The following is a 72,089-nucleotide window of genomic DNA, read 5'->3' on the forward strand; positions in this document are numbered from 1 at the left end:
CCATTTCACAAATGCATAATGTTTCTCTTGATTTAAATTAATTTTGCAAATCTGCTCAACTTTTCCATATTTTCCAGGGTTTATTTAATTATCTTCAATCCTTGCCAGGGGATTCCATCTCCCAGGTGAGTGCTATATCAGGTTAAATAACACAATCCCTTTGATAAATGGATGTTAATCCAGTTCAAACAGAATAGAAGATTTACATTTGCACTCTCATTTATTTCTACAAAGCATAAATGTACAGAATACAAAAAAACAAAATAAAATTCTGTTGGTAATATTTCAAAACTAGTCATAGAGCCTTTCAGCATGGAAACAGGCTGTTTGGCCCAACTTGCCCATGCCAACTAAAAACACCCATCGACATTAGTCCCTCCTGCCCATGTTTGGCCCATATCAGAATCAGAATCAGATTTTATTCGCCAAGTATGTTTTGCAACATACGAGGAATTTCACTGGCCAGGTCAGTCATACAATTAAAAGCCACAGACTCAAAAACATATTTAACATGAACATCCACCACAGTGACTCCTACACATTCCTCACTGTGATGGAAGGCGAATTAAAGTTCAAGTCTCTTCCTTTGTTCTTCCTTGGTCGGGGGCTTCGAGCCCTCTGTTGACGGGACGGTCTTAACTCCCGTAGCCGGCGGCATTCGGGCCCTCCGCGTCGAGGCGTTCAGCTCCTCCATCGGGGGTTTATCAGCTTCCCCGCACCGGGCGATCGAACCTCGCGTCGGGGCTGGACGAACCTTCTGCGGCGTTGGAGCTCCCTCTCCCGAGACTACGAGCCCTTGTTGGTAAGTCCACGGTGGTCGCGGTGGGAGCTATCCCAGGCAAGGGATCCACTCCGATGTTAAGTCCGCGCCCCACGGTGGGGCTCACGGCAGTCCGAGGCGGCTTCCAGCTCCAGCTTTGGTAGGCCGCAGAGGCCGGAGAATGTGATCCGAAAAATGATCACATCTCCGGGAAGGTAAGGACTTGAAAACAAATTTCCCCCGATCCCCTTCCCCCTCCCCCCACATTAAACAAACCGAGAGAACATAAAAACAAACTTTAAACAGACGCTAAAAATAACAAAAAGTTGAAAAAACGAACAGACTGCTGGCAGGGCTGGCCATCTCCCTGGCGACCCTGGTGGTCTTATTGTCTGACTGGCCTGCTAAGCCTTCTGAGCCTTTATTGTACATATCCTTCAAAGCCTTTCCCATTCATGTACCAGTCCATGTCCAAATACTCCAGTCTGTTTGGATTGAGCATATAAATGGTGTCTCTAGTTTACTATTTAATTACCAATATTGTGCTATTCACGAGATGTGAAGTTTCCTGTAGGAGAACATTAATTTATTGGGAAAGAAGCTTCCTTAGGCCGCAGGAGGCACCCCCCCCCCTCAACCCTCCAACCCCCTGGGACACGAAGGCTGAAGGCCGGGCGAGGAGAGGGACGACGGACGATGTATCATGGGAGATCTGGATGGAGGAGTCAGCTGCAATGGGCCTTTATGGCCAGCTGCAGCTTGGACTTTAAAAATGGTGTCAAAACCTGGCGACTCTTGTATATGGAGTCAGTGGTCTATTTCTAAACATGCTGTACTTAATCAGGATATGGCAATAATCTTATTGATCAGTATGCCAACAATTTTTTTCACTGTATCTTCGTGCACCATTGAACCATTCATTAACTAATATTCCAATATTACCAAATAGTATAATTTTAAAATAATAGTTTAAGAAGCCTTTTGACAGAAATTGTTTTTAAAAATCTTTTGATACATGAGCATCTAATATCTTACTACTATATAATATTAGAATATCCTATGATATTAGAATATTTTATACTACATTAAATATTAATGTTCTGATATTAATATAATTACTATTTAATTATATTCTGACATTTCAGACAGATCTGACAGATAGACTTAAAAATGAATTGGAATAGAATTAAATAATAAACATCTCTGAAAACACAATCAAATCATGCAAATTAATTTAAAGCATTGATCATCAATAACAATGTTTCCTTCACTTGCATCAGCTTTGGTGTCACCATTTAAATGGGAGGTATCAAGCAAAATGTGCCTGTCGTGGCTGTTGTAAAGACAAAGGGCTTCGCACAAAGCTCTCTCCTTGGATCAGTGCAGAGACTGAGAGGTCAGATCCGTCGGATTTTCAAATGAACTAAATGATGGTGCAGATTGTTAGGTTTAGTTTAGTTTAGTTTCAAGATACAGTGTGGAAACCGATCGGCCCACCGAGTCGGCGCCAACCAGTGATCACCAGTACGCTAGCACTATCCTACACACTAGGGACAATTTACAACTTTTACCAGAGCCAATTAACCTACAAACCTGCACGTCTTTGGAGTGTGGGAGGAAAAATGAACACCCGGAGAAACCCCACACGGTCACAGGGAGAACATGCAAACTCTGCATAGATAGCACCCGAGTCAGTGGTGCCATAAGGCAGCTACTTAATTGCTGCGACACTGTGCCTCTTTTGCCTTACAAGGTGTGCTCTTCAAAACTGCCATCCAACATCAGAGAATGGCTTTGTCTATTTATTTGATTCAAGCTGATCCTTTATACAGCCAAGTTCACAACATGACAAAGAAATGATCTTTCAAGTTTCAACTGTCTAATTTGCACTATGAAATGGGACTGCCAGATATGTACAATACAACTTGGCTGGAATAACATATTGTGCAAGTAATTGTGGACGCAGCCTTGACCATCACACAAGCCAACCTCCCTTTAATTGACTCCATCTACACTTCACGCTGCCTTGGCTATTTCTTAGCATTGCTTCTTTCCGACAATGTTTTCCTTTTAGGCCTGCTCTAGGCACCAAATAATCTTAAATGTTATCATTTTCTAGTTAATAATGGTAGTGTTGCTACCTCACAGTGCCAGAGACATGGGTTCGATCCTGACCTCGGCACTGTTTGTGTGGGGTTTGCACATTCTCCCTGTGACCATGTGAGTTTTCTCCAGTTGCTCAAGTTTCCTCCTACATCCCACATTGGTTTGTGGTTTAATTGGCCTGTAAAATGCCCCTAATGTGTAGGGAGTGGATGCGAAAGTGGAGATAACATAGGACTAGCATGAATGATGATCGATGGTCTGTGTGGACGGGTCCTATTTCCATGGTGTATCTCAATCAATTAATCAAAATATTTGAGAATGTATGTCCTCTCTATTGTTCATTACATGTCCAAAAATACAAAGCATTTTCTAACCTATCCAAATAATAAAACCACTGTTATACATTGCTTTTGGCTATGGTAAAATTTATATTCAATTTTTCAGAAAAAAATTATTTCCAAAAGAGGAGTGAATTATTTATTTATTTTTTGCATTTTATTTTATCCAATGACTGGCCGAATGACTACTTGAGAATAATGAGATCCATTTCATTAACATCCAGTGCTCTGATCCACGCGATCTCATGTGGACATGTTACATTTTGCTCGAACAAAGAACAGGTGCATAAATTTGACTCAGAGATAAGACAGTGTCAAGGTCTTCAGAATAAAATCTTACAATTTGAGCGAATGGATGAATGAGTCATGGAGAAACGGACATAGATTTTCATTTGTGTGAGTACCTGATGTCTTAGAGTTGCACCAATTAAACTCGGGAAGAGAGGTTGCAAAATGCATTTCCCAAATCCCACCCAAAATATCTTCGTCACAATTATCTCTCAGTCCAACACTCATATTTCGCTTGGGCTGCTTACAACCCATTAGTATGAATATTGATTTCTCTAAATTTAAGTAACCCCTGCATTCCCCCCCTCATCCCCCCCCCCCCCCCCCCCCATCCCCATCCCCCCCACCCTAGTTATCCAACTAGTTCCACTGTTAACCATAACTTCTTATCATCACCTCTTCCCCAGCCAACAATGGGCAATTATGGGCCCCACCCTTCCTTGGTCATCTATTGCCAGCCTGGATTTGTTCTGGCTCTATCCTACCTTCAGATCCCACTCCCTTTCCTTTCCCTTCACACCAACCCAGCCCCTCCAATCTATTTTCAGTCTGAAGAAGGGTTCTGACCAGTAACATCGCATCCTTTTTCTCCAGAGCTGCTGCCTGACCTGCTATGTTACTCCAGCACTTTGTGTGTATTTTCAGTTTAAACCAACATCTGCAGTTCCTTCTTACACATCACAGTGTCATACGTGTAGCTTCCTGCCTCATGTAAACAGTCGCATCTTGGTGTACTTCAGCAATCTCAATTCATAAGTTCATGTCAAAGGAGCAGAATTAGGCCATTCGCCCCATTGAGTCTACTCCGCCATTCAATCATGGCTGATCGATCTTTCACTCTCAACTCCATTCTCCTGCCTACTCCCCGGACCCTTCAACATCCTTGCTAATTAAGAACCTGTTGATCTCCACTTAAAAAATACCCAATGAGTTGGCCTCCACAGCCGTCTGCGGCTGTGGATTTCCTAGTTTAATTATACGGGATTCTCTGTTTAAGTTCCCTCACAAGGGGTCTAAGGACCCCACCCAAAACATCGCATATCCTTCTCAGGGGTGCTGCCTGACCGGATGAGTTACTCCAGCATATTGTGTCTATTTCTTTTCCCTCACCAGGGAAATGGACATGATCCCCTGCATTCCTTGGGGACTATAGTGTCTCAATAGACAATAGACAATAGACAATAGACAATAGGTGCAGGAGTAGGCCATTGGGCCCTTCGAGCCAGCACCGCCATTCAATGTGATCATGGCTGATCATCCCCAATCAGTACCACGTTCCTGCCTTCTCCCCTTATCCCCTGACTCCGCTATCTTTAAGAGCCCTATCTAGCTCCATCTTGAAAGTATCCAGAGAACCGGCCTCCACCGCCCTCTGAGGCAGAGAATTCCAGAGACTCACAACTCTCTGTGAGAAAAAGGGTTTCCTCGTCTCCGTTCTAAATGGCTTACCCCTTATTCTTAAACTATGGCCCCTGGTTCTGGACTCCCCCAACATCGGGAACATGTTTCCTGCCTCTAGCGTGTCCAAACCCTTAACAATCTTATATGTTTCAATAAGATTCCCTCTCATCCTTCGAAACTCCAGAGTGCACAAGCCCAGCCGCTCCATTCTCTCAGCAAGTGACAGTCCCGCCATCCCGGGGATTAACCTTGTAAACCTACACTGCACTCCCACAATAACAAGAATGTCCTTCCTCAAATTAGGGGACCAAAACTGCACACAATACTCTAGATGTGGTCTCACTAGGGCTCTGTACAACTGCAGAAGGACCTCTTTGCTCCTATACGCGACTCCTCTTGTTATAAAGGTCAACATACCATTCGCTTTTTCACTGACTGCTATACCTGCATGCTTACTTTCATAGACTGATGAACAAGGACCCCCAGATCCCGATGCTTTTTAGATAGTAATCTGCCTTCCTGTTTTTTATACCAAAGTGGATAACCTCACATTTATCTGCATTAAACTTCATCTGCCTTGCATCTGCCCACTGCCCCAACCTGTCCAAGTCACCCTGCATTCTCATAGCATCCTCCTCACAGTTCACACTGCCACCCAGCTTTGTGTCATCTGAAAATTTGCTAATGTTACTTTGAATCCCTTCATCCAAATCATTGATGTATATTGTAAATAGCTGCGGTCCCAGCACCGAGCCTTGCGGTACCCCACTAGTCACTGCCTGCCATTCTGAAAGGGATCCGTTAATCCCTACTCTTTGTTTCCTGTCTGCCAACCACTTCTCTATCCATGTCAGCACTCTACCCCCAATACCATGTGCCCTCATTTTGCCCACTAATCTCCATTGTGGGACCTTATCAAATGCTTCCTGAAAGTCCAGGTACACTACATCCACTGACTCTCCCTTGTCCATTTTCCTAGTTACATCCTCAAAAAACTCCAGAAGATTAGTCAAGCATGACTTCCCCTTCGCAAATCCATGCTAACTTGGACCGATCCTGTTACTGCTATCCAAATGTGCGGCTATTTCATCTTTTATAATTGACTCCAGCATCTTCCCCACCACCGATGTCAGGCTAACTGGTCTATAATTCCCTGTTTTCCCTCTCCCGCCTTTCTTAAAAAGTGGGATAACATTAGCTACCCTCCAATCCACAGAAACTGATCCTGAGTCTATAGAAAATTGGAAAATTATCATCAATGCATCCACGATTTCTAGAGCTACTTCCTTAAATACCCTGGGATGTAGACCATCAGGCCCTGGGGATTTATCAGCCTTCAGTCCCACCTGTCCATCCAACACCCCAGATCCTCTGACCACTACTATATCAGGAAGATTGTTTGTGTTCTCCTTAGTGAAGATGGATCCAAAGTACCTGTTCAACTCATCTGCCATTTCCTTGTTCTCCATAATAAATTCATCTTTTTCGGTCTTCAAGGGACCAACTTTGGTCTTAACTAATTTTTTCCTCTTCACATACCTAAAGAAGCTTTCACTATCCTCCTTTATATTCTTGGCTAGCTTACCTTCATACCTCATCTTTTCTCCCCGTATCTCATCTTTTCTCCACAATAGCCATCTGGGATCAGGACTATGTTCAACTAGACATCAGAGTAAAAAGTTGTCAACACTTCCAATACTCATCAACACATATTTTGTAAGTTCTCAGGGAAGAGAGTGTATGTATTGCAAATCAACCTTGTAGTCAAAAGGATTGAAAAGTTGCGAATTGTGAAGCTAGAGGAAGGAATGTAGATGGAAGGAAACGAGGAGGGTAGAGATGGGTGCGAGTTCAGGTGGGGCACAGGGGAGAGGGGGTGAAGAGAGAAAAGAGCATGGGGAGATAAGGGGCAGGAGGGGTAGTATTGTAGTTACCTGAAATTGGAGAATTCAATTTTGATACATTTGAGTCTTACCCGAGGAATATGAGGTGCTGTTCCTCCAGTTTACCTATGGCCTCACTCGTGCAATAAAGGAAAGGTCAGTATGGGAATGGGAAGAGGAGTTAACATTGTTAGCAACCCAGAGATCTAGTGGGGTATGGTCGACCGAGCACAAATGTTTGACAAAACGATCGCCGAGTCTGCGCTTGGTCTTGCCGATATACAGGAGGCCACATCGGGAACACTGGTGCAATAGATGAGCTTAGAGGAGGTGCACATGAACTTCTGTCTCACCTGGAAGGATTGCTGGGGTCTGTCTCTGCATGGAGGTGAGGGAGGAGGTATAGGGACTCGTGTTACATCTCCTGCGGTTATACGGGAATGCAGCTGGGGAGGGGATTGTTGATGGTTATCATTATTGTGTCATTGTTATCTTCACCACTTGTGAAGGGATGGGATTAGACAGACAAAGTACACTGACTACCAACATTCAACATTTATTTTTAACCCAGGACAATAAAGAGATGAAAATGTGGAAACAAAGAACTGCAGATGTTGGTTAATACACAAATTGACACAAAGTGCTGGAGTAACTCGACAGGCCAGGCAGCATCTCTGGAGAACGTGGATGTGGGACGTTTCAGGTCAAGGCCCTTCTTCAGTCTGATTGTGGGGTTGGGAGTGGAGGGAGGAAAATGTGGGGTGTATAGAGGACCTGTCAGCTTACTTCGAGTAAAAATTTACTGCAGCATTGGGTTATGGTGCAATCCAAAATAAGAGTAGAATTTCAAAGGAGAAGAATCGCTAACATTTGCTTGCTGTGCTTTTTCTGAGTACTAATAATGTGGCTCCATCCTTGAATTCACCAGTTTCTCTGTTATGAAGAGAATCACATGAAGGCATAAATAAAAAATAGACATTGAAGCAATACCAAAACCAAAACATCTGGGAAGAAAAGAGGCATCAAATATAAGTGTGACTGTACTGATACAGTATCTTGCTATCAGGGTAGCAGCCCTGATGATTTTATAATTTTGTTATATATTGTATAACATATTTGTATAATACATTGTATAATTCCATTGTATAATGTATAATTTAATGCATTGCAATGTATGTATAACGATGTATATGTATAACTGTATTGTACAACATATTTGTATAATACATTACAATTCCATTATATAGTATATAATTGAATGCACTGCAATGTATGTATAATCATGCATTGCATGCAATGCATTGTATAATTTATAATTGTATTGTATAATACATTTGTGCAATACTTTGTATAATTGCATTGTGTACAAAACATTGGCTATGTATAATTGTATTGTATTATACTGTATATTATCTAATTGCATTGTGTATTGGATAATTGAATGCATTGCAATGTATGTATTATTATATATGGTATACATTGCATTGTGTAATGTATTGTACAATGCAGAATGCATTAATGGTGATTGTGTAATGCATTGATCCCGTGCTATCAGAGTGGCAGCCCTGATGATCTTATACAAACCAATGATGTTGCATCGTTCAGCTGGAGCGATACTTCCTCACGGTTGCTTAGAAACCATTGCACCCCAAGCTGGTGACTTCTCTCAGGCATGCAAGCTCAGCAACAGAACAAAGTAAAAAGAAACATTCAAAGCTGCTTGCATGGTCCTGACTGCTCACTTCAAATGCGTCAACAGATTGAAATGGCTCCTGCCCAGAATGGATGTCAAGAATTATACTGTCTGCTCTGATGCAGTATCTGTTTTTATTTTCCCCCCTGAAATAATTCCCTGCATTGTTATCAAAGGTATCAAAGGTATTTTATTAGTCACATTCACATACACCTAGGTGTAGTGAAGTGAAATGCTTCTTGCCATTTTGCAGCACATAAAGAAGGAATACAGACATAACATTAATAAGAGTTTTAAACACAAAGAACATCCCCCCACAATGGTTCCCATTATGAGGGAAGGCACAAAGTCTAGTCCCCAACCCCAGTTCACCCATAGTCGGGCCCATTGAGGCCTCCACAGTTGCCTCTACGGAGGCCCGATGTTCCAGGCCGTTCTCGCCGGGTGATGTTGCTCCGGCGTCGGGAGAGTCCTCTCAGCGGCTTGGGAACCCTGGAATGGCCGCTTCCGTACTGGAGGCCGCGGCTTCCGAAGCCAACAAGGCCGCGCTGGTTGGAGCTCCACAACTGGTGATCTCATCTAGAGATCCCAGGCTCCCGGTGTAAAGTCAGCGCCGCCGCCCGCAGCTGGCCGCTCCACAGTCCCGCAGCTCCGCGATGTTTTCCTCAGCGATCTTCAGCTCACCGGAGCTCCAGCACGGCGACCCGGGCAAGGCATCGCCCGCTCCACGATAGCGCTCCAGCGCTGTGCCGCCGCCGAAGCCGAGGTTCTGGGTGGTCCCCGACAGGAAACGCCGCTCCAGGCCTGCTGGTAGGCCGCGAGGACGGGTCGAAGCTGCAGCCCGGAGAAAAGCTGCCTCTCCGACCAGGTAGGGACCCTGAAAGGTAGTTTCCCCCTTCCCCCCCCCCCCCACCCCACCCCCCACATAAAAAAGTCTAGACCTCCAAACAATGCCTGCAGAGCTTTGACAGACAGAGATTGCGAATGTTTCAACCTGCTTGGATGTCAATACGATATTCCTGCCTGACCCGCTGCTCCAGCACTTTGTGTCTATCTTCGTTATAAACCAGCATCTGCAGTTCCTTCCTACACATTCCCATTACATCATCTATCCATGCCCACCAGAGATGCTGCCTGACCCATTGGGTTACACCAGCACTTTGTGTCTTTTTTTTGTATAAACCAGCATCTACAGTTCCTTGTAACTACCTTCCCAATTTTTATCTTGGGTTTAGGTTTACTATTGTCACTTGTACCGAAGTTTTGGAGATTGATAACCTTGACGCTACATTTTTCAGGCTCCTATACCTTCTTCCCAATGGCAGGAGTGAAATGAGAGTATGGCCAGGGTGGTGTGGGTTTCTGATTATGTTATCTGCATTTGAGGCAGCGACTCTTGTAGATCCCTTTTATGCTTCTCGATTCCACTACTTTGGTCAAGTAACTCAGTGCATTTCCTGATCTATACCTAACATTGTGATACTACCGTGTATGGATAATATTTTAAATCAACAGCTACTTTCATTCATTCTGCCTTCACTCAGATAAAGCATAATCAAAAAATTGTGCAGCAGTTTTGTTATCACCATCCAATTGTCAATATTTTTGCAGTAGGCCCCGTTTGGCTATTACGTTCTGCAAATTCAGAGGAGAAACTTCCAACATAAAAGCTGGCAGATGTGTCCAGATTTGTTGGCTTTTATCTGAACTGAATGGATGCTCGGATGTCCTGGTGGAGTCCAATATGGGAGAGCAACTCCCTCGGATTTCTCGGCACTATTTCAGAAAACTGTGTGCTCAACCTGTGCCAAGTCAGCCTGGTACAATTGCAGGAGGCCCATTGATATCAATAGAAACAGCTGCAAGGGGAACGGTAAGGTTTTGTGTTATTCATTGTTTGCTCATTAGACTCACATTCATTGCCCATTCCTAATTCCCCTTGAGCAGGTGATGGCGTTTAGTTTAGTTTAGTTTAGTTTAGTGTCACGTGAACTGAAGTGGACTATCTCCTACAATAGGCAGGTGATCAGAAGATTGATATTCAGTTAATCCAGCTGCCTTTCCACCTTAAAACTGGAAAAGGAGATAATCGCAGGTATTAATATATTCTATATATTAAGGTATTCTATATATATTCTAATCCCAATTATATTCTGTCTCAATCCACCAACCAATTCCCTTTTAAAATAGTCTTCTGTCTTGAGTTTGAGTTTAGTTTATTGTCACATGTACCACCGAGGCACAGTGAAAACCTTTTGTTGCGTGCTAACCAGTCAGCAGAAAACCAATACATGATTATAATCGAGCAGTGTACAGATACATGATAAAGGGAATAACATGAATAATGGTTAATGCAAGATAAAGCCAGTAAAGTCCAATCGAAGATAGTTTGAGGGTTTCCAATAAGGTAGATTGTAGTTCAGGACTGTTCGCTAGTTGTGGTAGGATGATTCAGTTGCCTGATAACAGTCGGGAAGAAACTGTTCCTGAATATGGAAGTGTGCGTTTTCACACTTCTATACCTTTTGCATGATTGGAGAGGGGAGAAGAGCGAGTGGCCAGGGTGCGACATCCTAGATTATGCTGGTGGCCTCGCTGAGGCAGCGTGAGGTATAATGGAAGTGAGGTTGGTTTGTGTGATGGCCTGGGCTGCCTCCACAATTCTCTGCAACTATCGGATGAAGCTGTTCCCAAACCATGCTGTGACGCATCCAGATAAAATGCTTTCTACAATGCATCTGTAAAAGTTGGTGAGTGTTGTTGGGGACATGCCAAACTTGCTAAGCCTTCTAAGGAAGTAGAGGCATTGGTTTGCTAATAGAGTCGTTGGTGCACTTTGTTTTAATAATGCATTAAATCATGAAATGTCACATTCTGCCTACCCATTTTGTAAACTAATTTTACTAGCTTTCTCCTTAATTCTTGCTTGTAATACTATCATTCAAATTTTCTGAAAGATTCAAGGAGGTTTTACTTAGAACCCCTATATAATTTAGAAGTCCTCCTTTGCGACACCCCACTTGATCTTTTCAGATCTAATGAAAGACAAAATATAAATAATTGTCTCATCTCCATTACCTTTAAATGAACAAGGTGCACCACTGAAGGAGTCTGAAGAGTCATGATCCAAAATGCCAGGTAACCATTGAGATGCCAGGTAACCATTGACCCTCTGAGATACTCCAGCACTTATGTTTTACTCAAGATTCCAGTATCTGCAGTTCCTTCATAAGTTCATGTCAATGGAGCAGAATGGGCCATTTGGCCCATTGAATCTACTCCATGATTCAATCGTGGCTGATCTATCTTTCCCTCCCAATCCCATTCTGCCTTCCGCCTGTAACCTTTGACACACCCTTACTTGTGTCTCCAAGGTGTACCACTTCAATTGGTTTCATTCCCCTTCCCTAACAGGTTGGTAGAAGCTAAACTGTGTTCCATCATTATCTCATTGTACAAACTCAAAATTACTTCCTCAGCTTTCTCTAGTTTGGATGCCAACATACTGACTCTAGCAATCTGGCAAGAAGATGGATGCTGATTCAATTCAATGCAAATAACCTTAATCTAACAATCACTCTTACATTCCTATTCTTTGATGAACTGTTAATTTAACATTTATTAAGCTTTCTCAGTAATTTCAGTGCCTCGAATTTCAAACAGCTGCTGATAGTTTCCAAAAATCAATTTCCCGACTGTTATTCACGTTTAAAGTTAAGAAACACAACATAAATTTGGCCACAATTCCTTCTATCAAGTACCTCTATTCACAATGAACAGATTTGCTATAAAAACTAACTTCCATTTCTGTTATTTATTAAAAACTTATCGTGCCAAGGATGGCTACATCCCTCACAGAAAGCAATATGTTTCACGTCAGCCTTCGGCAATATCTTTAATGTCCTTTTGTCTTTCAAATGCTTGTTAATTTGGTTTTATAACCAAAGAGCTCCAGCAAGCAACACAAGTGTGCATTTATCAATTTATAAAATCAATGTAATGTAAGAGCTAAAACTGGATCTCAAGCTAAATACATACCTCTAAATTAGTTCAAAGCTATATCTGAGTGAGGCTGAGGTATATGTTTACAAATTGGATGTTAAATTCATGTTTTCATTTTTTTTAGATTTAGAAATAAAGCACGGGAACAGCCCCTTCGGCCCATCAAGTCTGTGCCAACCAGCAATCCCTGCACACTAACACTATTCTTCACAAACTCAGGACAAGTTGCAATTATACCGAAGCCAATTTGCCTACAAACCTGTACATCTTTGGAGTGTGGGAGGAAACTGGAGGTTAACCACGCAGGTCAAGGGGAGAACGTACATTCAAACTCCGTACAGACAGAACCGTAGTCGGGATCGAACCTTGGTTTCTGACGTTGCAACACTACCACTGTGCCACCATGCAATGGCGTTCTGTATACTGCATTAGGTCAGGCTGAGTAACTTATTATAACAAGCTAAGTTATTAAGTTAGCAGATTTAATTTACCGTCTTCGAGATATGATATCCAATGGTGGAGGAATTTATTCCATCCTTTGCAGGAGCACTTGGATCTCATTTGTTAGCTTGCTGTTCTAATCAACCACTGGCACCCATTCATCTCCCGTCTCAGTGGAATATTAAACCTGCACAGAATTTTAATCAGAATTGATTTAACTAAATCAAGATACCAGCATTGAAATTGGTAGCAATCCTATGAGAACGACCTGTTCTGTTTTTATTTTAAAAAGGTATCCATCAAAGTAAATGCATTAAAATTTTAATATATTCAAGCTTAGAAGAGGGGATTAAAACACTGTGCCTGGGAGGAAAAATAGATTCAAATTAGATTTTTTTGTGAAATACAGACTTCAGATATTAGACTTTAGAGATACAGTGTGGAAACAAGCCCTTCGGCACACCAAGTCCTCACTGACCAGCATTCATCCTGTACACTAGCACTATTTTACACACTAGGGACAATTTACAATTTTACCTAAACCAATTAACCTACAAATCTACCTCACCAGCTGATTTACATCGGGGAGACTAAGCGTAGGTTGGGCGATCGTTTCGCCGAACACCTCCGCTCAGTCCGCAATAACCTACCTGAAATCCCAGTGGCTCAGCACTTCAACTCCCCCTCCCATTCCCAATCCGACCTCTCTGTCCTGGGTCTCCTCCATTGCCAGAGTGAGCAACAGCGGAAATTGGAGGAACAGCACCTCATATTCCGTCTGGGGCCTTGCGTCCGGATGGCATTAACATTGAATTCTCCCAATTTTGCTAGCCCTTGCTGTCTCCTCCCCTTCCTTAACCCTCTAGCTGTCTCCTCCCACCCTCCCATCCGCCCGCCCTTGGGCTCCTCCTCCTCCTCCCCTTTTCCTTCCTTCTCCCCCCCCCCACCCCCCCATCAGTCTGAAGAAGGGTTTCGGCCCGAAACGTCGCCTATTTCCTTCGCTCCATAGATGCTGCTGCACCCGCTGAGTTTCTCCAGCAATTTTGTGAACCTACAAATCTACATGTCTTTGGAGTGTGGGAGGAAACCGGAGCACCCGGAGAAAAACACACGCGGTCACAGGGAGAATGTTCAAACTCCGTACACTCAGCACCCGTAGTCAGGATTGACCTCGGGTCTCTGGTGCTGTAATGCATTAGCTCTCTCTACTGCTGCGCCACTGTGCTATTAGCTGCACCGTCTAGATTATTTTCAGCTGCATTTTAATTATTTAGCTGTGGAGGGAAGAAAAACTTCACAAACATTAAATTTCACTTTGAATAACTGCAACAATGCATTCACTTTTTTAATTAAAAGGTTTTTCTATTCACATATAGAAACATAGAACTGCAGATGTGGGATTACCAAGGAAAGACATAATGCTGGAGTAGCTCCGCAGGTCAGCACGGAGAACGTGCATTGCTGACAACGAAAAAGAGTCCTGACCAGAAACATCACCGATCCATGTTGAAAGAGCAACACCTCGCACTTTCTCAGATTAAACTCCATTGTCTGTTTCTCCACCCATTTCTGTAACTGTTCTATATCCCGCTGTACACTTTGACAGCCTTCTTCACAGTTCACGATCCCAGTAATCTTGGTGCCATTTGCGAACATACAAACCAACCCATCTACATTTATGTCCAAGGTAGACAAAATGCTGGAGAAACTCAGCGGGTGAGGCAGCATCTATGGAGCGAAGGAAATAGGCAACATTTCGGGTCGAGACCCTTCTTCAGACTTTTCCTTCGTTCCATAGATGCTGCCTCACCTGCAGTTCCTTTTTATACATTTATGTCTAAGTCATTTACATCAGTCATAAACAACAGATCCCAGCACAGATCCCTGTGGAACTCCAGTAGTCACAGACCTACAGCTAGAATATTGCCCTTCCATCACAACCCTCTGTCATCGATCAGTAAGCCATAAAACCAAGTCACTGTTAATCCCATGCATTTTTAATGTTCTGGATCAGCCTACCACAGGGAGCTTCATTAAATTGCTTACTAAAATCCTTGTACACAAAATCCACCACCTTACCCTCATCGATCACTTTTGTCGCCTCCTCAAAAAAACTCGATCAAGTTCGTAAGCCATGACTTGCTGTGTACAAAGTCATGTTGGCTGTCCCTGATTAACCCATTGTCTTCCAAAAGGGAGTAAATCCTAACCTGAAGAATCCTCTCCAATATCTTCCCTACCACTCACCAGCCTATAATTCCCTGAATTCTCTTTACTTACCTTCTTAAAGAAAGAAACACAACTGGCGACACTCCAGTCCACCAAGGCCTCATCTTTGGCTAGAGAAGAAGGAAAGATCTTCACCAAGGCTCCCAGAATCTCCTCTCTTGCCTCTCTCAATAATCTAAGATAGATCCCATCATGCCCTGGGGATTTGTCACCTTAATGTTCTTCAAGCTCCCTAACACTTCATCCTTAATCTCAAACTGCCCATGCACAGTGGTATTCTCCACATTGATCTCACTGTCCTCAATGTTCTTCTTAGTGAAAAATGATGCAATGTACTCACTTAATACCTCATCTGCTTCCCCTGACTCCAAGCATAAATCCCCTCTGTTACCCTTGAATGGTCCTGCCTTCGCCCTGGTTATCCTGTTAATTTTAATGTAGGTATAAAAAGCCTTGGGATTTTCAATAATCCAACTCACAAAAGCTATACTGTGGTCCCTTTTAACTTTTCTTATCAGCTGCTTGAGTTCTTGCCTCCTGTCTTCATTTTCCTCAAAGGCCCTGGCTGATTCCATCCTCTTGAACCTTGCATGCACTTGCTACTTCTTTTTGACCCAATTTACAACCTCTTTGGTCATCCAAGGTTTCCTTACTTTGCCATCCTTATCTCTCCTCCTTACTGGAATGTGCAGGCCCTGAACCCTGTTCAACCGGCCTGAAAACAATTCATACGTGTCAGATGTGGATTTACCCAATAACAATGGCTATCGATGCATCCTCTGAGTTCCCGCCTAATCCTCAACTCTCAACAAAATATCAAATCTTTTAAAAAATCTTATTGCATGGTCCTTTTTCTCCTTTATTTTGTAAACAGAGACAAATAACGGCATAATGACATTTTTGGAAACATTAAATTTGCCACAATATTTCCCCTGACTTCCAAGAGGCTTAATGATATAAATATACCACAATAAACAATAAAACCGTCACATTTGTTTTTTATTTCAATACGTGTCATTCCATGCCAACCATACTTGGTAAAATGATGAATTATGATGTAATTTATTATTATATTTTGCACTATTACAAGCCCAATGATTTTTAACATTTATAATTTAAATAAATAATTTAACCCAAAGAGATTCTGCAGAATATCAATAGTGTATCTTCATTCTCTACAAAGAAAAATTAAGTATTGATTTGTAATTGCTTTTCTCACTTTTTCAAATTGTTGAGCACAGCAATCTGGGCTAATTGTAATTGCATCTTTATTGTATTCTGCTGACATCTATGATACAATGAACTTCTTTGCCACATGCTTGAAGTGAAGAACATTAATTTAGTGTACCTGCAGGATAGCTCTGTAAACCATAAATATTTTATCACATCTACACCATGTGACCCTTATCAAAAAGTCATTGCTTTTCGATTTAGCACATTAGGATAACGCAGAATCAGCAAAACCTGTAATTTTGCTCATTGCTTCCTAAAGAGAATTTTTAAAATCATAAATCAAAAACAATCATAAAGAAAGCCCATCAACACCTCTACTTCCTGAGGAAGGTTCAATATGTCAAAGAATATTCTCTTGAACCTCCATAGGTGTACAGTAGAGAGCATATGACAGGTTGCAGCATGGCCTGGTTCAGCCACTCCAATGCTCAAGAATGAATGAGATCACAAAAAGTGGTGAGCATTGCCAGGTTCATCATGGGTACTGATCTCCCCACCATCAAAGAGATTGATAATAGACTTTCTCAAAAAGATAGCCAGCTTCATTAAGGACCCACACCACCCAGGCCACACTCTCATTTCATTCCTGCCATCAGGAAGAAGGTCCAGGAGTCTGGAAACGGTAACGTCCATGTTCAGTAACAGCTTCTTCCCAGAGATGCACCACAGACTTTGAATTTATTTTTATTTTTGCACTATATTGTTTTTTTTTATTTATTGATCTAATGTTTCTATGTGTTTATTATATTATTGTTTTGAGTACTGTGTTTACAAACCTGTTGTGCTGCTGCAACAAGTAAAGGGTCTGTCTCACTGCGGCAACCTAATCCGCGAGTTCTGCCGAGTTTGCCCTTGAATCATACTCGCAGCATGGTCGACATGAGGTCCTAGGAGGTCTTTGTAACTCTCCTTCATGCTCGAGAGTAGTCCCCGCATACACGAGGTCACAGTTAGGTCGCTGCGTATTTTTCAAAATGTTCAAAAATGCCCGCGAGTAAAAAAAGGTCGCCATGGAAAAAATCGATACTTTTTTTATTCGTAGGTTTAGTCGAAGTAGGTCATAGTAGGTCGGCATGTTATTCATAGGTAATCGTGGGTAGTCGAAGGTAATCGAAGGTAGTCGTAGATAGTCGTAGATAGTCTTCAACATAGTCGAAGGGAGGTCAGTGTCCAATTTTCCCGAAGCTAGTTGAAGCTGGTCTTCAACATAGTCGAAGGAGGTCTTCAACATGACACTTTTTCAAAAGGTGCTGTCCCACTGCGACCTAATCCGCGAGTTTAGACGAGTTTGCCCTCGACTCAAACTCGCAGCATGGTTGACACAATGTCCTAGGAGGTCCTATGAGGTCACTGGAACTCTGCTTCATGCTCGAGGGAAGTTCCCGAATACTCGTGGCCTCAGCTAGGTCGCGGACATTTTTTCAGCATGTTGAAAAAATTTCCGCAAGTAATATTTGGTCGCCATGGTTCCTTTTGACTCGTAGTGCAGTGGAGTGGGGTCGTTATTTAGTTAGAGTGCAGAAAATCCTCAAGGGCGAAGGTGAACATTCGGAAGTGGTAGTGCATGTCGGCACAAACGATGTCGGAAAGAAGGGGATGAATATTCTGCAGCGTGACTTTAGAGAGCTCGGAAAAATGCTGAAAAGCAGGACCTCCAGGGTTGTTATCTCCGGTTTGCTTCCAGTTCCTCGTGCTGGCGAGAGCAGGAACAGGGAGATACGGGACCTGAACGTGTGGCTGAGGAACTGGTGCACGGGGCAGGGATTTAGATTCTTAGATCACTGGGATCTGTTTTGGGGTAAGGGGGAACTGTACAAAAGGGACGGATTGCATCTTAACAGGTGTGGGACCAGCATTAGAAACATAGAAACATAGAAAGTAGGTGCGAGAGTAGACCACCAGGTCCGTCGAGCCCGCACCGCCATTCGCTCATGGCTGAACACTAAACAGACACACTTACCCACAAACAGTAGACACAAGACACAGAACACAAGACACTACCCTCCCCTTTATACCGCTATCACCCCTCTCCACCCCAAGAACCTCGTGATCTCCTGGGGGAGGCAAAAAACCGGATAAAAACCCAGGTCCAATTCGGGAAAAAAATCCGGGAAATTCCTCTCCGACCCCAATCCAGGCAATCGACACTTGTCCAGGAGATCACTCAGGTCTTACTATACTAACCATACCTAGGTCCATATCCCTGCCCTCTCCCCGTAGCCCCTTATCCCCTTGGCAGCTAAAAAACCATCTATTTTAGTCTTAAATATATTTAAAGTTTCTGCTTCCACTGCTCCCTGGGGCAGTGAATTCCATAAATTAACCACCCTCTGGGTGAAGAAGTTCTTCCTCATCTCAGTTTTAAAAGAGCCCCCCCTTATTCTGCAACTATGTCCCCTAGTTCTAGTTATTCTGTCAGGCAGGTTTGCCACTGCTACACGGGTGGTTTTAAACTGAATAAGGGGGGTGGGGTGTCGAATGGGCTAGTGGAGGATGGAGTTAAAGGGAAAGGGTTTCTTAAATGTGTGAGCGTAGAGACAGAGGGGTGTAAAATGAGGGTAGAAGCAATAGGTAGCAAGGTGAAAAGTAAAAGTGGCAGGCCGGAAAATCCAGGGCAAAAATCAAAAAGGGCCACTTTTCAACAAAATTGTATAAGGGGTAAGAGTGTTGTAAAAACAAGCCTGAAGGCTTTGTGTCTCAATGCAAGGAGCATTCGTAATAAGGTGGATGAGTTGAATGTGCAGATAGCTATTAATGACTATGATATAGTTGGGATCACGGAGACATGGCTCCAGGGTGACCAAGGCTGGGAGCTGAACATCCAGGGATATTCAATATTCAGGAGGGATAGAGAGAAAGGACAAGGAGGTGGGGTAGCATTGCTGATTAGAGAGGAGATTAACGCAATGGAAAGGAAGGACATTAGTTTGCAGGATGTGGAATCGGTATGGGTAGAGCTGCGAAACACTAAGGGGCAGAAAACGCTGGTGGGTGTTGTGTACAGGCCACCTAACAGTAGTAGTGAAGTTGGAGATGGTATCAAACAGGAAATTAGAAATGCGTGCGACAATGGCAAAACCGTTATAATGGGTGACTTCAATCTACATATAGATTGGGTGAATCAAATTGGCAGGGGTGCTGAGGAAGAGGATTTTTTGGAATGTATGCGGGATAGTTATCTAAATCAACATGTAGAGGAACCAACGAGAGAGCAGGCTATATTAGACTGGGTATTGAGTAATGAGGAAGGGTTAGTTAGCAGTCTTGTTGTACGTGCCCCCTTGGGCAAGAGTGACCATAATATGGTTGAGTTCTTCATTAGGATGGAGAGTGACATTGTTAATTCAGAAACAATGGTTCTGAACTTAAAGAAAGGTAACTTTGAGGGTATGAGACGTGAATTGGCCAAGATTGACTGGCAATTAATTCTAAAAGGGTTGACGGTGGATATGCAATGGAAGACATTTAAAGTGCATGGATGAACTACAAAAATTGTTCATCCCAGTTTGGCAAAAGAATAAATCAGGGAAGGTAGTGCATCCGTGGATAACAAGGGAAATCAGGGATAGTATCAAAGCGAAGGATGATGCGTACAAATTAGCCAGAAAAAGCAGCATACCGGAGGACTGGGAGAAATTCAGAGACCAGCAGAGGAGGACAAAGGGCTTAATTAGGAAAGGAAAAATAGATTATGAAAGAAAACTGGCAGGGAACATAAAAACTGACTGCAAAAGTTTTTATAGATATGTGAAAAGAAAGAGATTAGTTAAAACAAATGTAGGTCCCTTGCAGACAGAAACGGGTGAGTTGATCATGGGGAACAAGGATATGGCGGACCAATTGAATAACTACTTTGGTTCCGTCTTCACTAAGGAAGACATAAATAATCTGCCGGAAATAGCAGGGGACCGCGGGTCAAAGGAGTTGGAGGAATTGAGTGAAATCCAGGTTAGCCGGGAAGTGGTGTTGGGTAAATTAAATGGATTAAAGGCCGATAAATCCCCAGGGCCAGATAGGCTGCATCCCAGAGTACTTAAGGAAGTAGCTCCAGAAATAGTGGATGCATTAGTAATAATCTTTCAAAACTCTTTAGATTCTGGAGTAGTTCCTGAGGATTGGCGGGTAGCAAACGTAACCCCACTTTTTAAGAAGGGAGGGAGAGAGAAAACGGGGAATTACAGACCAGTTAGTCTAACATCGGTAGTGGGGAAACTGCTAGAGTCAGTTATTAAAGATGGGATAGCAGCACATTTGGAAAGTGGTGAAATCATTGGACAAAGTCAGCATGGATTTACAAAAGGTAAATCATGTCTGACGAATCTTATAGAATTTTTCGAGGATGTAACTAGTAGCGTGGATAGGGGAGAACCAGTGGATGTGGTGTATCTGGACTTCCAGAAGGCTTTCGACAAGGTCCCACATAAGAGATTAGTTTACAAACTTAAAGCACACGGCATTGGGGGTTCAGTATTGATGTGGATAGAAAACTGGCTTGCAAACAGGAAGCAAAGAGTAGGAGTAAACGGGTCCTTTTCACAATGGCAGGCAGTGACTAGTGGGGTACCGCAAGGCTCAGTGCTGGGACCCCAGCTATTTACAAAAAATATTAACGATCTGGATGAGGGAATTGAAGGCAATATCTCCAAGTTTGCGGATGACACTAAGCTGGGGGGCAGTGCTAGCTGTGAGGAGGATGCTAGGAGATTGCAAGGTGACTTGGATAGGCTGGGTGAGTGGGCAAATGTTTGGCAGATGCAGTATAATGTGGATAAATGTGAGGTTATCCATTTTGGTGGCAAAAACAGGAAAGCAGACTATTATCTAAATGGTGGCCGACTAGGAAAAGGGGAGATGCAGCGAGACCTGGGTGTCATGGTACACCAGTCATTGAAAGTGGGCATGCAGGTGCAGCAGGCAGTGAAGAAAGCGAATGGTATGTTAGCTTTCATAGCAAAAGGATTTGAGTATAGGAGCAGGGAGGTTCTACTGCAGTTGTACAGGGTCTTGGTGAGACCACACCTGGAGTATTGCGTACAGTTTTGGTCTCCAAATCTGAGGAAGGACATTATTGCCATAGAGGGAGTGCAGAGAAGGTTCACCAGACTGATTCCTGGGATGTCAGGACTGTCTTATGAAGAAAGACTGGATAGACTTGGTTTATACTCTCTAGAATTTAGGAGATTGAGAGGGGATCTTATAGAAACTTACAAAATTCTTAAGGGGTTGGACAGGCTAGATGCAGGAAGATTGCTCCCGATGTTGGGGAAGTCCAGGACAAGGGGTCACAGCTTAAGGATAAGGGGGAAATCCTTTAAAACCGAGATGAGAAGAACTTTTTTCACACAGAGAGTGGTGAATCTCTGGAACTCCCTGCCACAGAGGGTAGTCGAGGCCAGTTCATTGGCTATATTTAAGAGGGAGTTAGATGTGGCCCTTGTGGCTAAGGGGATCAGAGGGTATGGAGAGAAGGCAGGTACGGGATACTGAGTTGGATGATCAGCCATGATCATATTGAATGGCGGTGCAGGCTCGAAGGGCCGAATGGCCTACTCCTGCACCTAATTTCTATGTTTCTATGTTTCTATGTTACAGGCAGTCGAGGGCAGCCGTAGGCAATCTCCTTCGCTGACTGGGAATTTTGATTGGCTCATTGAAGTTTTCAGGACCAGGGAAAACTGACCGGTAGGTAAAATTTGTTATACTTCTTAAAAGTGTCTCCACTCCTTCTCCCCCCTTTCGCCCCCTTCTTCCCCCCCCCCCTTCTCTCCATTTCTCTCCCCTACTCTCCCCTTCTCTTCCCCCCCCCCCCCCCGCGCTCTCTAAAGGACTTACCGTGCACTGCGGCAGCCGTTTACCAGCCTCTTCATCGCGGGTGTGAATTTCAGACAGAGCTCCCCCGCTTTCCCTGGCCCCTGCCTTTGCGATGTGTTTCTGTGTGTGTGTTGAATGTTGGTCGATCCGGCTCGCGGTTTCAATGCGGACGGTCAAACCAGCTCGAGGTTTTCCAGGTGAGTGCCCTCGAGCTTGAAGGTCGAAGGCACTCTTCTTAACTTGCAGATTAGGTCGCCGCAGTGGGACAGCCCCGAAACTCTTCTAAACTCGCCAGTTAAGTGCCCGCAGTGGGTCAGCCCCTTAAGAATGTCATTGTTCCATTTCAGTACAGTTGGTAATAAAACACTCTTGACTCTAGGCATCAAAAACAGGGGCAGAAATAAGAAGCAAGGAGCCACAAGCGTGCTCCACCATTCAATAAGATCACGATTACCTGCGGAGAAGGCTGGGAGAGAAAGGTGGGGGGGTGGGCAGGACAAAGTACTACAAAGCCTGCCAGCCTACTAGGCTTTGTCCTGCCTCTTCTCTCCCAGCTTTCCTCCTCCCCCCCTACCCCCACAATCAGTCTGAAGAACAGTCCCAACCCAAAACATCACCAATCCGTGTTCTCCAGAGATGCTGCCTGAACCGCTGAGTTACTCTAGCGCTTTGTACCCATTATCCTTGCTCTGGTTTCTCTCAGTTAACCAGTCTCAATCCATGCCAAAACATCACCCTCAATATTTTATTTTGTGGTGTAATCTCCTGCAGGATACCAAATGCTTTTTGGAATTCCAAACACACTACACCCTGTCAAATGTATCCTCAAAGATCTTGAAATGCGTCAAACACCATTTCCCTTTTGTGCATTCAAGCCTATAATTCCATGTACTGTAGACTATCAATCTAGCAAGCAGCATGCAGCATATAAATATTGAATGCATTAATGTAATAAAACAGAGATCATTCATGTGCAGAATGCACTATCTCTATTTTTGTTAGTGGAAGGGGCATATTTATCTGAGGCTATTGATTTAGAGCTTGCCCAATATATACTGTGTCTTGAATGTTCTTGGGAGACTTTTGCTAATTTTCTTGATGCTTCTCTGCAGAGAGGCTTTGCTAAGTAGATGTTGCACTGGATGCTTCCAATCGCCTGCTCAGCCATTTGGTATTTTCTCCAAGGACTAAAAGTTTCATTAATCAAATTAATCATGATCAGAACAAGCTGCCACTTCACTAAAAGGATCAACTGCAAACCACACACGTGAACAAACAATGCGTTTCTTCCCTGTAGTATTTGTGTGTGTCCTGAATAACTTTAGCCATTTAGCTGGTTCAACTAATCTACTTCTACCAACACATTGTCGTCCACCACCTGACTAAATTGAATATCATCTAGATGCATTATAATGAGCTTGAATTATCACCTTCTAGTTCATTTTATGGGGGCACAGTGCTGCAGCGATTGAGCTGCTACCTTACAGCGCCAGAGACCCAAGTTCGATCATGACTATGGGTGCTGTCGGTACGGGATTTGTAAGTTCTCCCTGTGGCCACGTGGGTTTTCTCTATGTGCTCCGGTTTCCTCCCACACTCCAAAGACGTACAGGTTTGTGGATTAGTTGACTTTTGTTAAAAAAGTGTAGGAGAGTGCTAGTGTACGGGGATCGCTGGTCGGTACGGACTTGATGGGCCAAAGGGCCTGTTTCCACGCTGTATCTCTCTCAACTTTAACTAAGATTTCCCGACGCAGGAAGTGAAAATCAGACAGGTTCTTTGTGTGAGAACTCCCCAGCCTATGATCAATTGTCAATGGTTCTTTCATATCACATGTATGAACATACAATTACATTGTATTTTTGCATACAGTTCAGTAAAGTATTGCTGTACCCAATCCCCGATTAGTACAAAGTCATTAGAAATAGTCCACTGAAACCGCATGCAAGTGTCGCCAGGTATTGGCGCCATTTATAAGTCCAGTCCAGTCCAGGTGCTCGGTCTCCAGGCGAGCCCCAGGCTGTTGCAGGGCCTCCAGCCGTCACCTCCGTCCAGATCTTCCAGCGAACCATCGTCCCTCTCCTTGCCGGGCCACCTTCAGCCTTTGTGCCCCGGGGGCACCTCCCTCGGCCGACCTTGAGGGCGTGGAACGTAAGGTCCTGGTTCACTCTCTCACCGGCCCTTGTCCTTGCGTCCGCCGTCGCTGGTTCCCTCCGTCCTCCTCCGGTTCCTGGGGGATGAGCAGGGGCCAGGCTCACCGGCTCCTTCTACAGGACGCGGCCTGTAGGTCCTTCCTTATTGTGTGAGTGAAAACAAAATTCCTTCCAATTGAAAATTGGAAAATCGACGAATCTAAAACCATCCCATCTTAAAAATATGATTTTTTTTCCTTCATAGGACTACTGTGAAAGATGATTTTTACCTGTCTATACAAAAAAAAGTCAGCAAGGCTGCAGGCAAAGCTCTCTGTAGAACATCGGCAGGACTTTTAGAGGGATAGTCTTCTGCTTAAGAACCAGTAGCAATTATTTCCCAGGATGGTAGACCATTGACAGCAAGCTTTTAAAATTTACTAAACCAAGTGCAGACCCGTTGGGTCTGTTTCCCTAACGGTGTTTGTGGGGGGAGGGGGCTGCGGCATCACACTCACATTAACCACCCCCCAAACAAACAGGTAGAGGGAGGGGAGGTGCGAAGAGGGGAGGGAGGGGAGAGGAGGAGGAGGAGGAGGAAACGGGACAGATTTGGGAGGGAAAGGAGAGCGGGGTAGGAGGTGAGAGGGGGATGGGGAGAGAGATGTGGGGGAGGGGGGGGATGGGGAGAGAGGGGAGGATGGAGGGAGGGGGAGAGGGGTGAGAGGGGAAGGAGTGGGGAGAGAGGAGGGGGAAGGGGGAGAGAAGAGGAAGAGTGGGGAGGGAGGAGGAGAGCGGTAGGGGGAGTGATGGAAGAGGGACAGAGGGGTAGGGGGCGGGGGGGAGAGAGGGAAGGGGGTGGGGGAGAGAGGGGTAGGGGGCGGGGGGAGAGAGGGAAGGGGGTGGGGGAGAGAGGGAAGGCGGGTGGGGGAGAGAGGGAAGGGGGGTGGGGGAGGGATGAGGAGAGGGGAAGAGGAGTGGGGAGGGAGGGGTAGAGGGGTAGCGGGAGTGGTGGAAGAGGGACGGGGAGTGGTGGAAGAGGAACAGAGGGGTAGGGGAAGGGGTGGGGGAGAGAGGGGAAGGGAAGGGAAGAGAGAGGGGTGGCGGAGGAAGAGGGGTGGGGTAAGGGGAGAGAAGTGGAAGAGTGGGGAGGGAGGGGTAGGGGGAGTGGTGGAAGAGGGACAGAGCGGTATGGGGGAAGGGGGCGTGGGGAGAGAGGGAAGGGGGTGGGGTAGAGAGGGAAGGGGGGTGGGGGAGAGAGGGATGGGTGGGAGAGGGAGAGGGGTGTAGAGAGGGAAACATAGAAATTAAGTGCAGGAGTAGGCCATTCGGCCCTACGAGCCTGCACCACCATTCAATATCCTTATCCTTAAACTGTGACCCCTTGTTCTGGACTTCCCTAACATCTGGAACAATCTTCCTGCATCTAGTCTGTCCAACCCCTTAAGAATTTTGTAAGTTTCTATAAGATACCCCCTCAATCTTCTAAAATCTAGCGAGTACAAGTCGAGTCTATCCAGTCTTTCTTCATATGAAAGTGCTGACATCCCAGGAATCAGTCTGGTGAACCTTTTCTGTACTCCCTCTATGGCAACAATGTCTTTGAGCATTGGGCATTGTGACATCACACGATGGAACGTTCACCATGGGCTGGGGCTGGGGCTGATTCTATGGGTGAGATGCCAGTATTTTTTGAAATATTGGGGGGGGGGGGGGGGGCTGCGGCATCACACTCACATTAACCACCCCCCAAACACACAGGTGGGGGGAGGGGGGTGAGAAGAGGGGAGGGAGGGGAGAGGAGAGGAGGAGGAGGAAACGGGACAGATTTGGGAGAGAAAGGAGAGCGGGGTAGGGTGTGAGAGAGGGGGATGGGGAGAGAGATGTGGGGGAGTGGGGGATGGGGAGGGAGGGAGGGGAAGAGAGGGGAAAGAGTGGGGAGGGAGAGTGGAGGGGGTGGGGGGAGAGAAGTGGAAGAGTGGGGAGGGAGGAGGAGAGGGGTAGGGGGAGTGATGGAAGACGGACAGAGGGATAGGGGGAAGGGGGCGGGGGGAGAGCGGGAATGGGGTGGGGGAGAGAGGGATGGGAGAGGGAGAGGGTTGAGGAGTGGGAGGGGGAGGAGAGAAGGGGAGAGAAGTGGTAGAGTGGGGAGGGAGGGAGGGGTAGAGGGGTAGCGGGAGTGGTGGAAGAGGGATGGGGGAGTGGTGGAAGTGGAACAGAGGGGTAAGAGGAAGGGGTGGGGGAGAGAGGGAAAGGGAGGGGAAGAGAGGGGTGGGGGAGGGAGAGGGGTGGGGTAAGGGGAGAGAAGTGGAAGAGTGGGGAGGGAGGGGTAGGGGGAGTGGTGGAAGAGGGACAGAGGGGTAGGGGAAGGGGGCGGGGGGAGAGAGGGAAGGGGGTGGGGTAGAGAGGGAAGGGGGGTGGGGAGAGAGGGATGGGTGGGAGAGGGAGAGGGGTGCAGAGAGGGAAACATAGAAACATAGAAATTAAGTGCAGGAGTAGGCCATTCGGCCCTTTGAGCCTGCACCACCATTCAATATGATCATGGCTGATCATCCAACTCAGTATCCTGTACCTGCCTTCTCTCCATACCCCCTCATCCCTTTAGCCACAAGGGCCACATCTAACTCCCTCTTAAGTTCCGATTGGACATATGTGAACATTGGGTATTGTGACATCACACAATGGAATGTTCACCATGGGCTGGGGCTCCTGCGAAGGCATATGTAAATGGATCCATTCCGATTGGACATCTGTGAGCATCGGGCATTGTGACATCACACGATGGAACGTTCATCAGGGGCTGGGGCTGGTGCTGCTTCTATGGGTGAGAAGCCAGTTTATTTTTGAAATATTGGGGGGGGGGGGTGGGGGGGGAAGGGTTTGATTAAAAACGTGTACTTAAACACGACGAAATGTAATGTGGAGTGGATACTTGGAATAAAAGTGAAATCTCTACCGAAATGGAAAAGATGTCGGCGATTCTGCGTCTGGTTTCGGAGTTGCAGGGAATCAAAGGAAGAAAGGCAGTCGACAGCCGTCCATGTAAATGGATCCATTCCGATTGGACATCTGCGAGTATTGGGCATTGTGACATCAATGTTGGAGTGCAAGATTTTGTTGAAGAATCGTTCCGACGGGCGTTCTGTCTATTTTTTTTTTTTTTAAATCGCTCGACTCGTTCAGCGCTGGAGTCATTTTAAAATCAGCTTCTAAAGCCGTCAACGCCGACAACGGGGACGGATTTCATGTAGGTGACAGGTAAAAGAAAGCGGTTTATTTTAATGTATAAAAGTGGTCCTTAAGATACGTTTAGCTCACATTTTAAGTTGCGAAACGGTGATTTAGTCCCCATACCGGCCGACAGTGTCATACAGATATGGGGATCTAAATCACTGCAAACCGCAACGTTCCAAATGGTCGCGTTCCAGAAAAACCCACAGGCAAGTTGATTTAAATGGCCATTAATTTACAGGTATTAAACATTAAATTCCTTCCATTTGGCCTATAAATCCATGACAATTAGATTTTAAAATTATGTTATATTGTGAATTCTTGTGTGAATGTTATTTGGACACTTAGGTTATTTAAAAATGTTAATCTATTCTTAAGAAATTGATAGATGTTTAGATCTAGTAATTGAATTTTGTAATTAGCTACAATTAGGTAACTAACTAATTATAAGCTTTAATTTCAAGTCATCTAAATAATATTGTTTCATATTTGTTTCAGAATGCTTCAATCTATAATAACTGAAAATTTCTTTCAGTTTTCTTAATTTTTAAGAAAGTTATGGCCATTTGACTGTCCTCGATCACAGCTTTTGTGTTAAGTCAATGGAAAAGCAACAGAGAACAAGATGCTAATTTCCGAGTATGTAAATGGCCATAACTTTTTTAATACTGAAAATATGAAAGTGAATTAGGTGACAAATTAAACTTCTTTTTATGCTTTATCTGATAGGATAAATTACAGACTTGATTTTTTAAATCTCAAAATTTTGTAACATTGCTATATGAGGGAAATGTTTCGATTATTTTTTTGGTTAAATGAACTATTATAAGACTATCTGATTTTTCCATTTGGGAGATAATGACTGAGGAAAGATTTTATTACGTTCACGTCATTCTTGGATCTCTCCCTTTCCTCACCTTTTTTAATGATTTGCATCATAATGTTGCCTATAGGGTTATGGAGATTTTTTCACTGCAGCTGCTTTTCTTTGAGGTCACAGTAGTTAATATTTTTGATATGTGTATTTGTTGTGTGTTCAAAATTAGTTTTGTTTAGTTTAGTTGAGTTGAGTTGAGTTTAGTTTAGCTTAGTCATGCAGCATAGAAACAGGCCCTTCGGCACACCAAGTCCACGCTGACCATCGATCACCCATTCCCACTAGTTCTATGCATAGCCGGTCTCCTCTCCATTCTGAAATCCAACCTCTGCACTTTTGGAGACAGAGCCTTCTCCAGGGCAGCTCCCAGGCTCTGGAACTCCCTCCCACAATTGATCAGAACTTCTGAGTCCCTCACCATCTTCCAGTCCCGCCTCAAGACCCATTTCTTCACCTCTGCATACCCTTAGTCCCATGTTGCCCTCCCCTTTGCATCTCTGTCTTACTGCTCTATTTTGTTTTGTTCTTGACTCACCATGTAAAGCGACTTTGAGTCCTTGAAAAGCGCTATACAAATAAAATGTATTATTATTATTATTATGTTATCCAAAAAAAAAAGACACAAAGTGCTGGAATAACTCGGTATCCCTGGAGAACATGGATAGGTAACGTTTCAGGACAGTACCCTTCATCAGATACACTGATGTTATCCCATTCTCCCACTCCCTACACAATAGGGGCCAATTAACCTACAAACCTGCATGTCTTTGGGATATGAGAGGAAACCAGAGCGCCTGGAAGAAACATACTTGTTCACAGGGAGAATGTGCGAACTCTCCATTATTATATTATTTAGTGACTTTAATTTGTCAAGCCAAAACGTTATGAAGCACTGACACTTTGAAGCCAGCTTTTGTTCTGTCCTGCAATATCTTCTCAGAAATATTGAGGCAGATGATCATGCTGGTTAATTGAATGACTCTGACTTATGAGACCTTTGTGGAATGAAGGGAAGAATGTAACTTAATCCTGCACCACTTCTAGAGCTTCATTTGCAGATGCTGGGTTGGCTGCTTACAATAATATGAAAATAATTGTTTCTTATTAGGTGCCCCGCCTTTGCAAAACAGTGTTTAGTTTTAATTTTAGTTTTGTTATACAGCCCATCGTGTCTGCGCCACCCAACCATCACCCGTACACGAGTTCTATGTTATCCCTGCAGGATAATAATGTTGTAAGATGATGACTGATTGATTGAAATTTGCAAACTACTATAAGGCAGTTTTGGCCTTTCCAGTACTTTGTAATTGTGATTATTTGAATAAAGGATCCTTGTTAAGGAAAAAAGAACGTTTTATCCCAGTTTCGCATCCTACACACCAGGGGAAAATTACAGAAGCCAACTTACAAACCCGCACATCTTTGGGATGTGGGAGGAAACCGGAGCTCCCGGAGAAAACCCACGTAGACACAGGGAGAACGTACAAACTCCGTACATACGGCAGCCGCAGTCAGGATCGAACCAGGGTGTCTGGTGCTGTAAGGCAGCAACTCCACTGCAGCGCCACTATGCCGCCCTCATTTTTATCATTGTTCAAATGAAATTCAAAGCCAAAATCATTTGTTTCAAGAATGCCAGATGTATTGATGGAGGAAAATTGAAATCTGATGCTCAGATGTACAGACGTTAAAAACAAAAGACTTATTTCTGTCAAAAAATAAGAGAGGCATCCAAATATGCAATCCTCAGGCTAGAGCAGCGAATGAACATAAATCCAGATCCTCAGCACAGTGAAGAAACTCAGTCAAAAAAAGATTCTACTCCACCAATTGTAGGAGTAATTTGTATTTTTAGAACTTAATAGCTCGAGGATAAACATTACATTGCAATATGTTCATCATAGAACATAAAACAGTACAGCACAGGAACAGGCTGATATTTTAATGCTTTACTCTGATGCCATATAACCATTGTGCCTAAATAACAGGTTTTAAACGTTACTATTGGACTCGGCAAATCATTGAGAATTCCTACACACATCAAGTAAATATAAATGTAAGTTCATAAGTTGTAAGTGCAGAATTACGCCATTCGGCCCATCAAATCTACTCTGCCATTCAATCATGTCTGATCTATCTTTTCCGCTCAACCCCATTCTCCTGCCTTCTCCCCATAACCCCTGACCCTCTTAATAATCAAGAATCCATCAATCTCCACCTTAAAAATATACATTGACTTGGCCTCCACAGCCTTCTGTAGCAATGAATTACACAGATTCACCACCCTCTAATAAAGACATTCCTGCTCATCTCTTTTCTAAAGGTATGTCCTTTTATTCTGAGGCTATGGTCTCTGGACCCAAACTCTCCCACTAGTTGAAACATCCTCTCCACATTAACTCTATCCAACCCTTTCATTATTCGCCCACAACATTTACTCGCTGGAATATAGAAGATTGAGGGGGGATCTTATAGAAACTTACAAAATTCTTAAGGGTTGGACAGGCTAGATGCAGGGAGTTTGTTCCCGATGTTGAGGAAGTCCAGAACAAGGGATAAGGATAAGGGGGAATTCTTTTAGGACCGAGAAAAACATTTTTCACACAGAGAGTGGTGAATCTGTGGAATTCTCTGCCACAGAAGGTAGTTGAGGCAAGTTCATTGGCTATATTTAAGAGGGAGTTAGATGTGGCCCTTGTGGCTAAAGGGATCAGGGGGTATGGAGAGAAGGCAGGTACAGGATACTGAGTTGGATGATCAGCCATGATCATATTGAATGGCGGTGCAGGCTCGAAGGGCCGATTGGCCTACTCCTGCACCTATTTTCTATGCTTCTATTTTTCTAACATCCGTGTCAATCAGATCACTATTGCCCACTGAATGATCAATGATCACCCTGCCCTAATGACTACCTGCAAGAGTTGTGTGTGCCAGAGTAACTCTGCGGGTCAGGCAGACTAGAGTCAGAGTCATACAGAGTGGAACCAGGCCCTTTGGGCCAACTTGATCCACACCAACCAAACATGTCCTATCTACATTAGTCCCATAGATTCTTGATTAGTAAAGGTGTCAGGGGTTACGGGGCAAAGGCAGGAGAATGGGGTTGAGATGGAAAGATAGATTAGTCATGATTAAATGGCGGTGCAGACTTCATGGGCTGAATGGCCTAATTCTGCTCCTAGAACTTATGAACACCTGCCTGCGTTTTATCCCATACCCTTCTGAAACTATCCTATCCGTGTACCTGTCCAAATGTATTTTAAATGTGTGATAGTACCTCCCGCAACTACTTCCTCTGGCACCTCGTTCCATACGCCCACCACACTTTGTGTGAAAACGTTGCCCCTCAGGTTCCTATTAAATCTGTCCCTCTCACCTTCCTAAGTTGTGGCACGCACAATTTTTGAATGTAAATGCAAAGTTCGTCCTTCAAAAGAACTTTGTAAGTATAAGGACACGTGTACTGTTCTAACCTAGTTCCTCTAAATAACGTGTTTGGTGGGAGAAGTGAATGGCTGAAAGCTGTTCGGTAATTATCTCAAATGCAGTTCTTCTCAATAACAAAAGTGGCAGTGCTGAGATTTATTTGCTAATGATAAAACAAGTGAAACATCAAAAGAAATGCTGAATTTACAACCAGAGAAGCTGGAACAATTGGGGGGGGGGGGGGGGGGGGTGTATTATCCTATAATTCCTCCTTATAAAAGGAAAATCCTCTTCATAATATACAGACAATTAAATTAAAATTATGTGGCATTGTTCCACAAGATATAATTCTCAAGTCAAGCAGACAGCACACATATACTGTCTTCCCAATTGTTTGTCCTGTGGTTCACAGTTCTCACGGATTTGTAGAATTCTACAGTATATGTCTGCAGGGGTCATGTTAATGACTGCCAGGTCCGTCCACCACTAAGTCAGTGAGCATCTTCATATGTTGGCATAGGAAAATATTCAATGTGTTATCTTAATTACCATTCCATATACTGTAGGCAAACTGCAACCAGCTCGCTGCAGAATCAATTTTTGCCATCTTCTGGCCCAGAAGTTTTAGGTTTAGTTTAGTTCAGAGATACAGCATGAAAACAGGCCCTTCAGCCCAGTGAGCCCACGCCAGCCATCGACCGCCCATGTACTATGTTATTGCACTTTCTCATCCTACGCACTAGAGACAATTTACAGAAGCCAATTAACCTACAAACCTGCACTTTTTTGTGATGTTGGAGGAAACTGGAGCATTCAAAGAGAACCCACGCGGTCACAGTAGAAACATAGAAACATATAAAATAGGTGCAGGAGGAGGCCATTCGCCCCTTCGAGCCAGCACCACCATTCATTGTGATCATGGCTGATCGTCACCAATCATTATAACCCGTGCCTGCCTTCTCCCCATATCCCTTGATTCCACTAGCCCCAAGAGCTCTATCTAACTCTCTCTTAAATCCATCCAGTGACTTGGCCTCCACTGCCCTCTGTGGCAGGGAATTCCACAAATTCACAACTCTCTGGGAGAAAAAGTTTTTTGGCTTCCCCTTTATTCTAAGACTGTGGCCCCTGGTTCTGGACTTGCCCAACATTGGGAACATTTTTCCTGCATCTAACTTGTCCAGTCCTTTTATAATTTTATATGTATCTATAAGATCCCCCCTAATCCTTCTAAACTCCAGTGAATACAAGCCTAGTCTTTTCAATCTTTCCTCATATGACAGTCCCGCCATCCCAGGGATCAATCTCGTGAACCTACGCTGCACTGCCTCAAGGATGTCCGTCCTCTGATTAGGAGACCAAAACTGTACACAATACTCCAAATGTGGTCTCACCAGAGCCCTATACAACTGCAGAAGAACCTCTTTACTCCGATACTGAAATCCTCTTGTTATGAAGGCTCTGAACATACAAACTCTACACAACCGCATGGACTACAGTCAGGATAGAACCCGGATCCCTGGTGCTGTGAGGCAGCAACTCTACCGCTGTACCACTGTGCCATTTTTTCTCACAAAACTAAAAACAAAATGACAGCCATTTGATGATCACATTAAATTATTCCAAAGTATTTAAAAATGACGCTGAAAGAATAAAATTTCCCCTGTTTCACTGGAAATTCCCCTGTCTTGGAGTTTTCACTTGAAAATGAAATATTACAAGCCATATTGCAGGAATTCAGCTTTTAGAAGTGAGCACAGGTCACAAGCCACACCTGTCTCCGAGTTGAATCATTGAATCTTACATGAAGAATACCATTCTGTTCAAAATCCTTGAGGAGGCCTTTTGCAAGAGTTGTATAATATCACATGCAAGTTTTTTTCCTTCAAGAACATGTTCAATTGCGTTTAGGTATTACCCGAAGAATTTGGTTCTTCTGCATTTTCACATTGTGCGGTCTAGATTTTAACATTTCCTGGATGAAGAAATTTCCAGTTTTGACTTTAGAGATACAGCGTGGATACAGCCCTTAAGCCCACCGAGTCCACGTCGACCAGCGAGCACCGCACACTAACACTATCCTACACACCACGGACAATTTACAATTTTTAGCAAAGCCGAGTAACCTACCAGTCTTTGGAGCGTGGGAGGAAACCGGAGCAACCGGGGAAAGCCCACGTGGTCACAGGGAGAATGTACAAACCTTGTACCGACAGTACCCGGAGCCAGGATCGAACCCAGGTCTCTGGCGCTGTAAGGCAGCAACTCTACCGCTGTGCTACCGTGCCACCCTAATTCAATCTCTGCCCGTTTTGCCAATTATTTTACATCAATGACCAACCCTATGCCACAGGAAATACGTTCTACTTACAAAAAAAGATACAAAGCGTTGGAGTAACTCAAAGGGTCAGGTAGCATCTCTGGAGAATATGGATAGGTGACGTTTCGGGTCGGGATTCTTCTTCAGACTCAAAGTGCTTTTAACTTGTCGTATTGTTGGGTATGAAAATGCTTCAATAGCATGAGCTGCTCAGACTACTTTGTCTTATGATTGTAATTGTTATCATTGCAGGGAGACTCCATAGTAATTGGAAAATCTTTGGATCCAAATTTCGCCCATTCAAAGACCACGTGAGTTTCCTCTGGGTGCTCCAATTCCTCCCACATTCCAAGGACGTGCAGGTTTGTAGGTTGATTGGCTTCTGTGAATTTTCCCTCGTGTGTAGGATAGTGCTAGTGCACCTGGTGATCGCTGGTCGACGATGACTCAGTGGGCCAAAGGTACACTGTATTTCTAAACTAAACTACCGTGAGTGACTGCATACCAATGGTATGTTCCCATTTTCATAATGTTCAAGAGGGATTACATTTCCCAGCCCAATAACTCTCACTAAGAGAAAACATGTTGCTAATTAGAGGGAATAAATTTAAGACAATTGTCAATAAAATCAGAAGAGGGTTGAAAATAATATTTTTTTCTGCAATATGTTAACTGAAATGCATTGGAATATCATCCCATAAAAATGGTAAGATTTGGTTTATTTCCATTTTTTTTCTTGTGAAATCTTAACTCAGCTAGGACCACTTCGATGGCTTACAACCCAATGGTATGAACATTGAATTCTGCAGCTTCAAGTAATGTCCTCTCTCTCCTTTCTGTCCCTCGCTACACCCTCCCCTTTAGTTTAGTTTATTATTGTCACATGTACCGAAGTATAGTGAAAAGTTTTTTTTACCGTATGCTATCCAGTCAGTGAAATGACTTTCTTCTTGCACATCCCCACCTCCGAGTCCCTCATTGCCCTTTTATCCCCCCTCTTCCCCTGTCCCCTACCATCTACTGTACATCCTACCCTACAACTTTACATTTCACTCCTCTTCACTCCTTATCTGACACCCTTTTGAGTCCTTTTCACCTCTAGATTTTGTCACTTACTCCATCCATCTGCAGATACAAACTCCCTCAGCTGTATCCACCTATCACTCGCAAGACATTGCCATGCCCCTACATATTTTCCAGCTTTCTTCCTCCATACTACAATTAGTCTGATGAAGGGTCCCAACCTTGAAACATCCTCTGCCCATTTCCCCCACAGATGCTGCCTGACCAGCTGACTTCCTCCAACCCTTTGTATTTTGCTCAGGAATCAGTGCCTTCGAGAGAAGAATGCTGACGTGAAAAAAAATATTGGTATACATGCTGTTGTTGACAACTTAGAGTGAGACAGTTTACAGAAGTTTTATTACTGTACATTAATACCAATAACAGTTGCAACACAATTGTAGTGATGGATTAGACATGGCTTTAAAAGAATTAAAATAATTAATACGTGCATTCCCGAGGTCTTGAGCAAATCATAGATGTGGTCTTGCATGGAAAAATATTGGACTGGAAAATGCAAAGCTTTGCATCAAATTACCAATAGAAATAATGCACCATCTGCTAACTCATCTCAAAGGTGCCAAATTGATAACTGAGCTCAAGGTGGCTCGAATTTTCCAGCTAAAAGGATGGGGCTGGTATGTTCAGAGCAATTGCGTTTCCAGGCTTAATAATTAAAGATACTGGGACAGAATGGAGGAAGTTGTGTAACGTCTTAATGAATGGTGGGCACTATACTTATGGAAGGATGTTGAGATCTCAGAGAAGTTGGGGGGGGGGGGGGGGGGGGTCATGTTGCTGTTATATACAGTAAGATGTTGGTGAGGCCCCATTTAGAGTATTGTGTTCATTTTTGGGTGCCAAGTGATAGGAAAGATGTTGTCAAGCACTTGGCAAATTATGCAAGACCCTTGGCATCCCATCCACCACATGGCAATGGAATAGAACTCTGCCTTGGTATTACAGTGAAGCATCACCTTAGTGGAAACATCCTCTTCACAACCACTCTATCCAAGCCTATCACTTTTTGGTACGTTTCAATGATATCCTTCCCTCATCCTTCTAAACTCCAGCGAGTACAAGCCCAATGCCGTCAATCGCTCATCATATGTTTAACCCACTCATTCCTGTGATCATTCTTGTAAACCTCCTCTGGACCCTCTTCAGAGCCAGCACAATCTACCTCAGATATGGTGCCCAATATTGCTCACAGTACTCCAAATGCGGCCTGACCAGCACCTTATAGAGCCTCAGCTTACTTGTATTCTAGCCCTCTTGAAATAAATGCTGTTTCCATGCTGTATCTCTAAACTCAACTAATAAATTCCTCCATGCAGTTGTAAATTCTTTGCTTGGTACAAGGTTATTTAAATGTTCTAACCAGTGTGATCTTTCCTTCCAAATTACTGAGTATTGTGTGTTGCCAATTCTGTCTGACCATTGACACCTAACCATAGAAGTGGCTGCCAATTCTTTGTCACTGACATCTGCTCTAAATTGACTGCTTGTCAGAGCACCATTACTCATGCTAGAAATTACAAATTACCAGAAATTATCACTTCCTATCTACTCCATGCTGTATTGCATGAGCTGCACTTATCCAGGTTAAGTGGGGAATATTTCATCACACTCTGCGTTGTAAATGGTGAGGACTTTTGGGATTATCCTGAATATCAAGGCATTGACCTAAAGTCATACAGCATGAAAACAAGTCCTTTGGCCCAACCTGCCCATGCTGACCGACAAACCCTATCACTTTAGTTTAGTTTAGAGATACAGCGTGCAAACAGGCCCTTCAGCCCAGCGGGTCCAATGACCAATGATCCCTGCACACTAACACTATCCTACACAAACTGGGGACAATTTACAATTTTACCAAGACCAATTAGCTGACAAATATGTATCCCTTTGGAGCATGGGAGGAAACCGGTGCACCCGGAGAAAACCCACGCAGGTTACGGGGACAATGCACAAACACCGTACAGACAGCACTCGTGGTAAGGGTCAAACCCGGGTCCCTGACATTGTAAGGCAGCAACTCTAACGCTGCACTACCTAAGTCTTTGTCCACGTGGGGCACAGGGTAGGGGGGGGGGAAGGTGGGGGGGAGAAATGTTGAGGCCTGGGGGTGAAACGCAGGTGAAAGGCAACTGTCTTTATTCTAGAAAGGATACAGGGTTGAAGCTCAGCTCAGGATAAAACAGTTTGTAACCTCAGGATTTGTATGGCAGATCTAGTTAAGGCACTGGTCAATGTTAACACCCAAGAACATTTATGGTGGAGGATTCACTGATCGCAATGCCTCTGAACGTCATGTGAAAATGAGTGTACTCCATCTTGTAGATGGACAGTGCATGGCTTGAGTTAAACACAAAATGCTGGAGTAACTGCAGGCCAGGCAGCATCTGTGGAGACAAGGAATCGGTGACGTTTTGGGTCAGGACCCATCTTCCACAAGGCATTACATGGCATGTATGGGTTTATAATGCATGCTACTGATAAACCCTGATTATAGTAAACAATCAAAATATTTGCCACCATAATTTAAGTGGTCTGTTTATAGATAGATCAAAGGCAAACATTGTTCCATTAGTTTAAGTAATAATGTCACTAATGTTAAGGAATTTAATATAACAAAGTGGACGTATATAAATTATATATATAATTTCCATTTACTGAAATCCCCTGGAGAACGTCATACTTATAATGTTTCAGTGAATATTGTTTTCATTCTTCATTGTCTTTCATAGTTGCAATTAGACAAACTATTAATCGGATTAAAATGTTTATTCTGCAGAAACCCTTCTCAACAACAGTGACACATTTATACTGAATAACGTTCTACTTGTCACAGCCTCCCACTGTTACAGAGACCCAAGAGATGAGGGAACTGTACTTGTTGAACTCATCCATCAACATTACTATGAAATTTTCTTTTTCGATAGAGGTTGTCTCTAATAATGCAATCTAAAACAACAGGGAGGGATGGAAAAGTAGCTACAGATTCACGACACACATTGTTGTTTTAATTGTTAAAGTTATACTTATCAATACTTCATAGACAAACAGGTCGAAAAACAAGTCACAATATAAAAACAGTCTCGTAAAGTGCTGTCATGTTCTTCGAATCAAAACACTGAAGAAATAGTTCAGTGATTTTTGATTACATTTTCATGAAAAACAGTAATTGACATACTGCAAAAATCTGGCACGCAAGCTTCGAAAATCCATCATCAATCAATGTTAGACACAAAAAGCTGGAGTAACTCAGCGGGTCTGGCAGCATATCTGGAAAATAGGAATAGGTGCTGTTTCGTGTCAAGACCCTTCTTCAGACTGAGAGTCAGGGGAAAGGGAAACGAGAATATAGATACCACATAGAAAAAATAAATGAAAGATATGTAAAAAGCAACAATGTTCAAGGAAAGGTGGAGCCCACAATGGTCCAGCGTTGACTGTCGGGTAGGTAATAACGAGTTATAAAAAGAAACTCCAACAGGACGACAGTGAAATTAGTACGTCAACTAGGGTGAGGGAGGAACGGCGAGAGAGGGTATGCAAGGGTTACTTGACTAGAGAGAAATCAATATTCATACCTCTGGGTTGTAAGCTTGAGATTAAACCAGCATCTGCAGTTCCATCCTACAAATATCAATCAACTAGACTAAGTGGGACCCGTTGGGTCCCATCTTCCCACGGGAGGGCTGGTCCCCCAACGCAATATTCCACCTCTCCCCCAATTCCAATATTGGTGGCCAGTGGGTGGAGGGGGGGGGGGGGGCTTTCTGGATTGCTAGGATGGGTATTGTGGGCTGAAGGGACTTGTTTCCAGAGGGCTAGTATGGGCATTGTGGGCCGAATGGATTCTTGGGGTGACAGCTCAGTCACTCAAGCCTGATATCCTGGCAGCTCACTCATGGCTGGTGGGCGAGCAGTTAACTCATGGCTATTCCTTGAAATTCCATTTCAAGCAGGGTGCAAGGCCACCAAATTCAAATGCAGTTTCCTACCATTTCAATCAGGGTGCAAGGCCACCAAATTCAAGTGCAGTTTCATGCCACTTCAAGCAGGGTGCAAGGCCACCAAATGCTAGTGCAGTTTCCTACCACTTCAAGCAGGGTGCAAGGCCACCGAATTCAAGTGCAGTTTCCGACCACTTCAAGCAGGGTACAAGGCAACCAAATTGAAGTGCAGTTTCATACCATTTCAAGCAGGGTGCAAGGCCACCAAATTCAAGTGCAGTTTCATACCATTTCATGCAGGGTGCAAGGCCACCAAATTCAAGTGCAGTTTCATACCACTTCAAGCAGGGTGCAAGGCAACTGAATTCAAGTGCAGTTTCCGACCACTTCAAGCAGGGTACAAGACAACCAAATTGAAGTGCAGTTTCATACCATTTCAAGCAGGGTGCAAGGCCACCAAATTCAAGTGCAGTTTCATACCATTTCATGCAGGGTGCAAGACCACCAAATTCAAATGCAGTTTCATACCATTTCATGCAGGGTGCAAGGCCACCACATTCAAATGCAGTTTCATACCATTTCAAGCAGGGTGAAACCACCATAAAACCACACAAAACACCACATAAACACCACACTCACAGTTCAGTAGAAATTCAATGTGTTCAGTTGATTCACAACTCAGACAGAGCTGTGACCTCTCCCTCCCCCATCTTGCAGAGACTGAGCCACACCCACACTTCTGGGTTTTATAATCCCACCCCCTCCCACCAGAAGAGGCGTGGTCTTCATGATTGACAGGAGAGAGATTCTCAACATTTTTTAAATACTAATAACACTTTTATTTTTCATTGATGGGAAGAATCCTCTGCACCTGATGAGCGGAGGGGGACTGAGTAAGATGGCCAGAAATCACAACCGTAAGTGGTAGCGTTTTATCTAAAATCAATATACAGTGCAAACAGGAAGTTGTCAAGTTACCACCACCAACAACCATTTGCAGTGCAGCATTTCAAAGCAGTTACCACCACCAACAACCATTTGCAGTGCAGCATTTCAAAGCAGTTACCACCACCAACAACCATTTGCCGTGCAGCACTTCAAAGCAGTTACCACCATCAACAACCATTTGCAGTGCGGCACTTCAAAGCAGTTACCACCACCAACATCCATTTGCAGTGCAGCACTTCAAAGCACTTACCACCACCAACAACCATTTGCAGTGTACCATTTCAAAGCAACCACATTTTCATTTTCTAACCACATTAAGGGAACTCACAGTTGAATAGACATGTGTTCAGTGTTATTCAAAGCTCAGAGACCCTCTTGTTTCCTCCATCTTGGAGAGACTGAGTGAGGCACTACACTTCCAGGATTTATAGTCCCTCCCTCAGGAGAGAGAATGTCAACATTTTTTAAACATTAATAACTCTTTTATTTTTCATCAATGGGAAAAATCCTCTTGTCCTGCGCAGCAGCGGGGGACTCTGAGTTAGATGGCCAAAAACCACAGCCGTAAGTGGTAGCGTTTTTTCAAAAATCATGAAACAGTAAAACAGGAAATGGTCAAGATCTTACTTTTAGTAATATAGATGTTACCATGCCATTCATTTTGATGCTGCTTGGTTAATTTACGACACTAAGAAAGAGCAAGGCACAAGAGGGCACACAATCAAACCCGCTAACGCAGTGATGGATGATGGAGAATGTTGGATCATTGTCAGTGGATGTTGCGTAGGATTGTTGCCACAAAAGCTGTGGAGGCCAAGTCAATGGATATTTTTAGGACAGAGATAGATCAATTCTTGATTAGTATGGGTGTCAGGGGTTATGGAGAGAACGCAGGAGAATGGAGTTAAGTCTTAACTTAAGAGGGGAAGATAGATCAGTCATGATTGAATGGCAGAGTAGACTTGATGGGCCAAATGGCCTAATTATGGTCCTATCACATGAACATGCAGATGTGGAAAGATTATTTTATCAACCCAATCGAACTGAAACGTGGTGCAATGGCATCAAATTATTGAAAAGACAATTCGCACCACACCACGTGCATAAAAGATGTGTTAAAACAATTTTATAAGCAATGCAGATGCAAACACTGACAACTATTGACTTCTGTTTCATTTTGGGTGAGATCTCATTCAGATGTGTTACATTTCTGGACTGCTGTAATGTACTGTTGTGAATCCAGCTTGAACTATAACTGTTATTGAAACCTTAATGTCTATGAAATAAATCTGTCTAGCTTTAGCAAGTTATTACAATTTGCAAGTGTATTGAACCAAATTGCTTTGGATGGAAACTGTGATGGAAAAGATATGTACCTGCCTTTGCCAATCTTTTACAATTTGTAGGCAGTTTGAACTCAGCTACTGCCATTCAAACCTTGTTCAATGAAAGAAATGTGACTGACTTTGCCAGGTTTATAGGCATGGTAAACAAATTTGAACTCAATAACTGAGACTGAAACTGTGATGCAACATAAATTTTACTTCGGAGTCACGTGAGTGACTACGTGAAGAAGGGCCGTCCGTCTGCGTGCACGTCATTACGTCTGAATGCAACGCGCATGACGGACTGGAGAGGCACTGTGTCCTCCCAGCCGTCAGGATCGGCAGGTAAGGAAAGTTGAACTACTTACCTGCGTTCTCTCGGACTTGAAGCTTTTTGTAGTTTCAGTGCCCAGATGTCGAGGAGACGGTCCGCGGGGAAGTCGGCTGCCGAAGATCGCAGCATTCCCAGTAGCGGGCGACGGTCTTGTTCCCGACATTACCGCCGGCAGAACCGGCAGGAAAGACTTGGTGCAGGAGGAGGAGCTCAATGGTGGTCCTGCGGGACGTAAAAACCACCCGCAAGTCTGACACCCGTTGACTCAGATGAGTCCGGGGAAGAGGGATACCCTCCCTCAACGGAGAGCGTCTGAGGACGACTCTCCCACATGGAGCAACTTATGGAGAAGTTGCTCCAACAATGATCTGCTCCGAAGGAGGGAGCAGTATCAGCACGGGCCTCTACAGCAGGCCGTGCCAGCAGCCTCACACATGGGGAAAACAAAACGGGCCAGGAGTACCTAGGCAAACTCAATTGGAGGGTAGGCCAGGAGGATCCCGAATGGAGAGGATAACCTCCTTCATGGGTAACGTGTTTAAATGTTCAAAACCCACATGGAGCACCTGATGGAGAGGTGCTCCACAATGATATACTCCAAAGGAGGGAGTTATCAGCCCGGGAATTATGGAGAACCCGCAGGCAGCGGCACCTGTTTCAGGGCTGCACAAATGTCTCCTGCTCTGAGGAGAGGAGCATCCACGGTCAGTCTCAGTCTGACCCAAAGCAAGAATCTCATTTAGGTCCGCTGGAGGGGCCATGTCAGCGCAGGTATCCTCAGGGGCCTGCGGCAGCACCTGTTTTCAGGGCTGCCTACAAATCTCACTCTCAGTGGAGGGGAGTGTGAGTGATCAGTAGGTAACTGATCTCGAATTTAAAGTATGAACATACTGAAGCACATGCATATGGCCTCAAGAGCCAGCAGTTGGCAGAATATTCGCACAAATGCCGGCAAGGGAACAGCGCTGTCAGGGTGACATTGGAGAAACTAGCCGCCGAATCCTCTCTTCAGGTAAGACCAGAAGAAGGAAGCAAAAGCTGTCGGATCAATCAAGGTACAACGACAAGCAAACTTCATCAGTAGGCGACAAACACACCCCACACCTCCATAGGGGATAAGCAGTTCACTGAAGCCGGTGGTAGCTTGAAAGCTGGGCACGGAAATATGATCAGAGTCGTCTTTCAAGGCAGACTCAGAATTATGGCCAGAATTGTCTTACAAGGCAAGCTCAGTATGATAAGGTTTTCAGACCAAGACCCAAGCAGAGGTCAGGAGAAACATGGAATCCACACTCCCTACCAGTCCTACTCCCAATCAAGGAGAGAAAAGGAACCCGCATCAGGGGCCTTTGGGCTTACCACAAGACCACCGGTAGCCATGGAGGTAGGTGGGTCTGGGTTTACTGAAACAAGGGATTGTGGACCAGTTACATGTTGGTAATTTTACTCTTGTGTTTTTGTTCAAAATGACAATAACATGAATTTCAGATCTGGTTTTAAAAAACAGATAACAACATGTGATTATTTTACTGCACAACATACATAGGTTCCAAGCAGACTTGGAACTCGGACCGGAGTTGTCTTCGAGGCAGGCCCAGTATTATGGGCAGGATTGCCTTCCAGGACAGGTGACAGATGGAGGATGTCACTTCATCCAGGTTTAACTCATTTGTGCAGTATAGACTTTCAGAACAGTAAAATTTTGTTATGGTCTAACAACTGTTTTATAGGAGCTTCCTATAAAATGGTCACATGGCATGCATCAACCTCAAAGATGCATACTATTCGGTGTCTATTCACTAAGAACAGATATTTGAAGTTTAACTGGATGGCATGGCTCTGCCAAATGGGTTGACATCAGCTCCTAGACTATTGACTAAACTACGGAAACCAATTCTGGGACTACAAAGGTCTCAAAACCACATAGTAATGGCATATTTGGAGGACATTTTCAATTTGGAGTCACCAAGAATTGGCAGAAGCATCAGTCAAAGCAAACCAAAACCCTGTTTGAAAGAATTGGTTACCTCATCCATCCAGTTAAATCAAAATTGACACCTACAAGGGTAATTGATTACCTAGGATTTACTATTAAAAACAGTAAATATGTTGGTGACTTTGCCTAGGGGCAAACAACAAGATTAAGTAAGCCTGCTATGACCTGATAGTCAAATACTAGCCATCTATCAGGTAAACAGCGAGTGTAATTGGCAAATAGTACCTGCATTTCCAGCAGTACGTCACGGGCCTTTGCATTACCAGAATTTACAGCGAGCAAAGGAACGAACACTCAGATTACATGCAGGCCAAATTGGCAAAACTATGGATTACCAGCAGAGGCCATTGTTGATAAACTATGGTGGACAGCTCAAGAGAAATTTTGCTCGAAAGCCATCGGTGGTTCAGACCAATGCTAGCGGCTAAGGATGGGGAGCCACAAACATAGTCTAGAGCTGTGGGGCAGATGGAATGAGCAGGAGTCTGTAATTCCCCAACACAGGGAATCAATTACCCAGAATTGTTGGGGGCACAATATGGACTCAAGGTTTTCTGTAGCGATATGCAACCTGTGCTTCAAATTCAGATTGATAACACCACTGCGGTGGCATATATCAATCACAAGGGTGGTGTAAAATCTGTATCTTGCGACAGATTGTCGAACCTCATTTGGCACTGGTGTATCGAGAGGAATATTTGGGTTACAGCGGTCTATCTACGAGGTAGATATACGGATCACGAATGTTTAATAACAACACAGAATGGATGTTGAATCAGGCAGTATTTAATGAAATAACTACACGATTTGGCATACCAGATATTGATCTGTTTGCATCTAGACCAAACCATCAGTTACCCAGATATGTGTCCTGCGAGCTGGATCCAGGAGCTAAGGCAGTGGATGCTTTCTCCCTCAATTGGGGAGGAATGTTTATGCATGCTTTCCGCCAATTTGTCTCACAAACCGATGCTTGACCAAAATCAAGCAAGACTAAGCCACAGGCATATTGGTAGTGCCAGATTGGCCTACTCAAGCCTGGTTCCCCAAAAAATTGGGAATTATAGTCCAGCCAGTTATGGCTGTACCCAAGAACAGGGACCTCCTAGTGAACCCAGTTATAGGGAGCAATTATCCACTACATGAACGTATTAACTTGTTGGTCTGCAGATTCTGAGGAGGCCATGTCAAGGCATAGGACTGTCCGAACAAATACAACACAGTTCGGATAACGGATGTCTTGGAGTTCCTATCAACTCTGTACCATAACTATAAACAAAGTTATAGTGCAATCTATAGTGCCAGAGGCGCAATCTCCTCCTATCTGATGCTGGAAGCAGGGCACGGGTCGATAGGAACGTACCCCTTTACAACAAAATTCATGAAGGGAATTTACAACTTAATACCTCCAAGGCCAAGCTACACGGACACATGGGATGTGAGCGTGGTACTAACCCTACTTTGACAGTGGGGACCGCCTATAACTAACCCTGAAGGTGGTATGCTGACAAAGAGTCCAGACACTGCAAAAGTTACAGTTGGACTACATGACCACCAATATGAACAACATAACATTCCTAATCAGGAACCTGATAAAACAGAGCAGGCCAGGAATGCCAGGGATGGAGATCCAGTTCTTGGCATATCCAGAGGACCAACGGTTGTGTGTGTGGTAACGTACTAACACCACTATCTGAGAGTTACGGAGAACCTCAGAGGCTCAGAACAATCGGTCCTCATAAAAAAAAACACACCAGAAGGTATCAACTCAAATCATCTCCAGATGGTCAAAGGAGGTAATGGCGGTAGCAGGAGTGAACATTTATATCGTTAAATCTCACTCCACCAGGGCTGCATCTACGTCGGCAGCAAGAGCTATGGACGTGCCCCTTAACGACATCCTAGTGGCTGCAGGATGGACGAATGAAATAACGGTCCACCGGTTTTTATTAAAAAAAACATAACCGGACTGGGGGTGTTTGCACGTACCATTTTAAGTTCTGTCCCTTAGTTTCCCCCCCCCAAGGTTGGGAGGGGTAACTTTTTTTTAAACTTTTCTTTCATTTAAAGCATCAGTTTCTTTACTTAACTACGTAATGTCTGAATGCTTTAATGATTACACGCATCCATGGTCAATCCATTCAGTGTGTGACGCTTGGATTCGTAACTGGCGTAAAATCACAGAGCTTTGAAATCTTCACGTAGTCACTCACGTGACTCCGAATTAAAATAGTAAGATTAAACGAGAATTTACCAGTTTGAAGTTTGATCTTGATTTTATGAGGAGTTACGATGAGCGATTACGTGCCCACCGCTCCCACCCTCATATTATCAAGGTCATATGGAAGTTCAAGTTTTTCACAATCTTACTATTCTCAGGTCTTCTTTTTTATCTGTGATTTAACACCGCTGCTTTGAAGATGAACGCGCACACAGACGGACGGCCCTTCTTCACGTAATCGCTCATCGTAACTCCTCATAAAATCAAGATCAAACTTCAAACTGGTAAGTTCTCGTTTAATCTTACTATTCTGTCTGGCTTTAGACTTTATAGACTTTAGAGATACAGCATGGAAACAGGTTCTCCGGCCCACCGAGACGACACAGATGAGCGATCGCCCCATACCCTAACAATATCCTCCACACTAGGGACAATTTACAATTTCACCGACGTCAATTAACCTACAAACCTCTGTTTTTGGAGTGTGGGAGGAAACTGGAGCACAAGGAGAAAACCCACGCGGTCACAGGGAGAAAGTACAAACTCCATGCCACAGTCTGGATCGAACCCAGGTCTCTGGCACTGTGAGGCAGCAGCTCTACCATTGCACCTCTGTGCCACCCCTATATTGAGATTGTTGACATTTTGTCAATGCAAATGTATTTTTATTCATTTAAAACGAGTTGCCTCAACTGCTAGAGAGCCAGAAGTTGTCATTCTGAAAACCTAATAACTGACTAACTTATTGCCCACAGCAGAACAATTCCTGCAACTTAAATCATTCATGCTTATCCAGAGCAACTTCATCCATTGGGTAAATGGTTTTAACTCTTCACTATTGTCACTGATGTTCGTTATAAAGATCGCTGTTTATAACAAATTAGGCATGCTAGCTATATTGGGTACCGCAATTAAGCTTTTTCCATCCCATTAAATTGCAATCAACTCAAATTAGATAATTCTCTACCTACTGTTTTAAAAGTTCTGCTGATTTCAAGCAAATAAAAGATATTTATGGAATGGCTTTTAATTTGTTCTGGTCATGATTCACCTAAGGAGTCAACCACTGGCACTGCTTGTAACAGCAATGTTTAGAGAAACAGTGTGAAAACAGGCCCTTTGGCCCATTGAGTCCACGCCAACCATCGATCACCCATTCACAGTGGTTCTACGTTGTCCCACTTTCTCATCCACTCCCTGCACACTAGGGACAATTTACAGGAACCAATTAACCTGCAGACCAGCACGTTTGTGGGAAGTGGAAGGAAACCCACACGGTCACAGCGAAAACGTTCAAACTCTGCACAGACAGCACCAGAGGTCAGGATCGAACCCAGGTCTCTGGCACTGTGAAACAGCAACTCTACCGCTGCACCACTTTGTGGTGAAACTACTGCTTAAATTCTGTACCCAACATTACCTTGTGCTTAAAAAAAGACACAAAGTGCTGGAGTATGCCAGGCAGCATCTCTGGGGAACATGAGTTGGTGACCTTTTAAGTCAGGACCCTTCTTTACACTTGTGCTTGTTGATCACATCTCAGGAGAAGAGTTGGAAGCCCAGCTGATACTAACATTGCTTTCATTCTGAAGTGTTTATTATCATACACATGTTGCAGATAAAATGAACGCACTTTAAGCAGCGAGAAATTGCAAAGACATAGGTATTCTGGATTTTAGTCCATCCCATAGAATGTTAGCATGTTACTATCTTCCACAGCTCATCTATCTACATGGCTTCTTGAATCACAAGGCCAATGGAGGTCAGATCAGTGGTATTTTTTAAAGCAGAGATGATAGGTTCTGGATTAATAAGGACCTCAAAGGTTATGGGGAGAAGGTTGAGAATTAGGTTGAGAGGGGAAAAAAAGGTCAGCCATGATTGAATGGTGGAGAAGACTCAATGGGGCAAATTATACACCTATGTCTTATGTTTCCTAGAAATGCTCCACATGCTATAATAATTTACAAACCAAACTCACACACAACAACAGCCAATACTAGTTTTCAACAAACAAACAGCTCCAACAAATATGAACAGTCAATAGGATAGACAACAACATTCAAGTATCAAATAAGTGCATGAATGACTATTGTCATATTCTATACTTAAATCATGCAGCATGGACACAGGCCGCTTGGCCCAACTTGCCTATGACGACCAATATGCTCTTTCTACTTTAGTCCTCCCACACTTAGCGCATGTTCCTCTAAACGTATCCTGTCCATGTACAAATTTGTTGTGATAGTACCTGCCTCAACTACCTCCTTCAGCAGCTCATTCCATATACCCACCACCCATTGTGTAAAAAAAAGTTAAGGGCCTGTCCCACTTGCAGGCGACTGCCGGCACCCTTGATAGGTCGCCGAAATATTCAACATGTTGAAAATTCAGTGACGACCAGAAAGACGCTACGACTCTTTGGAGACCTCTCACGACCATACAGCCTGTATGGTCGTGAGAGGTCTCCTATGGTCGTGAGAGGTCTCCAAAGAGTCGTAGCATCTTTCTGGTCGCCGCTGAATTTTCAACATGTTGAAAATTTCGGCAACCGATCACGGGTGCTGGCAGTCGCCTGCAAAGGTCACGTAAGTGGGACAGGCCCTTTAATCCCTCAGGTTTCTATTAAACCTTTCCAGCCTCACCTTAAACCTATGTCATTTGGATTTCAATTCCCCTACTCTGGGTAAAGGGGCTGTCCCACTGCGGCGACCTAATTCGCGAGTTTAGAAGAGTTTGCCCTCGACTCATACTCGCAGCATGGTCGACACGAGGTCCTAGGAGGTCTTTGTAACTCTCCTTCATGGTCGAGAGTAATCCCCGCGTACTCAAGGCCTCAGGTAGGACGCGGCGTATTTTTCAACATGTTGAATAATGCCCGCGATTAAAAAAAGGTCGCCATGGAAAAAATCAATAATTTTTTTACTTGGTTTAGTCGAAGTAGGTCATAGCAGGTCGGCATGTTATTCGTAGGTAATTGAGGGTAGTCGAAGGTAGTCAAAGGTAGTCGTAGATAGTCTTCAACATAGTCAAAAGAAGGTCGAAGGGAGTTCGAAGGAGATCGAAGGAGGTCGTCTTCACTCTCCACTATTCGGTGTCCAATTTTCCCGAAGCTAGTCGAAGCTAGTCTTCAACATAGTCGAAGGAGGAGGTCCTCTACATAGTCGAACAAGGTCTTCAACATGACATTTTTTTCAAACTCTCCTAAACTCTTCTAAACACGCCAATTAGGTCGCCGCAGTGGGACAGCCCCTTAATTCACCCTATCTATTCCTCTCACAATAGTGTGCACCTTTAAATACTTAAATGCACCTTAAATGGGCAGCACACTTCAATTTTGAGTCAATAAACTTAATAGGCAACCTGGGAAAGATGGAATTTTGTGTTAATTTAGTTACCCTCAAAATGGGAATTAATTATTGTGTCATTATCAGTGTAATTTAAGAACACACAGTTTTCTGATAGTAGCAAACTGACCCACATACCCTCATCTACTCACAAATTGTGCTGTTTGTGGATTGTGGATGCGAGAGTGGGATAGCAAGATTCAAGAGATTCAAGAGAGTTTATTGTCATGTGTCCCTGATAAGACAATGAAATTCTTGCTTTGCTTCAGCACAACAGAACATAGTAGGCATGAATACAGAACAGATCAGTGTGTCCATATGCCATTACATAAATATATACACATATGAATAAATAAACTGATAAAGTGCAAATAAACAGATAATGGGCTATTAATGTTCAGAGTTTTGTCTGGGCCAAGTTTAATAGCCTGATGGCTGTGGGGAAGTAGCTATTCCTGAACCTGGTCGTTGCAATCTTCAGGCTCGTGTACCTCCTACCTGAAGGTAGCGGCGAGATCAGTGTGTGGCCAGGATGGTGTGGGTCCTTGATGATACTGCCAGTTTTATTGAGGCAGCGACTGCAATAGATCCTCTTGATGGAAGCGAGGTCAGAGCCGATGATGGACTAGGCAGTGTTTACAACTTTTTTTTGTCTTTTCCGCTCCAGGGCGCTCAAGTTGCCGAACCAAGCCACGATGCAACTGGTCAGCTTTGCTGGGGACTAATACATCAGTCAGAGTATTGAGTATTGAAGTTGGGAGGTTATGTTGCAGTTATATTAGACATTGGTGAGGTCACATTTAGAGAAATGTGTTCAGTTCTGGGCACCATGTTATACTGTAGGAAAGATGTTGACAAGCTGGAAAGGGTGCAGAGAAGATTTACAAGGGTGTTGACAGGACTCGAGGGCCTGAGCTATGGGAAGAGGTTGAGCAGGCTAGGACTTTATACCTTGGAGCGCAGGATGAGGGGTGATCTTGTGCAGATGTATATGATCATTAGAGGAATAGATCAGGTAAAGGCACTGTCTTTTGCCCAAAGTAGGGAATTGATAACCAGAGTACATAGGATTAAGGTGAGGGAGGAAATATTTAATAGGAACCTGAGGCATAACATTTTCATACAAAGGGTGGTGGGTGTATGGAACAAGATGCTGGGGAGGTAGTTGAGGCAGGTGTCATTGCAATGTTTACGAAACATTTAGACAGGTACATGGATAGGACAAGTTTAGACCGATATGGGAGGTGGGACTAGTGTAGATGGGACGTTGGCCGGTGTAGGCATGTTGGGCCAAAGTGCCTGTTTCTACGCACTATGACTCTAAGACTCTAATGGCCTGAGTTTGCCTCACTCCCTTTGCTGATTACCACGATGTCAGTTTGAGCAATAGAATGCAACTAATCAACATTTTGAACCATATTTTATGTAAAATGGAAATAAGAACGTTTTTGTGGTCCATTGGTGCCTTTCCTCTGCACAGTGGGAGGTGTTGACTTCCTGTAGGGCCAGCTGCAGCGGACCTGGGACCTTGAGCGGCTCTGGATTTGGACGTTAGACGCAAAGTGCTGGAGTAACTCAGCGGGTCAGGCAGCGTCCGTGGAGAAAATGAATGAGCAACGGTTTGGATCTGAAGATGAAACGTCACAAAGCCTTTTTCTCCAGAGCTGAGTAACTCCAGCACTTTGTGTCTATCTTTGGTATAAACCAGCATCTGCAGTTCCTTTCTACACACTGGGTTTGGAAGTGCTGGCTTCACACTGCACAATGTTGCCATGAGGAACAGAGAGCAGGCTGATGGCTGAAGAGCAAGGCCAGGGCTGCATGGTGGTGCAGCAATAGAGTTGCTGCCTTACAGCGCCAGAGACCCGGGTTCGATCCTGACAATGGGTGCTGTCTGTACGAAGCTTTTCTGCACTGTATCTCTAAACTAAAATAAATAAGCAGAGTGGCACTACCGAGATTATCAATCACTGATATACCTGGTGGCACAGTGCCGCAGCAGTAGAGTTGCTGCCTCACAGCACAAGAGACCTGGGTATGATCCTGAGTATGGGTGCTGTGTATACAGAGTTTGTACATTTTAATGGTTTCAATGGTTTCTTTATTATTACATGTAACAAGGTACAGTGAAATACGTTTTTTTGCATACAGGTCAGCAAGAATATCACTATATATAAGCACAATCCTGTGGTTAAACCAGAATGTACAGTACACTGACTCAAAATGCAAGAGGCACCATTTTGGCACCATTTTAGAGTCCCAGCCACAGTTGGCCACAAAGGCCCATTGCAAGCGTCACCTCCATCCTGGTCTTCCCGTGAACTGTTCTCTCTGCAACCACCTGGGTTTTCTCCAGGTGCTCCGGTTTATTTCCGCATTCCAAAGATGTCCAGGTTTACAGGTGAATTAGCTTTCATACATTCTGGTCTAACTGGGGGATAGTGCTTATGTGGTTTGCACGATGCAAACTGGGATAATATGGAACGGATGATCATTGGTCGTTGCGGACTCGACGGGCCGAAGGGCCTGCTTCCACGCTGAATCTCTAAACTAATAGATAGAGATATTCATCCCGTGCTAGACTTGATTTGTAATTTTACAAACACTGCCAAATACTTTGTCAGGCTCATCTCTTAGGTCATAGAGACAAAGAGCATGGAAACAAGGCCCTTAAATCCAACTTCCTCCCAGCCAAGCAAAATGTCCCATCTACTGTAGTCCCACCTGCCCGCATTTGGCCCATATCCCTCTAAACTTTAGTCTCCATCTGCAGCGATTTTAGTTTAGTTTAGTTTATTGTCACGTGTACCGAGATACAGTGAAAAGCTTTTCGGTTGCGTGCTTACCAGTCAGCGGAAAGACTATATATATCTGTTTACAATCAAGCCAGTCACAGTGTACATGTTAAAAGAATAACGTTTAGTGGGAGATAAAGTACAGAAAGCCGATTAAATATAGTCCGAAGGGATACAATGAGGTAGATGGTAACTCAGAACTGCTCTCTAGTTGATTATAGAATGGATTGGTTGCCTGATAACAGCTGGGAAGAAACTGTCCCTGTATCTGGAGGTGTGCATTTTCACACTTCTGTACCTCTTGCTTGATGGGAGAGGGGAAAGAAGGAAGGTCTCGGGTGAGACTTATGCTTGATTATGCTGGTGGGCTTGCTGAAGCAGCGGTGAAGTGTAGATGCAGTCAGTGGAAGGGACGTTGGTTTACGTGATGGTCTGAGCTGTTCTCTGCAATTTCTTGTGGTCTTGGATGGAGCTGTTCCCAAACCACGTTGTGATGCATCCCGATAAAATGCTTTCTACGGCGCATCTGCAGAAGTCGGTGAGAGTTTTTCGGGGCATGCTGAACTTTCTGTAGGGTTTCAGCTGCATAGGAGTCATTAATGAGTATTGAGATTTTGGAATCAGGTAGTTGGTGGGACGTATTTAGTCTACCTTCTTGAACTGAGTGTAATATACATTAGCTTTCATAAATATACTGTCATCTGAACATTTGTAATGTACGCCTTGAATAAATTGCGGTCAAAGACCAAAATCTAATCTGTAAAATCACACCTGAGATTTCAAAGTGAAAAATTGTGAGGTCATTGATCATTTGTAATTAGCAGTCAGGCATAGAATTATAGGTGCAAGGGTGATTTATAATTGGTCTCCTAAGAATAATAATTCAAAGTCATAAAGATCACCTGTCACCTTTGCCAACATACGCTGCAAACACAATTTGTCAACACAATGCTTGCTGTGTTTGTTGGGCATTGGGAAGCTAAACTATGCTGTGAGTCTTCAGTAAGAATGCAATGGTGCTGCCCATTGGCATCCTGCTGCATAACATGCAATGGTGCTGCCCATTGGCACCCTGCTGTATAACAATCTACACTCAAACTTTACTTTAAGGGCCTGTCCCACTTACGTGTCCTTGGCACGCAAATTACGCGACCTCGTGGTCGCGTTGAGGGACGACGGTTCCGCGAAGGTCGTGCACGATTTCATGCGTACGCACAGCTGTCTGGAGCGCGTGACGTCATTTGAAGATGGACACAAAGCTGGAGTAACTCAGCAGGACCGGCAGCATCCTGAAGAGAAGCAATGGGTGACGTTTCGTGTTGAGACTCTACTTCGGTCTGAAAAGAAGGGTCTTGACCCGAAACGTCACCCATTGCTTCTCTCCAGAGATGCTGCCGGTCCCGATGAGTTACTCCTGCATTTTGTGTCCATCTTCAATTTTCTTGGCCCCGCTCTGGGAGTAGAAGTGGGGGCGGATCTGGACCGCAACGGCTGTGGGCCCCAGGCCGAGTTCGGCGATCGTTTGCCTGCTTCTGCTGCTGTTGGAGGTGAGACGTTGCTTCGCGCCAGTGTCTTGGGCCTGTCCCACTTTGGCCGTCAGTTACGCGACAAACCGTTGGCGAAGATTTCGTTCGCTAGAAATTTTTCAGAGCCCCGCGTGATGTCACCCACAACTCCATACACCTCCGTGCTTCTCAGTGGGACCGGTCCCGCGCAGCCATACGATGCCCGTGCGCCTCAACGTGACCACGAGGTCGCGTAATTTGCGTGCCAAGGACCCATAAGCGATACAGTGCAGAAACAGGCCCTTTGGCCCACTGAGTCCATGCTGACCAGCAATCACCCCGTAAACTAGCACTATCCTACACACGAGGGCCAATTTACAATTTTACTGACAACAATTAACCTACAAACCCGCACGTCTTTGGAATGTGGGAGGAAACCAGAAAACCCACGTGGTCACAGGAAGAACGTACAAACTCTGTATAGAAAGCAGCAGTAGTCAGAATTGAACCCTTGTCTCTGGCACTGCAAGGCAGCAACTGTACCACTGCGCCACTGTGCTGCCTTAATAGGTATTTGGGGGAGGTAAGATATAATGGAAATTAAGGGGAAAAAAAGACTAATTTGGGGTATCTTTGCAGAATTAGGAACTGCAAATGTTGGTTTACAAAAAAATGACACACAGTGCTGGCGGAACTCATCGGGTCAGGCAGCATCTCTGGAGAACAAGGATCAGTGATGTTTAAGGTCAGGATCCTTCTTCAGTCTGAGTTCATCTGGAATTCTGTGTATGCAATTTGTCTCCTTATTTAAGAAAGGTTATTAATGCATTTGAGAGTTCAGAGAAGATTTACTACATTGAAGTCATTAAGGATTCAAAGTTCAAAGGTTCAAAGGTCAGTTGATTGTCACGTGTACCAATTAAGGTACAGTGATATTCGTGATATTCGTATTACCATACAGCCACACTAAAAAAAAACAAGATACACCATTACATAAAAGTTAACATAAACATCCACCACAGCGGATTTCCCACATTCCTCACTGTGATGGAAGGCAGCAAAGTCTGAGCATCTTTTTTTTTATCTTGAGGAATGCTATAGAGATAATTTCAGACAGAGATGAGGTAATTATTGTCTTCCAGAGGGTCATGAGTCTTTACAATTCGTCAAAGACCAGTGGAAGCAGAGATAGAGAAATGCTTCAAATCCACAAGGTCACCACAGATAGATGGGTGGGCAGTTTTGAGGTTATGATTAGCCTTGAGTTTATTAATTGGCAAAACAACTTTGAGGAGTTGAGGAACCTATTGCTAAGTCGTATCGCTCTATGTTCCACACTGCTTTGAACCCACAGTCTCTCTCTCCCATACTGATTCTAAAGCCATGGAGGATTTATCCCAAAACAACTCTGTCTTTGTGTGTCTCTCTCTCTCTGTCTCCCTGCCACTCCTCTGTCTCTATCTATCTATTTCTCTCTGTCTTTCTCTGTGTCTCTATATGTCTCTCTTTACCTCTATCTCTGTCTCTCTCCCTCTCTCTTTATGTATTTGTCTTGCTCTCCCTCTCTCTCTCTCTCTCTCTCTCTCTCCCTCCCGCTCTCCCTCCCTCCCTCTCTCTCTCTCTTCCTCCCTCCCTTTCTCCCTCGCCCCCTCTGCCTCTATCTCTCTCCCTCTCCCTCTCTCCCTCTCTGCCCCTCTCCCTCCTCCTCTCTCCCTCCCTCTCTCCCTCTTTCCCTATCGCCCCCTCTCCCACCCCCTCTCTCCCCTCTGACCCTCTCTCCCTCTCTCCCTCCCTCTCCCTCTCACTCTCCCTCTCTCCCTCTTTCCCTCTCTCTCTCCCTCTCCCTCTCCCTCTCCCTCTCCCTCTCTCTCCCTCTCTCTCTCCCGCTCCCTCTCTCCCGCTCCCTCTCTCCCTCTCTCCCCTCTACCTCCCGCTCTCCCTCCCTCTCTCTCTCTCTCTCTTCCTCCCTCCCTTTCTCCCTCTCCCCCTCCCTCTCCCTCTCCCTCTCCCTTTCTCTCACATACACTATCCTGTAACATGTGGGGAGTGGGAGGGGGAGGGGGAGGGGGAGGGGGGGTGGGTGGTCTGTCTCTCAACTGCCACTGTCTATGGAGTCCCTTTCTCCCACTTTTCCCATAAATTCAAAGCCCCTCGGTCCCTACACAGAGCCTCTGCCTGCCTCGTTCTCACTAAACCTCTGAAGTTGTGGTTGAGAACCCCTGCAGTGCAAGGAGGTGACGAGAGAGCCCGCAGTCATGATATGATCTGTTATATGCACGGGCAGCTCCGATCACATTCAAACCTTGTGCTATGAACTCCATCTAGTGTACGACACCGAAATATACCCACTCCAGTCATATTTCTCTCACTCCAACAACGCCTCACTCTATGAATACAATAATGTGTAATTAATAACAAAACTAAAACAGGTGTAGAATTAATAAAGAAACCTTCTTGTTGTGGATTCCTATGAGGGCGTGACGACTATTGCAGGGCCAGCTCTTGCTGGCTATTGCCCATGTTCCTGATGGGAGCTGTCACCCATTTAAAGACTTGCGTTTCTGCACATGCTGTCAAGCACAGTCTGGTGGTGAAGCCCCATCTGGCTGTGAATCCTTGGAAATACACTTGCATCTCACCCCTCAAACATCTTTTGACTTTAATAAGGATTTTGCCGTCTCTTGTGTGTCCAGTGATTCTTGGGCAGAGGAATAGCGGAAGGCAATTTACATTTCACATGATTTCCTTTTATTGTAATGATTTTGGTTACCCCGTAGATGTGTTTGGTGAAACCTATTTTTACATTTTGATAATTGTTTACTTTTAGTTTGGAGATACAACGTGCGGACAGGCCCTTCGGCCCACTGAGTTCATGCCGACCAGCGATCACCCCAAATACCAGCATTGTCCTACACACTATGGACAATTTACAATTCTTACCAAAGCCAATCAACATACAAACCTGGACGTCTCTGCAAATGTGGGTGGAAACCGGAGCACCCAGAGAAAACCCACGCGGTCATGGGGAGAACGTACACACTCTGTACAGACAGCGCCCACAGGCAGGACCGAACCCGGAACTCTGGCGCTGCAAGGCAGCAACTCTACTGCTGTGCCACCGTGCCACCCTGGTTTTTTGTTATTTATATGCCTCTGATTATTTACTTCAGTTTTAATTGTTTTTAAATGTCCTTGTATGTGCGAGACATTTAAAAACCGATTAAGAATCTATTATGGATTTTGTGGTTGGCGTAGGTCCACCTGTTTCAGGGCAGGGTCTCAACTACAACCAGTGCCCAGGCACTGCTGGGAACATCAATGTAAGCCAGGAGACTGAGACCAACAATGTTGCTGCCAATCCCTGGCATGGGGAGCAGGGCCAGCAAGACCTGGCTTGTTCTGTTCTTGTTTCAAGCTTCTCTGAGGCTCTTCGAAGCATTTGATCAAAGCCAATGCATTATTTGCTATCGAACAAAGAACAGATCATAGAGCAGTGCAGCACAAGAACAGGCCCTTCGCCCCCAATGTCTGTGCCGAACATGAATATGCATCACTTATCCATCACTTGTCATAGACCCATACGGTGTGGAAACAGGCCCTTCAGCCCAACTTGTCCTTACTCACCAAAGTGCCCCATCTACACTAGTCCCACCTGCCTATATCCCTGTCAACCTATCCTATCCATGTATTTGTCCAAACTTCTCTTATGATAGTACCTGTCTCAACTACCTCCTCTGACAGCTCATTCCATACACCCATCATCCTTTGTACAAGCAAGTTACTCCACAGGTTCTATTAAATCTTTCCCCCCTCACCTTAAACCACCTTGTCCTCTGGTTCTCGATTCCCCTAATTTGAGCAAACAACTCTGTGCATTCTCCCTATCTATTCCTCTCATGATTCTATTCCTCTCATGATCTTGTACACCTCTGTAAGATCACCCCGCATCTTGTACCTTGCACTCCAAGGAATAAAGTCCTAGCCTGCTCAACCTCTCCCTATAGCTCAAGCCCCTGAGTCAAACTTCTCAGAGGCTTGTATAATTGCAATAAAACATCGAACATGGAGCAGTATAGCACAAATACAGGCTCTTCAGCCCACAATGTCCATTCAGAACATGATGCCAAGTCCATCACTTATCTACCTGCATACAACCAATATCCCTCTATGAGTAGAAAGGAACTGCAGATGCTGGTTTATACCGAAGATAGACACAAATTGGTGGAGTAACTTAATGTGTCAGGCGCCATCTCTGGTGAAAAAGAAGCGGTGGAATTTTGGGTCGGAACCCTTCTTCAGACAGTTCCGAACCGAAACATCACCTATTCTTTTTCTCCAGAAATGCTGCCTGACCCACTGAGTTACTCCAGCATTTAGTGTCCATATCCCTCAATACCCTGTATATCCATATATCTATCCAAAAGTAATTTAAATGCCACTAACGTATCCGCTACAACCACTGCACCAGGTAAAGATAAAATAGAACTGCTGCTTCACAGTACCCAACATCCGGGTTCTATACTGACCTCCGATGCTCTCTGTGTGGAGTTTCCACATTCACCCTGTGGCTACGTGGGATTCCTCTGGGTGCTCTGGTTTCCTCCCACATCCTAAAGGAATGTGGGTTTGTAGGTTAATTGGCCTAAATGTGTAAAGAGCGGATGAGAGAGTGGGGTAACATTGAACTAGTGTGAACAGGTGATCTGTGGTCAGTATGGACTCAGTGGGCTGAAGAGCCTGCTTCCATGCTGTATCTCTAAACCAAACTAAATCAGCAGATATTGATGCTTTTTAATGGTAATCCAAGGATTTCACTATTGCACAAGAAGTTCAAGAAGGGGTGGCACGGTGGTGCAGCGGTATAGTTGCTGCCTTACAGCGCTTACAGTGCCAGAACCTCAGGTTCAATCCCGAGTATGAATGCTGTCTGTACGGACTTTGTATGTTCTCCCCATGACCGCATAGGTTTTCTCCGGGGGCTCTGGTTTCCTCCCACACTCCAAAGACGTACAGGTTTATAGGTTAATTGGATTAGTATAAATATAAATTGTCCCGAGTGTGTGAAGGATAGTGTTAATGTGTGGGGATCGCTGGTCGGCGTGGACACACTGGACTCGGTGGGCCGAATACCCTGTTTCCGTGCTGTATCTCAAAACTAAACTAAAACTAAACTAAATGGAACATAGTTGGTAATTAAGTTTGAGATGTTGTCTGTAAATGTCATGGATGTTGATTTCATTTTATTCCTGTACCTGGGAAAAAAATACTACTTTCTGTCATGAATAATTGGAATCCATTCATAAACCAATCATCGGGCAAGACATTTAAAATGGAGCAGTCACCACAAAAAAGTCGAATTTGTATTTTTCATCATTATTCCTGACAAATTTGTTGTCCTGGTTTACCAGTTTTGATGTTTTAAAGCAGGCACAGTGACGCAGCGGTGGAGTTGCTGCCTTACAACGTCAGGTTCGATCCTGACTGCGGGTGCTGTCTGTACGTAGTTTGTACGTTCTCCCTGTGACCACGTGGGTTTTCTCCGGGTGCTCTGGTTTCCTCCCACATTCCAAAGATGTACAGGTTTGTAGGTTAATTGGCTTCTGCAAATTGTCCCGAGTATGAAGGAGAGAACTAGTGTACGAGTGATCGTTGCTCTAGCATGGACTTGGTGGGCCGAAGGGCCTGTTTACATGCTGTATCACTGAACTAAACCAAACTAATGTAAGATTAATATTATGGATTTGTGTACACTCTTTGCACTTAGGTTTACAAGGTTAGGTCTCATGAAATATGAGATATGATTTAGAAAATGTGAGGTGATTTGGCACACAAATCAGAAAGGTTTTTTTAAATGGTGAGAGATTGGGTGGTGTTGGTGTTCAAAATGAAATGATAGGCAAGTTTTTCATTAATAATTAAAGGAATTATTGTTTAACATTGCATTCCTCTCTAGATAACATGATCAAATGGTTCCAGGTGCACTTTATGAAAAATCACGGCTGTGTCTTCTGTATAGCAGGTAATGAAAAAGAAACAGGCCCACAAGTTAAAATAGTGTAAAATTTATTTACAATTAAAGAATTGATAACATGTTGCAAAGATGTAAAAGAATGAAGGACGTTAGTCGACTTTAGCAACAGGTGTAAGGTGAAACAGTGTCCCCTAAGTTTGGGAGAGAAAGGTGGATGAAGTTTCCTTTATTTTCATTGCCATTTCAAGCATATTGTAAATAAAATTGAACGTGAGGAACCAAGTGACCACTTCCAGTGTCAGAATTTTTCAATGATTGTTTGATTATAAGATGAAGGCTTCTCCCCTTAGATTTCTCATGGACAGATGGTATCCATTGGGCAGATGTCAATAAACAAACCGAGCATTCTTAAAAATGTAAGGTGGATTGGCTATCATCAGGCATTTCATTAGGCATTAATGTTTTACATGCAGAATGACCTGTCATATCAACGTCAGTTTAATAAAATCAATAAAGAATGCAATTCCTTAAATTGAAATGGAGGATTTTTTATGAACGTGTTACTGATGTAACAGAACCAACATAAACTGGGGGCTGATTGGAGAATATACTGAAGTTGTTCTGAATAATGTTATATTGAATGGTCCCACCATACGTTGGACTAGGGATTCAAAGGTCAGCAAAAGTAAGGTAATTTGATCATAAGGCTGATGTATCTCTCCCTCCTAACTACATTTTCCTGCCTTCTCCCCATTACCTCTGACAACTCTACTAATCAAGAATCTATCTATCTATCTCTGCCTTAAAAAATATCCACTGACATGGCCTCTGCAGCCTCCTGTGGCAAAGAATTCCACAGATTCACCACTAGGAGTGCCAGGAATGTGCCTGATTCAGAATTCTTTCAAGACCAAAGTTGAATGAAGAGACATTGCATCTAGAAATTCCCTTTAGGACTAATGAACAGTCAGGAAGGAACTCCAGAACATATTTATTTTAAAATGGAGCAGAAATAGATATCATTCCGGTTCAACGCTATTAATTTAGAAATGATAATTTTCCAATCTTTTAGAGTCAGCGTGGAAATGGGCCCTTCAGCCCAACTTGCCCACCCCCACCAACATGCCCCATCTACACTAGTCCAACCTGCCTGAGTCTGGCCCACGTCCCTCTAAACCTATCCTATTCATGTACCTGACCAAATGTTTCTTAAATGGTGTGATAGTACCTGCCTCAACTGCTTCCTATGGCAACTCATTCCATGTACCTATCACCCTTTGTATAAAAATAATCTCCAAATGAGATTATGGCTAGAAGGACTCCAAAAATAATACCATCAGGGCAGGACAGTAGCACAACTGGTAGATCTGCTGTCACACAGTGCCAGAGATGGGTTTGATCCTGACCTGGGGTGCTGTCTGTGTGGAGTTTGCACATTCTTCAAGTGCTCCTATTCCCTCCCACATCGCAAAGACATGTAGGTTTGCAGGTTAAAAAATCACCTTAGTGTGAAGAGATTGGATACAAAATTGGGATAAAATAGAACTGGTGTGAACAGATAGTCAATGGTGGGCATGAACTCGATAGCCAAAACGGACTGTTTCCAGGCTATAGCTCTAAAGTAAACTAAATGTAAGCCAAGTTCGTCATAAGAAACATCACGATTTTATAACTCTTTATTTTATAAATTACGTTTTCAATTGAAAATACAGATAGCATGGTTAAAAAAAAAGAACTCTTTTCATTGTCTAGGCTTAGTTTGCCTTACATCAAAGGCAATGTGTGACAGGAAAGGAGAAGGAAAGAAAAGGAAATGTTCAGGCCTGCTGAATGAGCGGTAATGAGAAGGCCACCAGTATAATCAAGGACAAGTCTCACCCGGTCACTCCCTCTTCTCCCCTCACCCATCATTGAAGAGACACAGATGTGTGAAAACACACACCTCCAGATTCAGGAACCGTTTCTTCCCAGCTGTTATCAGGCATAATCTCCAGATGAGATTATGGCTAGAAGGACTCCAAAAATAATACCATCAGGGCAGGACAGTAGCACAACTGGTAGATCTGCTGTCACACAGTGCCAGAGATGGGTTTGATCCTGACCTGGGGTGCTGTCTGTGTGGAGTTTGCACATTCTTCAAGTGCTGCTGAATGAGCGGTAATGAGAAGGCCACAAGCCGGGTGAGACTTGTCCTTGATTATACTGGTGGCCTTCTCATTACCGCTCATTCAGCAGGCCTGAACATTTCCTTTTCTTTCCTTCTCCTTTCCTGTCACACAGTTCTCTTGTCAGCTCGAGTGCAATCCTGACCGCCCATCTACCTCATTGGTGACTTTTGAACTTTCTTTAATTAGACTTTATTGGACTTCAATGTTATATCTTGCACTGAATGTTGTACCCTTTATCTTTATTGTATTGTATTGTATTGTATTGTATTCAAATTTATTGTCATTGTCTCAATTAGAGACAACAAAATGAATTTCCCTTTACAGTCAGTATCATAAAAATAAATAAATAATAAATAAATAATAAAACATATTAAAAATAAAATAGAATTTAAAAAAAAAGCACAAACACAAAGTCCACGACACAACATAACACAATGGCACCAAGGTGAGGAAGGCACCATAGTCCAGCCAGCCTCCCCTCCGATCTTCCCAGATGTTCACCCGTGGTCGGGGCCTTCCGAGCACCCGCAGTCGCCACCCCGTGCGGCCCGATGCTCAGGCCCTCTCGCCGGGCTGATAGAACGCCGACGCCGAACCCCGGCGGTGAAAATCCTCCTCAGCGGCCCGGACCTCCCGATCAGCCGCTTCCCACCGGAGTCCGCAGCTCCCGAGTCCGCAGGCCGAGCCGGGCAGAGTCGCAGGACCCCACGATGTTTGTCAGCGCTAGCCCGCGTTGGGAGCTCCGCGAACCACAGCTCCAGGATGTCGGTGCCGCAGGCCCAGCACTCTGGGCTCCAGACAGCGATCCCCGGTAAGGCATCGCCAGCCCCGCGATGTATCAGCGCTGTCCCGCCGCTGCTGGAGCTCTGGTCGGTCCAGGCAGGAAAGGCCGTGCCAATCCAGTAGGTAGGCCGCTGGGGAGGGGGGGGGGGGCGAGGACGCGACTCGAATAATAGTTGCGTCCTCTCCAGGAAGCGACTGAAGGACGGTATCCCCCTTACCGTACCCTCTTCCCCCACATCAAAACATTTTATAAAAAAAAATAAAAAACACACTTCAACATAACAAAAAAAACGAAAAAACAAAAAGATACCGGGCTGAAGGTGGAGGCAGCTGGCAATCTTTTATTCTGTGCACTGTGGGCAGCTTGATTCTAATCATGTATAGTCTTTTCATTGACAGGATAGCATGCAAACAAAAACTTTTCACTGAACCTCGGTACATATGACAATAATAGACTAAATTAAACTAAAATGTTGGGGCAATTTTAATTAAATTGATTGATTGAAAGATACAGCATGGAAACAGACCTTTCGGCCCACATGTTAGGCAAGAATGCAGTCAATATGACAATGGCCTATCCACCTTTTTAAACTTTACATTTAGAAAAACGCCAACTTTGGTATTGAAAACTCTACTTGGAAAAGATGAACAGAGAAGCATAAAGAGTAACAGAAAGAGAGAGAAGGCAAGTCATGCACGCAATAAGTTGTCGGTTGGAAGCTCTAAGTTATTGATAACTTTTGCAATATTTTGTAAATACTGCTGTGGATTGATCTAATTCAGTAGCATTCGCGTGGAAGTGAAAATGTTGCAAAATCCGTAACATAGTCATGTGGCTCATTTAATAACTAATGATTATTCAAGATGTTAACTGAATTACTTCAAAGTGTCTCAACGCCTTCAGTGCTTGTTGGATGACACGCTTTTTCTTGAATCATAGTTTAATTACTTTTACTATTATTATACAACCTCTGGTTCAAAACCACTGGTGGTATTCGTTTGAGATTCATGCTTCAAAAATAAATGGTGCAATATCTTTTATTCACACAGTTTGCTCAAAACATCTCTCAATGCATTAACATGAAAGGAATCCAATTCATGTGTCAGATGCATAAAATAACAATTAATATTACCCCATTCTCATATCATTATCATGGTTTCTTATTCTGTCAGATTGGTGAAGTAAAAAATATAAATCTATTCCTAGCCCATGAATAAATATGCATTTATTTTGAACCGGGCAAATAAAGAACTGATTACAATTTCTTTATTCACAGATCACAAATGCTTCCTTGAAAAGCGAGCATTACTATTTGATTCTGGTGATTGCGTTCCTTCAAAGATGCGTTTAATCAATTAATCAGCACTAAATTACATGGCTTGGACAGTGAGTAGCTTCTCCCGTATAATACGATAGTGCTGAAATGTGAGGTTCATGAGGAGGCTTGGCAAGGGGAACGAGCCCAATCACAGATCATGGGTTTACCCTCCTGACAGGAGCAGCTCCCATTTCCCTAGGCAAGGAATGAGAAAATTGCACCAGTAAAGACAGGAAAGATGAGCTGATCCATGCTGTTGTTCATTATTTACACCATTAAAAGTAAATGCCACATGCACAGAGTATAATTATCCCGGTGCAAGACTGCTAATAGCTGTCCCGTAATTTCATTGGTCTCCACAATTAAATTCAGCTTCTTGTCACCAGGGAGAATTAGGTCATCCTTGTCCTATGTTGACTTAATTAGAGCAAAAGTGCAAGGTCTCCTAACCCTGGAGCAGAATAAGCTTACTACAAGCATCTCGGTGAAATGATTTTTCAAAATAAAACATGTGTTAGAACCGAGGGTCTTACCTCCCATGCACCCCCTGGGGAACGAAGGCTGAAGGTTGAAGGCCGGGCGGAGGAGAGGGACGATGGTTTGCTGGTAGTCCACATGGAGGCGATGGCTGCAATGCGTCTTTATGGGCTGCTGCTCATACTTTAAATATGGCACCAAAACTCTGGCTACTCTTGCATATGGACTCTTTACATTAGAGATACTTTAGCAATACAGCATGGAAACAGGCCTTTCGGCCCACTGAGTTCGCACTGACCAGTGATCCCCATACACTATGGACATACTAGGGCCAATTTAGAATTTTACCAAAGCCAATTAACCTACAAACCTGTTTAAGAAGGAAATGCTGATGCTGGAAAATCGAAGGTACACAATAATGCTGGAGAAACTCAGCGGGTGCAGCAGCATCTATGGAGTGAAGGAAATAGGCAATTTTTCGGGCCGAAACGTTGCCTATTTCCTTCGCTCCATAGATGTTGCTGCACCCGCTGAGTTTCTCCAGCATTTTTGTGAACCTACAAACCTGTACATCTTTGGAGTGTGGCAGGAAAGCTGAGCACCTGGAGAAACCCCACACGGTCACAGGGAGAACGTACGAACTCTGTACAGACAGCACCCATGGTCAGGATCAAGCTTAGGTCTCTAGTGTTGTAAGGCAGCAACTCTACCACTGCACCACTGTGCCACCTTGTGACTCAGTGGACTGTTTCTGTGTCTTCCGTACTTAATCGAGAATTTTACTTATATATCATAAGGTAATAAGGTCATAAGTTATAGGAGTAGAATTAGGCCATTCGGCCCATCAAGCCTACTCCACCATTCAATCATGGCTGATCTATCTCCCTCATAACCCCATTCTCCTGCCTTCTCCCCATAACCTCTGACACCTGTGCTAATCAAGAATCTATCTATCTCAGCCTTAAGAAATATCCATTGACTTGGCCTCCACAGCCTGTGGCAAAGAATTCCACAGATTCCCCACCTGACTAAAGAAATTTCTCCTCATCTCCTTCCTAAAAGAACGCCCTTTAATTCTGAGGCTATGACCTCTAGTACTAGACTCTCCCACTAGTGGAAACATCCTCTCCACATCCACTCTATCCAAGCCTTTCAATATTCTGTATGTTTCAATGAGGTCCCCCTTCATTCTTCTAAATTCCAGCAAGTACAGGCCCAGTGGCAGCAAACGCTCACAATAGGTTAACCTACTCATACCAGAGAGTTGTGAGTCTGTGGAATTCTCTGCCTCAGAGGGTGGTGGAGGCAGGTTCTCTGGATGCTTTCAAGAGAAAGCTAGACGGAACTCTTAAAGATAGCAGAGTCAAGGGATATGGGGAGAAGGCAGGAACGGGCTACTGATTGTGGATGATCAGCCATGATCACATTGAATGGCGGTGCTGGCTCGATGGGCCGAATAGCCTAGTCTTGACCTATTGTCTATTGTCTATGGGATCATTCTTGCATATCTCCTCTGGACCCTCTCCAGAGCCAGCACATCCTTCCTCAGATATGATGCTCAAAATTGCTCACAATATTCCAAATGCGGCCTTACCAGCACCTTAAACAGCCTCGGCATTACACAAACCCTCTTGAAATAAATGCTAGCATTGAGTTTGCTTTCTTTACTACCGATTCGACTTGCAGATTAACTTTTTGGGAATCCTGCTCCAACACTCGCAAGTTCCTTTGCACCTCCAATTTCTGGATTTCCTCCCCATTTAGAAAATAGTCCACGCCTTTATTCCTACTAGCAAAATGCATGACTCCACACTTTGCTACACTATATTCCATCTGCCACTTCTCTGCCCATTCTTCCAACCTGTCCAAGTCCTTCTGCAGAGTCCCTGCTTTCTCTACACCACCTGCCCTTGCACCTATTTTCGTATATATGTCAATAATCTTACTGATCTGTATGCAAAAAATGGATTTCACTGTACTTTGGTACACGTGTTAATAAAATAACTATTGAACCATGGAGCCATTGAACCATCTCAATGCCATTCAGTTTCATTGACAGAAATTCTGTACTTGAATTGAAATGACGGTAAAGTTGAGCACATAAATTAGGCTTTGTTTTGTTTAGTTTGGTTTAGTATATTGTCTCATGTAACGAGGTACAGTGAAAATGTTTTTGTTGTGTTCTATGCAGTTCGTGGAAAGACTATGCATGATTACAATCGCACCGCGCACAGTGTGCATACAGGATAAAGGGAATAATGTTTAGTGCAAGGTAAAGTCCAGTAAAGTCCAATTAAAGATAGTCCGAGGGTCACCAATTAGGTAGTTGGTAACTCAGGATGGCTCTTTAGTTGTTGATAGGATGGTTCAGTTGCCTGAGAGCAGCAGGGAAGAAAGTGTCTCTGAATCTGGAGGTGTGAGTTTTCACACCACCAACCAGCGACCTCCTTATACTAGCACAGTCCTACACACTAGGGACAATTTACAATTGTACCGAAGCCAATTAACCTACAACCCTGTACGTCTTTGAATTGTGGGAGGAAACCTGAGCACTCGGAGAAAAGCCACGTGGTCACGGGGGTATGTAAAAACACTCATAATCAGCATTGGACCCAGGTCTCCGGCTCTGTAAGGCAGCAATTCTACCGCTGCCCAGGTGTGTCGCCCTTTCTGTGCAGTGATCCCAATCCCCCAGAGAGCAGGTGAGTCGATGGAAAGGATAACACACGGTGACGTTGGGCAATAGAGGGTGGCTCTGGGCCTGGGTATAACTGAAGATGGCACCATCCCTGCCTCAGCTACAGCTGGGTTGGCAACTGAAGTGGCGTGCCTAGTGTACCAGTGCTAAGAGCATGAATCCTTAGTCATTGAGTTAAGAGCACGGAAACATCCCTTTTGCACCAATCGACCCCTCCTATCCAGAAAGGAGACCATATGCGATCCCAAAAAATAGCCCTGAGGTTTGGCTATGAGATGAGCTGGATCAGTCAGCATGGAGGACAACAGTTTGGAGTGCAGGAAGATGAGGGCTGATCTTGTAGTGGTGTATAAGATCATGAGGGGATTGGATCAGGTAAAACACACACTCTTTTACCCAGAGTAGGGGAATTAAGAGTCACTCCATCAACAACTAGAGAGCAGTCCTGACTACTATCTATCTCATTGGAGACCCTTGGACTCTGTTTAATCAGACTTAATTGCACTTTATCAAGCACTAAGCATTATTCCCTTTATCATGTATCTATAAACTCTGAATGGCTCGATTCTAATCATGTACTGTCTTTTCACTAACTGGTTAGGACGCAACAAAAAAAAACCTTTCCCTGCAACTTGGTACAGGTGACAATAATAATAAACTAAACTTAACTTAATTAAACTAAACTTAACTAAACTAAACTAAACTCCTTTAAAGTACTATTTTGGTCAGGCATTTGGTTCACTGGCCTAAACTCTCCAAAACTAGGTAATTGTCATTGCTTTGAGAACATTTAGTGAAAAAACTTGATTTTTTAATGTTATTTTGAAGGTGCTAATGACATTTTGGAACAGACTGCTCAAGAGTCTCTTTCTGTTTGAAAGATTGTGGCATAACCTCAGTTCTGATGTAATTGATTATTCAACCTCAAAGTAAAGTAAAGTAAAGTATCCTTTATTGTCATTCAGACATTTCAGTCTGAACAAAATTGTATACCTAGAACATAGCATAGAATAAAATAACAAAACACACACTTAACACAGTTTAACATCCACCACAGTGAGTCTACCAGGCACCTCCTCACTGTGATGGAAGGCAAAAGACTTAAAGTCCTTGTTTATTCCCTCCTCGTCTCCCTCTGCATTGAGGCGATCGAGCTTTCGATGTAGGGACCCCGCCGGGTGCTGGTAAGTCCAGCGGCCGCATCCGAGCTCCACAAACGGGCTGGTTCAAACTCCACGGCTCAGGGTGGTCGAAGCTGCCGAAGCTGCCACCCTCCAGTCCAGGGGACAAAGCTGTGGTTGCGGGAGCTCCGGAGAACCGGTCACCAACCTGGGACCTGCGAGCTCCCGACGTTGTCGTCCACTAGGCCCGCAGCCGAGCCTCCGAGGTTTCTAAGTTGGGTCGCCACCGCCGCAACACCACCACAGCCCCGAAGTCGGCCAGCCCCGCGTTGGAAAGTCCTGGCTCCGATTTATCTCGGAGCCTCGAGGTCGGTCCCAGTTGGAGGCCTCCAGATCCGCGATAGGCCTCGGCGCAGACGGAGACGGAGACGGGGGATACGACAAGAAAAGGTCACATCCCCCCGAAGAAAGAGACTAAAAAGAGTTTCTCCCACCCCACACACATACACAACTAAAATAAACAAAATAAACTAAACAACAGGACAAAAAGAAAACAAAAAAAAAGAAAAGATGGATGGACTGCAGGTGAGCCGCAGCTGCTTGGGCAGTGCCACCAAGTTGCTGCTGCCTGACCTGCTGAGTTACTCCAGCACTTTGTGTCTATTTTCAGTGTAAACCAGCATTTACAGTTCCTTCCTACACGGGTCTGTAGGTTAATTGGCTTCTATGAATTGCCTGTAGTGTGCAGGGTGCGAAAGTGGGATAACATAGAACAAGTGTACAAGTGACCAATAGTTGGCTGAAGGGCTTGTGAATACACCGCTCAGATACACTGTATCTGAAGAAGGGTCTCAACCCGAAACGTCTCTCCAGAGATGCTGCCTGTCCTGCAGAGTTCCACCAGCATTTTGTGTCGATCTTTCTTTAAAGTTTAAACTCTGTAAGGTGCCCAAGTAGCCCATTGTTTCAACTTGAACTCTGGCATCTGCCATTTGAAATCCATCCTCAATCCTATTCTGCATGTGGCCTTGTGCATTATTCCAAGCACACCACTTCAGTCTTGTCTTTCGATCACTGCGATTCACCTCATTTAGCTGTCAATACAGTACGGCGTGGTGGCGCAGCAGTAGAGTTGTTGCCTTACAGCACTTACAACACCAGAGACCCAGTTTCGAACTATGGGTGCTGTCTGTACGGAGTTTCTATGTTCTCCCCCTGACTGCAAGGGTTTTCTCTGAGATCTTCAGTTTCCTCCCAAATTCCAAAGTCGTACAGGTTTTGTAGGTTAATTGGCTTGGTATGAATTGTAAATTGTCCCTAGTGTGTGTAGGGTAGTGTTAATGTGCGTACTCGGTGGGCAGTAGAGCCTGTAAACTAAACTGAAAAAATTCAGTCTTTCAAATCTTGGATTAACCTTGACCAGCATAATGTCTGCTACATCCTCTAGATGGCGGCAAAGCCCTGTTCTGGTATTTCCAACATGCTGGTGGGAACAATGAACCGCAGAGGCTGATTAATATACAGTGAGGTGCCTCTTCCAGCTCTCTTCTCCCCCTTTACAATCAGCCTGAAGAAGAATCTCAACCCAAAACAGCACTTACTACATGACTGAAAATTATGAAAGGAAAAGTGCAATCTGAATTAAATTTTAAACACTTTTGGGAGCAGTATCTAATAATTTGGATACATTTAAATAGCATTGGAAAGAGTTGCAAATAGCATGGTTGGTTACCTAAGCCTCACTTATGTCGGCTTTAATGAACATATCTTTAGAATGGAGATGAGGAGGAATTTATTTAGCCAAAGGGTGGTGGGTCTGCGGAATTCATCACCGCAGATCCGCCAACATGTTTTTATATTAGAGTGGCACAGTGGAGCAGCGATAGAGTTGCTGCCTTACAGAGCCAGAGAATCAGGTTCAATCCTGACTACAGGTGCTGCCTGTGTGGGGATGGTACGTTCTCCCTGTGACCGCATGGGTTTTCCCCGGGATCTCAGGTTTCCTCCCACACTCCAAAGACGTACAGATTTGTAGGTTAATTGGCTTCTGTAAATTGTCCCTAGTGTGTAGGATTGTGCTTGTGTACGGAGTGCAGACTTGGTGGGCAGAAGGGGCTATTTCCACACAATATTTATATTTTACATTTATATGTACCATATATATATATATATATATATATATATAAAATTAATAGGAATCTGAGAGGTAACATTTTCTCACAAAGGGTGGTGGGTGTATGGAAAAAGCTGCCAGAGGAGGTAGTTGAGGCAGGGACTATTGCAACATTTAAGAAACAATTAGGCTGGTATATGGATAGAACAGATTTAAAGGGATATGGGCCAAACACAGGCAGATGGGACTAGTACAGGTGGATCATATTGGACCGTGTGGCAAGATGGGCCAAAGGGCCTGTTTCCTTGCTGTATGACTATGACAATTTCCTCAGTGATGTATAGCCCATTAGATATGGGGAAATGATCAAAATGTTCAACTCTTTAGAATCTTTTGTAATAAACATTATTTCTCCTTTCCCATTTATTCCTAACTTACAAATTTGGAGCTGCTTTTCTGTAATTGTTTATTCCATTGTCTCCAATCTTCTCCATTGTCTCCGTTGTCTTTTGTACATTTGTCAGTGCCAGAAGCACAGCGACTCGTGCGCACTTTGAGTATGCAAAAACAGAGAACAATTAACCAACAAACCCGCACATCTTTGGAGCATGGGAGGAAATAGGAGCACCTGGAGGAAACCCACGTGGTCACAGGGAGAACGGACAAACTCCATACAGACAGCATCCGAGGTCAGGATCGAACCCAGGTTTCTGGTGCTGTGAGGCAGCAGCTCCACCAGTTGTGCCATTGTGCCACCCTTGTACCAAGGTCTCTTGTGTGACCCAATATCAGCCTATGTTTGCTAAGACCATTGTAAAGTGCCTTGGGACACTGTGCTATGTTAGAATTTCTATATCAAAGTAAATTGTCATTGGAATTTATCAAGCAAAATCAAGAATCAAATCATGATCATTATCTGCTTGTCTGACATCAATATTTAAATTATATTTTATGTAATATCTTGGTCAGACACATAATATTGCTTTAATAATTTGATCACACAAGTTTTCATAACTAAACCAATGAATCACAAAGCACACTGGATTAGGCATGCTTGTTTTGATTTAACATTGAAAACCATCATAAAACAATTATTTTGGTCAATTAAACATGTAAATGCTGCAATTACTCCTAGCGCCATAAATATCACACTTCACAAAAACATTAATTGGCTCCACCCACTAACTTACAAATAGTTGTTTTGCTTGTATTAATATTTAATATTTCAATCATCCACAGTAAACAATAGGAGGCAAAGATTGTGCTTTCGTTTCCAGCAAACACACAAAAAAGTTTAGACCAAACACAGAACACAGGATGGCACAGTGGTGCAGCGGTAGAGTTGCTGCCTTGCAGCGCCAGGGACCCGGGTTCGATCCTGACCACGGGTGCTGTCTGTATGGAGTTTGTACATTCTCCCTGTGATCGCGTGGGTTTACTACGGGTTCTCTGGTTTTCTCCAACATTCCAAAGATGTGCAGGTTTGTAGGTTGTTTGGCTTCTGTAAATTGTCCCAAGTGTGTAGGATAGAACTAGTGTAGTGGTGATTGCTGTGCAACATGGACTTGTTGGGCCAAAGGGCCTGTTTCCACTCTTTAGCTCTAAACTAAACTATACTATACTAAACTAAACTAAATTAAAATAAACTAAACTAAACCAAACTAAACCTAACTCAACTAAACTAAACTAAACTAAAAGTGAATCAACAATGACTCAAAGATTCAATGATCAAGGATTCAATGATTCAATTATTCAATGATAGTTTATTGTCAC

Source organism: Amblyraja radiata, chromosome 9 (genome assembly GCF_010909765.2).
Source record: "Amblyraja radiata isolate CabotCenter1 chromosome 9, sAmbRad1.1.pri, whole genome shotgun sequence".
NCBI classification, from domain to species: domain Eukaryota; kingdom Metazoa; phylum Chordata; class Chondrichthyes; order Rajiformes; family Rajidae; genus Amblyraja; species Amblyraja radiata.